The sequence below is a fragment of the Vigna umbellata genome, chromosome 5 (genome assembly GCF_029865625.1).
Source record: "Vigna umbellata cultivar VRB3 chromosome 5, Vumbellata_1.0, whole genome shotgun sequence".
Classification (NCBI taxonomy): Eukaryota; Viridiplantae; Streptophyta; class Magnoliopsida; order Fabales; family Fabaceae; genus Vigna; species Vigna umbellata.
Window position 1 is genome coordinate 33,292,766 of NC_142169.1, and position 72,089 is coordinate 33,364,854.

Sequence of the window (72,089 nt, forward strand, 5' to 3'; positions counted from 1 at the left end):
GATTATTAGTTAAGGTTAAAATAACAACTTAATTAACTCGGTCTCAAATCCACAAAATCACAATCATATATATAGAAAAGTTAACAAGATTTTCTTCTTCTTTGATTATTCATGTTGTGCGATTGAAGAATGGTTTGTGTTGTGGGATGATCGCTTTGACCACAAGGTTCTTTCCTTTGGGTGGGAGATATGCATCTTCTGCTTGAAAAAATAACCTTTTATTTTGGTGCAAATTTCAAATATCCTCTTAGAGTCAAACTCATTTAAAGCATCTAGTGTCAAACCCCTGAAAATGACATGTGGAAGAAAGGAGCAGATGTCTCAAAAAGATGAGCTTGAGTATTTTATATGGCTTTTCCAAAACACAGCTCATCCCATTTCTCAGAATTTACATCTCTCTACAACTCAAACCTCTACCTTTTCTCCTCCTTCTCTCTAGAAATCCTCCAGCTCCTTTCACTTTTTCCTCAAACAGCCACTGTCTAAGCAATTTGGGAGTCAAGATCTTCAATCTACACCGATCAAAATCAAGTTTAGAGTCAAGTAAGTTCATTTTCTTAGAAATTCTACTTCCTGGCACATGCAAACCAAGTTCTTGGTTGCATGTGTTCATCAGCTCCTTCTTCTTAGTTCTGACTATTTTTCTGGTAATTTGGGTTGGTAATTCTTCACCGTTCGGTGAAGTATAGGTGTTCTTGGTATAATCTTGGGAAGGAAGCAAAGTCTGGAAAAGAATAATCATTGTTTGGTCCGTTCAAGAGGTAAGGGAAACTAGATAATTTAATTACTTGATTTTGATGTATGAAAATGTTGTTTGATAATTATGCATGTGTATGAAACTGATCTGGATAAAGTTGTATGAGTATAAAATTGGATGAATTTGATGTTCGGTGCTATTGGTGTGGAATATTGAGGATGTGATTATGATAATTTTGTATCTGCATGATTATGGTTCAGTGGCCGAGTGAAATTGAAAGGTAGTGTGGTATTGAAAAGGGGAAATTGTTTGGGTTTGGTCTGTATAGGAAATCTGATTCTCGGTCATTGAGTTTATGATTCTGCAGAATTGATTCTCATATCTATGATGAAACTCTCTTAGCAATGTTGGAAAAGTTTAAGAAATCTTAGTCCAGTATAAAGAAGTGTTTGATATATGTTTGGAGGATTAGAGGTTGGACGAGTATAGTGGAATTGGTAATGTTTGGTGTCGATCATTATTCTGTAGTTATTTTGCAGAATTATGTAGTTCAATAAGGGTTCGGGGTTGACCGCTCGGCCATGCTCTGATTTGGCCGTTCGGCCTTCTCCTGTGTTCGGTTATTAATTGGGTTTGGTGTGTTTGAAGTCCTCCCAGTTCATGACCGTTCGGCTTTAGTAGCGCTCGGTCTCGGTAGTGCTTATTCTGTACTACCGCTCGGTCTTAGTAGTGATTGGTCTTGTATTGGTACTTGGTTGGTATTGATGCCCGGTCGAAGCTCTTAGTGTTCGGCATGAGCCCTAAGTGTTCGGCCTAAGCCTATAATGATTAGTCTAAGTTAAAGAGTGTTCGGTCTTAGACTGATACTCGGTTTCTTAAAGAATGTTCGGTCTTAGTCTGATACTAGGTTTCTTAAAGAGCGCTCGGTATTGTACTAACCGTTAGGCTAGTAATAGCGCTCGGTCTTGTACTAGCAGTTGGGCTAGTAATAACGCTCGGTCTTGTACTAGCAGTTAGGCTAGTAATAGTGCTTAGTCTTGTACTAGCTCTTAGGCTAGTGATAGCGCTCGGTCTTGAACTAGCCGTTAGGCTAGTGATAGCGCTCGGTCCTGTACTAGTGCTCAATATCGTAAATTGTACTAAGTTAACAGTGTTCGATCTGAGCCGATATTATTTGTTCCAAATCATAAGTGCTTGATATAAGTTCAAATCTTCGACTCTTACTTGAGTCTTATTCTCAAAATGACCATTCGGTCATATTCTCATATTGGGAGTGCTCTCCTGTTCGTTCTTGTTCATAGGTTATGTTGAACTTTCACGTTCGATCTGGTTTAAAGGTGGGATTATTGTTTCACTGTGATGTGTGATATGTATTTAAAGATATGACGAATGAGGAAATATGTTGTTAATGAAGTATGGTATTTAAATTGTGATACACATGAAATCATACGGCTATGAAAGAGTATTTCAGGGAGGAATATCTCAAGATTGGTTATTGAATGATAAAGTATGAATATGGTCAGACTAAGTTGTCGTTCATCCTGACATTCTAATGGTCACCGAGTCTCAAGTAGAGAATGGTGGCGCATGTGGTGATAATAGTAGGAGGTCTGGTTGCGTATAGCTTGGGGTTCCAGCTATCGAACTAAACTCATGTGTAGACTTGGGTTTCCAGCTACATATGAGGGATGAAGGGCTAACATCGTGTGGCGACTTGGGTTTCCAGCTATGGTAATTCTGATGGTTTTCCATATTACCTTTCCACGAGTGCAAGAACGTCGTATCTACATAATTCATACATTCTGGGCAGTCAGAGTAAAGTAAACAGTCAATGCATGCATTGTGGTACGATTATGGGTGGAAATGTATGATTGTTTGTTACATGATGGACTGATTGATTTATATAAGATTTATGTGAGTAATCTGTTTACATAGTTAATTAAATTACACTACCTTACCCTTATTTTCCTGTCTTGTCTGGTTGTCCTTTCGATCGTCCTCGTCCTTGCAATGATCACCCTGTGGGTGAGTAGAAGGAGCTGAAGTTTTTCTGGAGCAGGCGATGGCAGGAGAAGATGGTTCTTGCTAGGGTAAGACCATTCGGTCTAGTGTTGGTTTTGTATTAGTAAAAGACCGTTCGGCTTAATACGTTGCTTGTATGAATGATCAGTCTGATCTTACGAGTTGTGTTAGTATAGGTTTCTGTAAAATTGTAAATTTATGGTTATTCTAGGATAGTTGTAAATTAACTTTATTCTTCTTGTAAACTATTATATTTTATTATGAATGTAAGGACTGTTAAATATAGTTTAAAACTATATTTTGGGGATGTTACGTCTAGTCAACTCTTTTAATTTTGGCTCAAAAGTATTTTTGTTCACTTTTTACCATTTATTGCTTTTTTACTTTCAAACCCGTCCAATCCTCTTCGGATAACCTTCTTCGCACTCTTTTACCTATAAAGATTCAAACTAACCAAACTATTAAGATTACTGTATTCAATACCTTCATCACACCAGTTAAGTTTAATTATGATTTACTAGTTGTTTTAATTTTATATATTAACTAATAATAATTTTCTCTAATTTTAATTTATACTCATTCTTATTCAAAATATATTTATAATTTATCATAATATCCAATCAATTTAATTTTATCTCATTAATTAACTTTATTATAAGATGTTCACTTTTTCTTTTATTATCCACCTTTTATTTCTTAGATTCAACTCTTTTCTTTCTATTTTGTTTTCATTTTTTTGTCTTTCACGTTTCTACTCCCATATAAAGAAAGCATAAATAATATACTATCTAATTATAGTTAAACATATACCTTCTATTTCGGCATAAATATAATAATTTTTTAAAAAGGTAACAAAGTTTTGAAACAGTTTAAAATTGTGAGTATACATATACATCCTTAGATCTTAGACAGCAGGAAAGCAGAAAAAAAAAGTACAAATCAAAAGCAGAGAATTCTCTTTTCCTACGAATGCTTTTCTCAGAAATTGGAACTAAACCAGTGACTTGCTTTAGTATGTTTTTTTTTTCAGATATAATGTAATGGTGTATCCTTAATTCATTGTACACTGTATATTTTTCTCTGCCTGTAATTTTCTCCATTTGGAAAATTTCCATTAAAGCGTAAAACAATCCAAGGTTTATTTATTTTTCTATTTTCAGAAAATTATTGTACTTTGTAACTATGAAAAGCAATATGACTCATGGGCGAAGGAAGAGATAGAACTTTCTTTAAATATGTGATCACTTAAATTTAAACAAAAATTTCGTTAAAATATTTAAGAAATTATACCTTTTAATTTTGTTTCTCCATTTTAAAACTTGGTTATGGGTTCTTTGTAAATTGTAACGGGCCATGTATTTATATGCTATTATTATTAGATTACAGAAACATTTCATTATATAAATATATACACGCATCTACAATTTAAAATATATGGTATATAAAATATATGTTTTACCAAAATTTATATTAATAACTTATTATATTTTAAAATTATAATCTCCTTTTATGTTGTTTTCTATATATTTATGAATACTCTACTATATGATGACTAACACTTAAATTTATATCAATTACCTCGCAATTGACTTCAAACCACCTTACATTTCAATCAAGAAGTTTGAAAGATGATGAGTAACACTTAAATCTCTTCACTGAACCTTAATTTCTTTCAATCAATCCCCAATTTCAGTTAATCAATCCACAATTTGTATGATAGAACCCTGAATCCTATCAAGGAATCCTAATTTTGTACAGTGTAACTACAATGAAAACATCCCAATTTAATTTTAATTAAATTTTATGATTTTTTTTAATATTTAAAATACAAAAATTCATTTCAGTGTCCCACCTAAAATTTTTTCACTTTGTTGCGTCATTTAAAAAAATCACATCAATATATTTTTAATGCTAAACAATTTAACAACAAAGGTTTAATTGCGTCAATTTTTCACTAATTGACAACAAAAAACAAGTGAATTATCCATTTGAGATGAAAACCAAAATAGAACTTCGGAAAGAATTTAACCTTTAAAATTTTGATCAACTAAACTTAATAATTCAATCTCTTCCATGCAAATAACATAAATATCTCTAAATGATTGGAGAAAATATCTTAATCTAATTTTTTTTATAAGTTAATCTTGATATACTATTGTATCAATTAACTCTCCCGCATGTAAACAACAAAAACATCTTAAAATTATTTATTGGAAAGGAAATTTTAATCTAACTAAACTTGTGATAAAAAAAAGTAAAGAATTTCATTTTCTCTACATAAATAAAGAACAAATTATTTTTATAATATATGTTCTTAATTTTAAACATTAAAATATTTATTTATTTTTAATTATTTTAAATTACACTAATCTTTGCTTAAATTTCAAAATATATTTACTTTCTTTTATTTGTTTTTTAAATTACAGTTACAGTTCTATTTTTTCAAAGGACATTCATACAATTTTTTAATTTATATTTAAAAACTATAAATTTGTTTACTTTCAAAAAAAATTATTTAGTTTTAGTTGATATAATATTTTATAATAAATAATAGAAGTGAGTATAAACTTTATTAAAAGTATAATAAAGGAGAATGTTATTTCAAAAAAATACATGGAATGCTAATATCTTATAAAAAAAGGTTAGAGGAGATGGAGATATTGTTTTATAAAAGTGGAGTGAATTTCTATTTGCAAACTAGCATTATTTTAAGAAATGTAAATGCAAATTATTTTTATTTTAACATTAGTATACATATTGTTGATATATGTTCATATTTTTTTCAACATTATGTATTTAATTTGTCTAGAAATGAAATTATTGACCAATTAAACATTATGTATTTCAACATTATCTTTATCTTTTTGTCGTACACATAAACAGTTTTGAACACAATTAACCTTAATTTCTTTTGTTATTGATATAAAGACAAGCTTATATTCTTTATTTGAGAGAAAAATAGCAGTAAAGAAGTTTGTTTTCCTTTTCAAATAAAAGATTTATCATTTTTCAATTTCTCTTCTGAACCAAAGTTACCCGTTTGATGCTTAATTTTAACATAGTCACACAAATTAAAAAAAATAAATAATTTAGTTAGTTTTTTAAAATTCTATTAATATAGTAAATTAGTTATCACTATTATAAATTTTAAAATTTTACTTTTACTATTTATTAAACAATACTTATATATAATCATATAAAAATTATAAAATATCTTTAAAATGAAAAATTAATAAAATAAATAAATATGCAACTGTATAGAAATTATGAAACGTCTTGTACCAATAATTTCCTTAAGAGGTGTCTCCTAATAAATATGGAGAAAGTTTTTCTTAAACTTGACGTAGTTTTTCATTTTTATCTTCTTTATCAAAATTAAACAAATTTGCACTTAATTTTCATTTATAAAAACACAAAAAAAAAAAAGACTATATAGAGAATTAAAAAAAAGAAGAAGAAAGAAAGAAAACATATTGGTAAACAGTGGAGACTTTTCACGGATGCTGAGTGCAGAGTCCAAACATGCATGCATTTGAAAGAAAAGTAGTTGCACATTCATCACGTAATTAATAATTCAATTAAGTTTAATCATTTAAGAACACTCAAATACCATCACATCCTCAAATCACTCTCAAAACTTTGGTTAGTCACATCCTTTAACAAAACATTGTTTCTTCTTTCAAATAATTTATCACACAAAGGAAAATCTTTTAAATAAAATGAAAAGTTAGGCTCCTAAAAATAAAATCCAATGCTAATATTCAACCTCGAAGCTTATGCATTCACATATATTCTAACAAATATGACAGGAAAACAAAGCCAAAATTATCAATTATTACTCCAAGCAATACATTATGATTCTTCATCAATTATTTTAAAAAGTGCTAATAAAGTAAAATAGTTTACAAATAATCATGATCATGAACCCAACCTTCATGTCTGGATATATTAAAGAAACATATTATTTATATGGATTTTAAGGTTTTGAATGATTAGTTTTCAATATTTGATATCAAAATATCGATGATTCAATTATTTGTTTAATTTGTATACATACATATTCATTATATTTTTTATTTTCCAGTTAGAATTTATTTCTTGTAGATGTAGTTTTAGTAATTCTTGTAGTCTTTATATCCAAAATAATAGAAATTAAAATTAAAATATGTTAACATCTGAATTTGAAATAATGGAAAGTTGGTATTTAAGGCTTAATTTGGACAATTTAAAAGAACCTTAAAGAGGAAAGTGACTATGGTAGAGAAAAAGAGAAGGTGTGAAAATGTCATAATCTCAGTCTCTTGTTCCTCTCTCTGCATCTATATGCTATGTTCTGTAGAGCCTCAAGCGAATCTTCCATTCTGCATACATGGAATAATCAAAGGTATCAGTGGGAGAAGTAAACCCCAATTAAGCTTCTTCTTCTTCTTTTCCCTCTGATACACCATCACACGCAAACTCTCACCTTTCAGCACCTACTCCAAAAGTCCCTAATTTTCAATCCTCTCGAGACACCCATTACATCAAACCCCCCTAGTCCCATCCATGTCGGCCTCATGCGGGGTGGTGGAGTGCGTCTTCGTGCTGGGCTGCGCTAGGTGGCTCTGGAAGCGCTGCACCTACGTTGGAAACTACGACAGCGCCACGTGGCCAGCCGCCACCGCTGACGAGTTTGACCCGGTGCCGCGTGTCTGCCGCCTCATCCTCGCCAACTACGACCCCGATCTCCGAAATCCCCACTACTACAAGCCCGCCCCCGGTCACCGCCTGAACCCGGACTGGGTCGTGAAGCGCGTGACCTACGAGGACACGCTCGGACACGCGCCGCCCTACCTCATCTACCTCGACCACGAGCACAAGGAGATCGTGCTGGCGGTACGTGGCCTCAACCTGGTCAATGAGAGTGACTACAAAGTCCTACTTGATAACCGGTTGGGGCAGCAGATGTTCGACGGCGGGTACGTACACCGTGGGCTGCTGAAGTCGGCGCAGTGGCTGCTGAATAGGGAGTCGGAGACACTGAAGCGATTGTGGTTGGAGAACGGTTCCGAATATGATATGGTGTTCACGGGACACTCTTTGGGTTCTGGGGTGGTGTCGTTGTTGACGATTTTGGTTGTGAACCATAGGGATGGTTTGGGTGGGATTCCCAAGGAGAAGATTCGGTGTTACGCGGTTGCTCCTGCCAGGTGTATGTCCCTCAATTTGGCTGTCAAGTATGCCAATGTTATTCATTCTGTTGTTTTGCAGGTTACAACTTCATACCTCCTCAATAATTTTTTGTTTGTGCGCTGCATTGTCTCGTATTTGTTTAGACCAGTGTTGTTTTTAAGGGAAAATTTTTAACTTTTCGGTGGGATTTTACTCCCAGCGTTTGTAGTCTTATGACACTCGTTAGAAATTATATGTGTAGTGCCACCAGGTGTTATTGATTATAGTACCTATTTACCATTAGAGCCATGATAATTCAACTAAAGAATAAGACTGCATTATTACTCAGTACTTATTGTCTTAGTTTTTCGTATTTTCAATCTCGTTTGGGTACTGAGAAGACGGTTTTTTTTTTCTGATTTTTTACTTCTTAAAATTGTTTACAATAATATAAAAAATAATGAAAACAGTGTATGTTCATTTTACTTTTTCTTCATATATTTTCAGAATATTTTTGTAATTATTCATATTTTCGTTTTAACGTATTCTGTAAGACTTTTTTCAGCCCGACCATGGTGTCGCTGTAGTTTGTTTATGTTTGAGTAAACTATCAGTTTTATCCTTCACGTGTTACCTTCTCCCTGAATTAAAATATTGTATTACATCATGTACTGTTTGAAAGATAGTAGTAGTTTCCGGATAGTAGTAGTTTTTAGAAACTTGTGATTTATTGATTGAAATTATGTGTATAGGGCGATGTGTGAATAAAATTAAATTGCAAAAATATGTAAGGCAACATGTACCTAATGTATGACATCTTAATAATACACAAGAGTGAAATAATTATTTCCCATCCCTTCGTTTTTTAAACGGAACAGTTAGAATTTTTTTTCTTTTTCCCCATCAAACTGCTTAGTGCTACTAATCTTGTGCATTTATTCAATTGTATGATGATGATTCTGGTTAACATCGTAAAAGTTGAAGTTTTTTATATTTTGGTGCAGGATGATTTCTTGCCAAGAACGCCCACTCCGTTGGAAGATATATTCAAATCTATATTCTGGTTGGTACAGCCCCTTCTGTAGTATGGACATGGCGCATTTGGATTTCAACTTTCAAGTTTGCCTTTGGTTTTTTGTTTTTATTTGTTTTATTATGGAGCATGGTGAAATATCACGATAATCTCTTAAACCAGGCCTTGATGATTTAAACAGTTTGCCCTGCTTATTGTTGTTGGTTTGCCTGAGAGACACTTTCATACCTGAGGGTAGAAAGCTTAGAGATCCAAGGAGACTTTATGCGCCTGGACGAATGTACCATATTGTTGAGAGAAAATTTTGCAGGTATTCAATCGCAAATTGTTCCCTTCATAGTAAGCTCCAATACCAGCATGAATATTGTGGGAATATTCATAATAATCTTTGTTTAATTTGCTTGGTCTGCTGCAAAAGTAAAATTATGTCTTCTCTAGTTGTGTTATTCTTGTGAACCATAAACAGGGGAATTTGATTTAAACAATCTAAAAATTCATCGCCATAGATTGTATTATTGTAATTGTTTTAATTGCTGGAAAGGTGAGCATGTAGAATAAGACCAAAGTTCTGACAGGACTTTGTTTAATATAGTTTGCTGGTAGCATGATTGATGTAGGCTGACAAACGAATAGTTCATTAAGTGTGACTGAGAAATCTTATTCATCGTCAAATCTTGTCCTGAATTACTGCTACATAGTAATATGTTTTTCCTGATAATGAAATTTATTATTGCTTTGGGGAACACAGATGTGGGAGATTTCCTCCTGAAGTGAGGACTGCTATTCCTGTTGATGGAAGATTTGAGCATATCGTCTTGTCGTGTAATGCAACATCAGATCATGGAATTATTTGGATTGAAAGGGAGGCCGAGAAAGCCTTGCAAGTAAGGAATTACCCACCAATTGATTCTCTGTTTTTTTTTTTTTCGAATGATGTTTTGTAATCCGAACTAGGAAAAAGACTCGGAATAGAAAACTTGGTTCTGTTGTGTGTGTTATTTCAAGTTTTCGAGTTTATGTTTATGTTATCAGTAATGATGTGATCAATGTATCAAAGTTGTGTTGAAAATTTGTCGTTGTTTTGTGCACGTAACGAAATTGTGACTGTTTTGGGTATTCTGTTTTAGTTGATGAAGGGGAAGAGCTCTGAAACTGTGACAGAGCCTCCAACGGTACAAAAGTTCGAGAGGTTGAAGACCATAGAGAAAGAACATAGAGATGCTTTGGAAAGGGCTGTTAGCTTAAACGTGCCTCATGCAGTGGACTCTGCAGAGGAAGAAACGGCGGAGAAGAATGAAGGTGAAGAAGCATCGGATAGTGGAAACAATAACGTGTCAAGTACCCAATCAAAATCCAGTGATAGAAGATCAAACTGGGATGAGGTTGTTGAAAAACTCCTAAAGAAGAGTAAAACGGTAGAACTAAATCATGAATGAAAAACATTCATTCATATATCTGCATTTTTTCCTATTTTTAAACATTCTTCATTTTGTTTATTCATCATGTAAAAAGATGGATTACAGCTTCATAAGTTGAGGACTGCTATTTCAAATGAGTCGGTTGATTGTATTATTTTGAAGTATATATGAATAAATCGTTTTTTTCACCTGGTATGAAGTGGTAAGCAATAATACCCTGTCAGTGCTGTGAATATTCAAGCATAAACTAGAATATATCTTATTCTTTCCAAGGATCAATTAAATAATTATTCACCATTCAAAAAAATAATTTAATTAATAGTTTTCAATTTCAAAATTCATTTTCGACAATGATGAAAAGCTTAAAAACAACGAAAATTTTACCAATACTGCCTCTAACTCAGGTTAAATTAAATAATTAATTTTGACAAGTTTTTATTAGATTGAAATTGTTAAGACATTCATTATGATCTACTTTTTCTTCAGGTCAAATACACTGTATTGACAACTGCTAACTTTTACTATATGCACTGTATTGTCTCAAGCTCATTATCACTATTCTCGTCAACTAGAAAGAAATAACATTGAAACAGTGAACATTTGAAATTTGCAGTTACAATAATATAAAAACAAAACGCAAATCAAACTAAAATCTATAACTGAAATTGAAAATCCCTAGGTCGATCATTCGGCCTCTCTAACAAGACTTAAAATAAGGTGAAATCAGATGGCATGTTTAAAAGCACCGAGCAGCAAGAGATTTAAAGTAACACCAACGAAACGAACTTTTTGTACAGGGAACCAAATCTTAACACAAAATAAGCTGAGGCTTCCGAGTTCAAGAGATGTTCATGGCCTCAGCGTGATAGGTCTCCAGTTCTTTGTCAAGTTCTGCTGCTGACTTCTCAACGGCGTCTTTTCTACCACGGCCTCGACCTCCACCTCGACCGTTGCCACGACCACGACCTCCGCCACCTCTACCCCGACCATTGCCACTCCTTGTGCCACTCCTTGTGCCACCACGACGTCCCCAACTGTGAAAAAAAATTAAATATGAACAAAAGTCCTGGATACAACAATGAAAGGAAAGGAAATAACGGTACAATAACGACATAAAGGATTACTGTACCAAACAGAGGTACAATAGATGAAATTACTGTACCGGTACCTTGCAGGTCAATAGCATACAGGAAGCAAAACCTAACCAATACCAGTGCCTACTACTCAATATCGCACCATAAAAAAGAAAAAGGATTACACTATTGCATCGTCCCCATGTTCAAACTAAACCAACCTTAACATGTTATATCGAAAACAAATCATCAATCAACATCGCCAAAAGTGCAAGGTTGGACACCAATTTAATGCAACAGCATTTCCTAACTTCTGATAATAGCCTGAACAGATGAAAGGACATCCCATGCTATTAAAGGAAACTATCACTATATCTGCCAATGCCAAATGAAATTTTTCTCAACGGGGCAGACACTGTAGATAAATTTGCCCAATTCCATCAAACCATGCATATACCAGGTGGATTCTAGATCATTTAACTAGTATAATAATTTATTTTGTACCTGTTATTTTACATTTTTCGTACCATTAAAAACAATTATGGTTTGTGATTTCTCATACGGAAAATAGCAACAAAATTTCAAATCATGTGTCGGAATGCACAACCGCGCTACCAAATTTCCTTTCCTCCCGAAAAAAACTGTATTTTCATTCCACCAAAAACATTACATCGCAAATGATTATCACATGTACATCTATTGCTTATCAACAGCTTAATATTTAAATCAATCTTATTCATAGTCAAATAGGATTAAAAACATTATTTATGAAATCTTCTAAAAAAACACAGTATAAAGAAAACGAGGAAAAAGATGCATGAAGCATCAAATGAACTATTTGTAAATCGAAGATAGGAAGGGCTCTATCCAAACCATACCTGAACTAAAGAACGCAGCAAAATACCTTAAACATAAGACAAAACATAAATGACCAAAATATTCATACTACTATGCTATCTTACGCTAGGGAATATATAAAAACACTTCTGACAAAAGTCCAATATACAAATTTCAGTATAAGACAAAACATAAATGGGCAAAATATTCATACTACTATGTTAACTTGCGCTAGGGAATATATAAACACTGTTGACAAAAGTCCAATATACAAATTTCAGTAAAACAATAATCGTTAAGAGATTACGCCAAAGAAAACAATTAAGAGGCTTACCCAGCACCACGATTAGGAATAGCACGACCTCCAGCTGGTCCACCTCTAGGCCTGCAAGACAGTCAGAAGTCCAAACATCAGCAAACAGTGAAGCAGCAAATGCTGTTTCCAGAAAGACTTCAGGGATTTTAGCAGAAACTTAAAACTGGTAAATATCCATTAGTAGTCAGTCCAGTGTATTATCGACAATGGAGTTGGTCAGTTACATTATATGGTTGACTGAGATAGTATAAGTAAAGCAAATGCCGGTAAAGGGAAGGTTGATAGAAAAATCATCTTATCATTTGAGAAAAGGTTAGACGATTCAGGAGTAGGGAGCTCTGCACCAATATCAAAATGCAAGGAAATCACTCATTTTCTATTCTATGCCCTAACTCTAGTACAGAACAGCTACCAGATTGGCACAGCGATTTCTTTCTGCCATTGAACAATTTCAATCAACTGGTAGCAATTTCTTTCTGCCATTGAAACCATGGGTTTATCTTGGTGGTTGATCCATAGAACAATATTTTAGGCCGCTGGAATATTTTAGGAAGAACAGAGGCAGGCTCTAAGATTCTCATTTCGTGGCTGACATGAAAATAGTAAACCAAGCACATTCTCCTGAACATGTACGAACGTTCTTGTCAAAACATTCCAACCAATGCATGGATATATGAAATGTGCCAAAAACATGAAAAAAGACGGAGAACAGAACAAGAGCTCATAGGCTAGAAAAACAAACTAAAGATAGCTACTGGAAATGAGAGTAACTCGAATTTTAGACAAAGAACCAGATAACAAAAATGAGTAGTATAGATGTCTGTCAAGGAGGGACTTAGTTTCATTGGACAGGATAAGATAGTAGAAGAAATAAGGCATGGTGCCTACAAAAATAGGGGTAGTAAGATGCGTCTTGGTTGTCTATCAAATCTGCACCCAAAAACGACAACACTGAAGAACAAAAAAGTCAGTTGTTGCATGTTTTGATCGTGCAGAAGAATTGACACCATATTTTCAGAATTCGAAATAAAAATGCACTATTTGTAAGACAAACAGAATAATGCTTCAATACTTCATAAGATAAAATAAAGTTAACTGAAGGATCCCAATATTAAAAGAAAAGAAAACTAAAATACAGATCAAAATGCTACCAAGGCAACTTACGTCATTACAACAGTCCTCTTCCTACGTCCATTCACCCCAGTGACATTCACCCGAGCACTTACGGGCAATTCTGCATTGGAACCAACAATCTCAATCTTCATGGGCTTTCCATCTAGAAGCACATTATTATATCGTTTAAGAGCAGCAAATGCATCACTTCTTCTAGTATAAACAACTTCAGCCGAACCCTGTTACACAGTTAAAGATATCAGATAGAATGCTAAGCACAACATTTTCTAGAACTTAAAGTAAAATGGGGAAAAATTCTAATTATACTTTTGGTTATTGAAAGTAACTCCCTCTTAAGAAAAACAAAATCACCAACTTTTAAGCTAAAATAAAATGGCAACTGAATCTACAAGACAAAACCCAATACTTACACTTGGATGTCCATTTTTGTCATAATGAACAGCATAACGCTTCAACTCTCCAAGCTCAGAGAAAAGTTCCTGAGTTGCAAATCAAGTTTCAAGAGAACTTCCACACAGATTGGGTAGAAACAGCGACTAAGAAAGAATCATATGACGATACAGCATAGTATGTACCCTTATGTCTTCATTGGTTACTCCATGATCCAAGTTGGAAACATATAACTTGGTGCCAACTTCTACTCCTTGAATTCCTGCAGCTCTTAAGCTATCTTCAAACAAATCATGCTGCCATGGAAAGGGCCTAGTTCTGCGAATAGACTGGCCAAAGAACAGAACAGTTCCCAAAGTGGCAAAAGAACACATCAGATTATGACCAGAAAAAATCACTATTCTTCAAGATTAGTCAGAGCAGGAAAATCTCCATAAAAAAACAAAACACGCTATTAACGAAGTTGATCTGACCATGGTAATATATATTCAAGAGAACTCGTACTCAAACATCAATGTTTAGGTGAAAGATGGTAAATGGGAGTAAGAATTCAACCCACTGCATATAAACCGGTGCTATGCTACTAGTGGGAGCTCCAGTTCTGGTTCTAAGCGAAAAAGCTCCTTTGCAAAATACCATGATTTAGGGAAGTATACTGAATTCTTGCACTGTAGAACCGAACTTAGCAAGAGGATCCAATAAAACACCAGTCCACACAAAACCAGCCAAACACTTAAAGTCATCTCGTGTAAAATGAAATGGATTAGCATGGTTTAGAGAATTTAACCCCACTTATAGTTATATGATTTTTGTGCTAGATGTAAGAGCACCATTTTGAAATTCACCTAATGAAGCCCCTTCACATAATATGCCAGGAATCACCAAAGAACTCCTGCACACATCAGAGATCTGTAGCAAAGCCCCCCAAAACAAAAGCAAAACTCTTATGTTCATACTAATTGTGACATTATGGAACTATGACAAAGGCATTGATGATGCAAAATGATCGAGCATGAGCTTCTCCATGGAACAACTACTAAAGAAGCGGAATTCCACTTGCTTTTGAGTTTCTATAATGCTGAACGTCTCATAATTGGGTATTTTTTTAGCATATCACATTCTCAAGCACATGTATAAGCATCCACGATTTTTGAGCTTGCCTTGGCAATAGCATATGATGATGGCCGAGTGTTAACCATAAGAGGACCTCTACGAACAGCACCAGATGTTCTTCCACCATTACCAGCACCAGTCATTCTTCTACCATTAACAGCACCGGCCATTCTTCCACCATTAAGAGACCCGCTTAGCCCACGGCCAGACTGGGCTCTGCCACGTCCTCCTCTACCTCTACCTCCTCTGTTACTTCTGTTCTTTATTCTATCATCAAGTGACATATCCAAGGAAGAAGCCATTATACGAAAACTAAACACAGGTCAAGCACTTCACAAAATTTCAATAATGATATAGCCCTGCAAAGACAAAGAAATAAGTTATACTTACAAAACCCAAACCTAATAAAATTGAACAACGCAGATATTACACAATAACTAATATCCGGGCTAAGAGGATCGATGTTATAACTCATAAAGCAAAACTTTGGTTGATTCTCTACTGGTGAGCTTTTGGGGGAGGCTAATTAAAAGAATCGTCTCCGACCACATATTCAACCCAATGCAACTAATTGTTGCTTCAACCTTTTCAGTTTTTCAACGAGATTTTAAAGGCTGCAATTGAGTCCGGAAGCTATCCAAACATAATATATAATGTGCCCAAAACTATATTTTTATTAGTATAATAATTAAACAGCCAACGTCCAGAACTGAATAACCAATCCCAACTAAGTACACCAAAATAATTAAAGATTTGAAAACCACAATCTCTCAGCGAACAGATCCTAGTGAAATTCCTGATATTTTCATAGACGCGTTGCAATCAATGGTAAACTCCAACAATTGTCTCCTTCAACAAAATATCTTCTTAGTATGAATCCGACCCCAAATTTAAAACCAAAGATTTTCAGGGAAGCTTACCCTTAAAAACGTGCGAAAAACGAAAAACTGGAAAGATCTAGGCAGAGAAAAACACTGTCTATCATAATTAACACAGCCATTTAAACGCAAAAACAACCACACAAAACAAAAGACATCCCAATTAGAAAAAAATAATTGGGCAAACAAAAATAGAATCACCTGCAGATGATAACAGAAACGCGGTTGGAAAATTGTGAAGCGAGAATCAGAGGAAAGAGGGAGAGAGTGCTATTGAGAGTTTTGGGGGTACGAAGGATCGATAAACAATATAAACGGGGGCGAAGATTAGGGTTTCGAAGAAAAAGGAGAGGAAAGATCCACGCATGTGTGGGTGAAAATGGGGTTTTAGGGTTTCAGCAGCGTAAGAGAGGTGTTGGGTTTAGAGCTAGCTTAGCTTCTCCGAAAGAAACGTCCGTTTGGGTCATTTTAAAATGCTCTCGGGGGCTTTTTAGTCTTTTGACCTTCCTTCGCTCCGTGTCCTACGATAAAGCAGAACAAACACAGGTCAGAAAAATTCCCACTCAAATGTGACTCACATTTACGCAAATAAATTCTTAATATTGGAATTAATATATCTCAAATCATAATGATAACCAAATTTATCACGATCATAATAATTTATAGAATTCATTCTAGTTATTACTACTATATTTATTAAATAGCGACAATAATTTATTATGAAGATCATAATTATTCTCCCATCATATTACTTTTATTTTTATTTGAATATTCCTTATATCGATTATTTATCGTAGGATACTGTTTCACTATAAAAATTTTAATTAAAGGGTATTTTTATTAGTAAGTTACAATTATTAATACAAAAAGAACAATGAATTGTCATAAAAAAAATGTATGATTGATTGAAATTCTGTGTCGTTGTTTCTAATTTGACTATGGAACTTTTTGAACGATATGTCCTAAACAATTGTTGGGCTTTTTATTGTTTAAAACATTTTCTTTAAGTATTTTTTATATTTTATTTTATATTTACTGTTAAATGGAATAATGTTGATGTTTGGTTTGAGACATAAGATACGTCCTTAAAATATGTTCACAAGAATAATTGATTTAAGGTATGTGCGGCAAAACTATTTTATAAGTTAACTCTAGTCTTATAAATTAGTGTCTAATTGATAATTTAGTTTTTAGCATTCAAAAATTGTATTTGATAAGTCATGTTTTTAGTTTTAAATTTAGTCTATAACCTATACATGTTGATAAATTTAGTTTATTGGATTAAAAGTGTTTATCATAATTAGTAGAAGGTAGGCAAAAAATAATCGATATGTATTGTACTATAGTTAAATATATTATATTATACTTAAAAAAAATTGATCCACTTTTATTAAAACTTCAGTATACTATTTTATAGTTTAGTTTTTAAAAACTAAACTTATAACAGTTTCGGTTTGTGAGAACTATATCTACTATTTTCTCTTCTCTAGTTCTGGTTCAACTTATCTGTCTTGCTAAGAAAACGTTATTTAATAATAATAAAATATAATAAAAGAAACCGTTCAAATAAAAAATTAATAATGAATTTTTTAAGATAAAATTTTTTTATCACAAATTTTTATATTTTTTTATCAATGAACGTATATTACTTTTTAAATAATATTATTTTAAGTAATAAAAGTAAAATATATTTTTTAAAATTTAATTTTATTAAATGATTAAGTAATAGAAATCATAAAAGAAAAAAAGACTATATAAAAAAAATAATACTTTAAATATATTATATTCTTTAACATATTATTAAATATGTAAAAATATGTTAAAAACACTTTTAATGATATTAAAATGTGTGTAAGCGCACGCACTAAAATAACTATTTATTTTAAAAATCAACTTAATTTAAAATAAATATCAATATTATTATTTTTTAATGATAGTATTTTACAGACTAAAACTAAAATATATTTTTTAACGTTAAATTTTATTAAATGACTATATAATGAAATATCATAAAAAAATAGTAAAGTAGCAAAAATAATTAATATTATAGAAATATCAAATGAAAAAAAATTAACAAACGATTGTTAACAGTAATTTTCTAGTATTATCTTTTATTATATTATAATAATTAATAAATATTAGTTTAATTTTTACATAATAAAATATAAATAATAAATAATAAATAATTGATTAATAAAATAATTTTACGAGGCAACAAAATAAATATAAATAAAAAATTATTTTAAAATAAAATAAGTAGATAAAAAGATAAAATAAATTATATAAACATATAAAACAAAAAAATATAAATAAAAAATCAAAAAAAATAAATATAAAAGTAAAATAATATTCATGACAAAATAAATATAAATAAAAAAATAAAAAAAATAAATAAATAATAAAATAATTAAAGAAATATAAATAAAATAGAAAATAATAATATCAAATAATTAAAAATAATTAAAAAGTTAATTTGTAAGACACTTATGAATAAAATAAAATAAATATTAAAATAAATTTCAATTAAAAAGAACATATATTCTTATACTATTCAGTTTAAAAACTAGTACAATTCAGTTTAAAAACTATTACAATTCAGTTTAAAAACTAGTACAATTTAGTATAGTTCAGTTCAGTCCATAAAACAAAAAACAGTTCAGTTTGTCTAAACTGTTTTACTTCAGTTTAGGCAAATTAGTTTTTAGTTCAGTACATATTTTAGTAATACAGTGTAGTTTAGTTTTATTTGTCCATCCCTAAATGTCACAAAGGAAAATAACTATATGTTTCATTGTATAAATAATCTCGTATTTTTCTTAAATAATAAAAGTGCACGATGTAGATATAATTTTATATTTAAAAGGAACTAAATTTTTATTGAACTATTTAATGTTTTTATTTGTTTTAACATATATAAGTTGTTTTATTTAAAGTAGTTGATTTAATAAGTATCAATTTAATTTAATTTTTATTTACTTGCATGATTTAAATGTTTTAATTTGGATTGCGTAAAAAAAAATTTAAAAATTACACGACAGATAAAAAAAGGTACAATATTTAAAAAAATATTCAATATCTTAAATGTTGAACCATTCTTCACGATCTTATCACAAATACTAAAGATAATGTATTAAAATAAAGGAATAATAATGAAATAAATAAATACACTGAAAGTTAAATAAACACGAACACTAAAAATAATGTACTGAAATAAATATATAACAGTAAAAAATAAGTAAGTAAGCTAATTGAATTTTGAGATATCTTATAAACGATTTGTGTGATTATCAATTTAATTTATGGATCAAATAAAAAAGGTTTAAACCATGTCTTCATATTTGTTGGTGAATCTCAAGTGGATGATCGCTTTTTAAACTGTCAAAATTTTTGACAAACGACGTTAAAAGGGCGTAGTATTATGTATTAAATTAATGGGTTATGTGTTTTATCTTTATTTGTCTCCGACGTCAATTTCTTCTTCTTCTCAATTCTTTCTTCTCAGTTCAATCTTTATTTATCACAATCAAATTTTTCACTATGGCTCCAACCCCTTCTTCCAAACAAAACTACCCCAACCAGATGAAGACTCCACAGTCCAAGCACTGTCTCAATTTCCATGACCCCAAATCAGCACTGCAAATGCACCTTTTCCCAACCCAAAAATGTAATCTTTTTTTCTGGTTGGGTCAAAAGAAGATGGTGGATCCGACGAGATTGACAGTGGAAGGTTGTGGCTTAACGGTGTTATGGTTATGTAGCACGGTGGTGGTTTAGGCGAGGATGGTGGCGGGCATGGCTAACGACGGCTAGGGTTTCTATGGAGAAGACGAAGTTAATGGGTGGGAGAATTTTTTTTTTGTGAATGGAAATTTCTGATGTGGAATTAACACATAATCCATTCAATTTAATACGCAATGCCACACCATTTTAGAAAAATGACAGCTCAACATCTCTTAACATGTTTATCAAAACTTAATGGAAGGGATAAAGTTAACTCAATTTTACAAATATATGAACCCAATTTTGACAGTTTAAAAAGCGATGACTCACTTGAGATTTATCAACAAATATGAGGACCAAAAGAGGGCTTAAACCAATAAAAAAATAGCTAGATTATTAGTTCATCAAACATGCATTTAGTTAAAGTAAATTGAAATAATAAAAAAAAAATCACCGATTTGTTGTTACTTCGATTCATTGGAATTCTTATAAATCAATATATAAGAAGCTTTTTTATAAGTTTTGATGAAACAGATCCGAAATTCTCAATGTTATGATAAATATCTCTCCAAATATTTTGTAAGGATTAATTTCCAATCAACAAATTAGACTCTTTGTGAAAATATGAGTTACTACTTTCCTTTTTTTTAATGAGATTAGATGTAGTAAGATTTAAACCCGTAAACAATTTATTTTAAAATTATATAAAATGCATGTTGTAACACCTTATTCAAATATACCAAATTAGTAATATAAGCATCAAAGTTTAAGATATCAAATACAATCGTATACCTATACTATATTTTTAAAGTCTCCAAAGTAATTCAAAATAAAATCAAATATTTATCTAAAATTTAACATTTTAAAAAAATTGAACACACACATATATATATATATATATATATATATATATATATATATATATATATATATATATATATATATATATATATATAACACGACACTTTCACTTCTTCTTATAAAACAAATAGGGTAATTATAACAATTTATATTAATTAAATTAACTTCATGGAATCACCAACTATCATACAATTCATTAATAAGTATCTATAACACGTATTCACAAATACTTATAAAACTATGACTTTTGATTATACAAATACATGTGTATTGAGTAAATTCAAAGGTCATGCTTATGTTTTTCTTATTCATGTCTTATATGAACTATAATGATGCATTAAGATTGAGTAACTTCCTTTCCACAAAACATAACAGGTGAATATAATTTATAAAATCTTTTTGGGTTGATTGTATAACACTTCACACATGTTAATTATTTTATTATTCTCTTACTTTATTAGTTGGTGTTTTTTTATTCACACTTTAAAATGTTTTAAATCTAGATTTTTAGTTTATAAAACTTCTTATTAATTATAATTTGACTAACACTTGAAAATGTTTTAAACCTATACTATAACTTCATGAACATGTTTGTAACATGTATGAATTTGAGATTATAATAAATAAATTTAGACTAATCCATTTAAGAAAATAAAATTTAGATTACTTAATAAATATAATTTATCTTATAATTTTAAAAAAATACATAAAACTAATTTTGTGAAACTGACACGTAACATATATGGATATGACCAAATCAAACATAGCATTTAAGGATCGAAACAAAACAATGTAAAAATGAATTTCATTATTTCAATACCCACCATCTTGAGGTCTTGAGAGTAAAAGTTTATCCTCATTTTTATCCTATACCTAAATAGTACAATATTTTTCGGTATATCATTATATTTATCCTCATGTTCATTTTTTATTTTAAAATCAAGTAATATTTTTTGTAAATAAAAATAAAAATTACATCAAAGAAAATATATTATTATATTCAATATCAAAAAGACATATTTTTATCTCTTTAATATCAAATACTTATAAAAAAATTATAATAGTATAAATTTTTATTTAAAATACCAAATAACGATTCAATAAAATCATATAAAACATTTTATAATTAACGAAAATTTCACAATCATATGTAGATTTTCCAAACAATAATGAAACAAAGTTAATGACTTAAAAAGAATTTTTAAATAAATATAAAAAAAATATTCAAATTTAAAAATATTTCAAATATTTCCTTATGAATATATTTTATTATAAACCGATAAATATTATATATTGAATGAAATTAAAAAAAACATTAACTAATTAAAAGTTATAAATAAATATTTTAACTTTTGAACTTAAATTCATGGATAGTGTACCAATTTAATATATTAGGTCATTTAATATATTATAGATATTGTACCAATTTAAATGGAACAAATGAGAACAAATATATATGGAGACTATGGAATTGGAGATAAACATTTTATGTACATATTTATCTATGTTCTTGTATCTAATTAAAAAAAATATTATTTACTCATATCATAACATATGTGTAATATCCCAAAAACATATCATAGAATAATCACATATTAATAATATTAAAGTTTAGTTATATAAGGAAAAGAAGATACGATTATGGCCGAACGATCTTACAAAAATACCATATAATTTAAAACTTTACATAAAGAAGAACTAGACCGAACGTTTCCAAAACCATGCTTATACCGAACGGTTATACAAAATGAAAATCTTCTAATTGTCGAACGGTCTTAAGGTTCAGCCTTAACCTCCACTTCTTCCAAGGGTTCTTCCAGCAAGCACTCTTTCCCTTCTGCTCACATTCACAGGATGATCATTGCAACAGGAATGACGGCCGAATGGACAATACAGACAAGACAGGAAATATGGTAAGCTTATGTAATTTAATTAATTCAATAAAACATATAATTCCATGATTCAATCAAACAACAATCAATCATACTCATACATCAATGCATGTAACGACCGACCACTTGACTATGACTGTCCGAACTGTATGAATTCTGTGTAGCTACGACGTTTGTGCACTCGGGTGATGTAGTAGCTGGGATGCCCTCAACAGCTGCCACCCGAAGTTAGTCCATTATACTTCGCTCATCTTAACCTTATGGACTAGGACCTCCTGCCATTCTCACATGATTTACTCCTCTCTACTTGAGAATGAGTAATCACAGAATATCAGGATAAACGCCACCTTAGCATGACCACATTCATATTTTACCATTCCATAACAATTCCTGAGATATTCCTCTCTGGAATACTCTTTCATAGCCATACTATTCCATTCATATCATATTTTAAATACCATCATACTTCACATTACATTCCTCATCCATCATATCTTTAAATAAATATCATCATAATTAATCATCAACATAGTCATACCAATCCAAGAAAACAATATCCCATCTTAGAAGCAATATCGAACGAGAGAATACCTCTTAAACTAATCTAACCGAACACTTAGTGTAAGACCGAGCGGTCTTTCACTTATCCACAGAATAGGACCGAACAGTCCATATACAAGACAAGACTCATCATAAGCCTACTGAGATTATACAATGAAGGAATATATTCTAATTACAAATACATATGACTTATTTTCAACAAAGGATAAATATAATATTTAAGAATTTAGGTATTATTGAATATCTTAACTAAGCTGATTAAAGAAGTACAAATGAGAAACTATACGTAGACCGAACACTTATTTACATGTATAATAATACAAAACTAATTGGTCATTAACTGAAATTCTCTATAGAAGAAGAATCTAATTCAGACCAATGCTCAAAGGAAAATCGAACGGTCAATAATGACTCTTGGTGTCAAACATAGGATTACGCAGAAAGCTGCAGATTGAAGATCAAACCCTATAACAACCCAGTTTACCTCAGTTATAAATCATTCACTCCTATAAACAAACATACAGTAGCACCAATACTTCATATTCATCAAATAATCAAACAAACATACAACCATTCATAACTAATAATCTTAATCAAATTATATAAGCTTTCCTTACCTCTTAACTCAGCCGAACGCTCACGCTTGCAGAATAATGGCTCACCACTACAAATTCTTCTACCCTTAGAGTTCATCGATTACGAAACTAGACCAAAATAAAAGACCAGAATTGCTATCAGAATTTCATAGAAGAAAAATGATAGTCTCATGCAAACAGAAACTGAGTTTGCATGTGCTAGAAAAGCAACAGTGCTACGAGAGGAATGAACTTACCAGTTCAAACCAACAACTTGATCGGTGCAAAGTGAAGCTCTTGGCACCAGGAGGACTCAGGCGCTGCCTGAATGATGATCAGAAGAAGAAAATGGTAAGATTTTGTAGAAAGAAGAAGAAGATTGTAGAGAGAAGGAGAAAAAAATGAAAGGTTCACAAGGTTGAAGATGAAGGGTGCATGCAGAAAAAGTGGCACGAAATTTGAAAGTTCAAGTTTTACACCACATTCAAAACCGATCGGCCACTCAGCTGTTCACACTTGTCTTTCACTTTTTGATTTTCACTAACACTTGACTTCCACTCAGAGAGGATTTTTAAAGGTTCTCACTTAATGCGAATTTGGACAATACGCACAAAAAACGAGTTCGAATAATTCACAAAAGATCAGTTCATTTCGTCATCTCTATATAGAAAAAAAAAGGAGTCATAACAGCAAAGAAAACGGGAGGAAAAAGAGAGCTGGGGTGTAGTAAGATGGAAATGTAATAAAAACAAATGCAGAATATAAAACACAGGAAAAAAAATATCAAAATCTTTATCATTCTTATTATAGTTCAACTACCATAAACTCCTTCTGACGTAAAAACGACATGCAACAGGATTTAGGAGGTTGATGTGCTACTCAACTCTCAAATTTGCTTGGTGTTGATCTTTTCAACAAAGGATCCAATCATTTTCAACCATCAAAGCATTGACTCAATCACTGCAACAATCAAATCTAAGCCACTGACAAAGATTCATGACCAAAATTCCATTTCAACTTTCAACTTCAGAGCCTAACTCTCAAGTCTAAATCAAAATATTAACATCAAAGCAAAGGATGTGTGGTATGACTTTGTCGCATTCAAACATTCTAGTATTGTAGTAAAGTGTTTTAGGTTAAGACAGTCTTCTGTAAAATTTCACAGTATCAATTAAGCGCACTATAACTACTTATTTCAAAACAAAATAAGGTTTAGACAAGAATCAGTTTAAAACGAATGACATACAAACTCTTCACACGAAGAATTTTAGAGATTGATTCCATTAAGTCTACCCATTAATTGTCCTATTTTCACAATTACAATGTACATCCAACAAAGTCTCAATAACTACACAGTTGTACACACAAAAGCCTCTAGTCAACACACAACAGTTATTCAGTTCCACTTTCTGCAGAAACAACACATCCCTATCCATGCAACCCTTCTGGGCTTTAATATTACTACACTACTGAGCATTATTTTCTATCAATCCAGGCTTCACTTTCGGAGGCCTTCCTCTGGGCCTCGCGCTGGGCTTCAACGAGGAAGCCGATGCTTCCCCAAATCCTCCGGCTGGCCGCGCCATCTTCCTAGGCCGGCCTCTGGGTCTGCCACTCCCAGCGGTGGCTTTGGGTGGCCTTTGCATGTCACTTGGGCCCTTTGGGGGGCGGCCCCTGGGCCTGGGCGGTGACAGGACAGTGTCCGGAGGCAGAAGTTCCTTGGGCTTAGGTGGCCTGCCACGGCCACGCCGCGGCGGCGCGTTTGGGTCACACTTGGTGTAGTTATTCTTCCAAAAGTCAAGCACCCCAGTGTCCCTCATTTTTGCAAGGTGTACATTCAGCAGTACCTTGTGGCCCGGAGGCAACACACCGTACCTAGATTCTATGTACTTCGAAATTGATGTTTTATTCGAACCATTCCCGTCATTCAGTGCCTCAACTGCCTCCAAAATCATCTGAAATAAAAAATTCAAACAGTCTTCCTAACTTTGTTCCTTTATAAAGAAAATAATCCAAATTCGAAAATAGTACGGTGGGATTAACCCTAATTATGAGCAGAAGATTGAAAAAGGAAAGGGTAATTTTTGAAGAATTACGGGGTAGGAAATTTGACAAGGTAACTTTATTATTAGAAAAGAAAGAGATTAATGCTAAGTGGTTAGAAGCTACTTACCTCTGGGTATGGAGGAAATGAGAGGGATTTATTAATGAAGTCTCCAGAAGCCATTAAAGTTAGTTGCAGAGTTTGTTTGATTGAGGGTTTGGAACCTCGGATTCCAACAGTACCTTTAGGAACTGAAGTTTATGCTTGCAGAGTTTTCACACAACTGTCTTGTTCCAGCAAAAGGATCTGATTTGAAGGAAGATAATAAATTTAATAAATATAATAAATAATAAAAAAGCAAAAGGCTTCTTTGTTTTTTCAATGTGACAAATAGGAACGGCTGAGAATCGCGGAAGGGGTGGTGATGGAATGGTTGGATCTTGATCTGAGAAGGAGGGTCGGATCGATGACGTGGCAGTGTTTTTAATCTTTGAATGAAGATGTGGATGGGGATGTTTGATTGCAATGGTTTTAATATTTCTCCTCTCCTTCATATATGCCGTTTCTTCTTTTTTCACTCTGCAATCACTTTCAACCTTACCACATTCCCCAACCAATTATTACCTTCTTTTTTTATCCCAAGTTTTGTTTTTTTTAAACTATCTTCTTAATATTTTTTTTAGTAAAAACAATTAACCTTGTTTTTATTTTTTTTAATGGAAGAAAACTACTGGAAATATTAGCTATACCAACACAGCATTCAGACTACTGTCGTTTCATAATCAATTGCGTACACAGTATAACGAACTTCATGATTTCGTATATAACTAATGTTTTTGTTTCCTTCGATGAATTTGAAGGAAATTGACCAGATAAAATTTGAATTTAAAAATATAGTTTTTTAATTTTATTTTAAGAGATTTAGAGATTAAAGTGAAAAGATAAAAAAAAAATTATGAAAATTTGTGAATGGTTTGATAAATGTTATAAATAAAATTTTTAATATATTAAAATATAAAATTATAATTTTATTTTATATTTAAAATTAATATAGAATAAAATTTTATTATTATTAAAATTATTTTGGAGCAGTTAACTTCATTTTATGTTATTCTCTCTTAATTATTCTATCATAAATAATTAATTAGTACTACTTTCCGGATTTGTTCGTATAAAAAGAGAAGTTGAATTGCACTCTCAATTCTTAATTGCTGGATTTCAAAAGAAAATATTTTCTGTGAGTAGCTTTTATGTGGAAAATGAAACAAAAATAATTAAAATAATGATATCCGTTAAGTAATTTTGAGTGGGGCATGGTTTATCCACTTATTCCTGAAACATGAGACAAACACCAATAAGATTTATCAGAGAGATCAATTTTTCAAAGGGAAAAAATCAGTTCCCTGCAAACTATAACTGATTTCTCCACCATGTGTGTGCCCCCAAAAATCGGTTATCAACCAACAAAATCAGTTCCCTTCATCATGCATGCATTTCATAATTGATTCTCAACTAATAGAATCGGTTCCCTTCTCCAAAATTGATTCCTCCACCATGGATTCTTTGAGGATAGTTGTACAAAAGCAACAGTAACACTTTCAAATAATTTCACTTGAGTAAAAATATGTGAATTTAGGATCACACAAATCCATCCTCACAAAGATTATGTGTTCTTTTTCTCTTAATATAATTTGTACTAATTATTACGTAGTTTAGTATTATATAGTCATATTTTTACTATCTTAAAATAAGAAGATGCATTTATTTAGAAAAAATATTTAAGGTATATATATATATATATATATATATATATATATATATATATATATATATATATATATATATACGAGTCTAATTCGATAAGATACAAGTTTTTTCGAAGTTGAGTCAATGTGGTGATGTTTGTTTGATGTGATGTGATCCAGTAAATGATTTGATTATTTAATTATATTTATTAGATTAATGAATTAGGATGATTATATAAATTTTTTTAAGAAATATAATTTATTATATGTCACTGTTTTATTGGTTAATTATATATTTGAAACGAACCAATCACGAACTATTATGTAGGTGATCGTAAAAAAATTGTTAAAAAAATTAAAAAAATTGTTAAAAAAACATTTTCCTTTCTCTATACCTAATATTTTCACATATGTAATTTAAGGTTTAGTAGAGTCTTATTATCTTTTTCAAAATATCAGACAAACCAATTAGTTAAATTTGAGCACTTATACTCCTTTCTCATGCCAAAATCATATATTCAATTTTTAAATGACTTTAAATCAAACTAATTTGACTCAATTGATTTATTTTAATTTATCAATACTCACACAAAACTATAAAGACATAACATGTATCAAATAAATTTTTATATTCATAATTCAACAATCCTCAAATGTCCAAAATTCATCAAATAGATCAAAATTTTTAAATCAAGTATATTGATCTCATTACTCTTACAACCAAATAATCTAATCTGAAGTACAATGAGAAAATAAATCAGTTTCTCTTACTTATTAAGCTTCTTGATTTTAAAAGAATTCAAAAATATTTTATTCTCACAAGAAACAATACATAAAACTCAAATCAGTGATATAAATATAACTTAAGAATTCTAGACATACAAATATTCATCTTATGTTAAATAAAGCCACATGCAAGCAACATCTCACTCATGTATTAAAAACTTATAAAAACTATTTTTACAAAAGGCATATAAAGACGATTTTAGATAAAAATTCTGATTTGACATAATTGTTCTATTCTACACTATGATCTTTATAATAGATTTTCATTTTCATAGCTTTCAGAAACTTATAAAAAAATCAAGTCAAAGAAGAGAGAAAAGTTTTGCAAAGGTTAATCCTTTTAGAATGAAATTCGAAATATTATAAAACTTTTAGAAACTTGGAGAAAAGTCAAATATAACAAGAAAATAAAAGTTTTAGAAATATAATAATATTTTTAAAGTGAAAGTCAAATAATAAATTTTTTTATTTATAACTTATTTATTTTAATAATAAAATATGCAAGCTCTATCTTGAATAAACAACTTTTATTATTTAAGTATCTCATACATCTTTACATTGTTATTCTTATTATTTACAATCCTTTGTACTTGCATTATTCAATATCAACAAAAACCACAGTTGTGACCAGGACAAATTAAACGTCGAAAGGAAACACAAAACATAGACTTCTGAAGTAAGAAGTCGTGTCCTGAGAACTAAATCCCTACCAATTGTAAGGTCAACATTGGTATAACTAGCTATAATACAAATCGTAAAACCCCAAAAGTAAATAATCAAATAAAGACCAAAAATATGAAAGCATAAAATTAAAGGCTTACCAAAATTGAAAGCAATGTTTCGTCTCAATCTCTCAAGAGACAAATTACTCATCAGAATTTTGAAATTTGCTTCCATCTTTTTGGTTTTTTATGAGACTCCTTTCATTGTTTTTACACTCAAGATGTTTCGCCTTAATGCAACTATTTTCATTCAGGACTCATATCAAACATGTTACAATCTGAGACCAACTATTGTTAATAAATATTTATTCCATAATTCATAGTGAATGAGTAAGATTATAATACAAAACGATACAGGTCTTTCAATTCTTCATACATTGTTCCTCGGGGGTATAGTCGTGAGAGTGTAATGAAAATGAGTGTGACCAGTGGATATTATTAGCCTTCTACTTTAGGACGCCAACCTTCAATGACATCCTGCGGTTGTGCACTTGTTTTAATGAACGATTCCCTCGAGAAAATCGCCTGCATTTTCACCAACAAAAGAGTTTTCAAAGCATTCTTAGCTCCACGCATGGCAAACTCATACAAAGAATTTTAACTCAACAAGGCTCAACTATCTGACAAACCACCAGTTAGTTAACACCATTCAGAAACTAACACTAGGATTTAATATACATCAGCAAAACTAGCATAAGGGAATTTCATTGAATGAAGGTTTTAACTTTTCTAGCACTGGAACAGCCATTAGCAAACACTCCAAATATTCAGAAGCAGATGATACTTCTGCTTCTTTGATGAAATGATTCAAGTTTTATGTTCTGCACAAGTTCAGAGCTAAGGTCTTTCTTCCTGTTAATAACCATTTCCATACATTATTCTATGGTTTTCGACATCGACATTGATGAATATCTTTCGGACATTATTACCAGAGATTTAATAAACCATAAACGTTTGAGAATCATCATTAGCATACATATGGATCTAGGGAAGTAGCTTCATGCACGCACACATTTTAGTTTTGAAAAGTGTCTTCAAGTATAAAAAATGTATTGGAGATGTTAAGTACATAGGCTCGTCCAGAACATACCTTCGTGTAAGCCTTCAAAGAGGTAAGTGAATCAGGTACTGTCCATTTCTTATAATGCCCCAGAGCAATCTCCAAATGGTATAGCTTTGGTCCAAGTGATAGGTCAGCTGCAGATATCTCATTACCGTTAATATAAGGGCCCTACAAAAAGCGAAAAAACAGTCAATTAAATAAGTACAAAATTTCCTGCAATTAAAAAAGACCAACATAGAGTCTAGAAGGATAGATCAAGAACACAAAATCGTTCTGGCTACAAGTTGTAAACATATAACGATCTTGGATCAAGTTCTCTATCAATAAACATACACATATTAGTGGAATTATCGGGCCCCTTAACCTAATCAAAGAGTTGCTTCCCTTAAGCTCGCCCAAATCATGAAAATTTCAGGCATTAAAAAACTTCCACCATTTAGTGAATAATGGTTGGGTAGTATAGTACCCATACTGACAATTTTTTTTGTGAGTAATTAGTCATAACTAGATCCATTTTATTGGTAATTTTATGGATATCCATTCATTACAATTGACATCCCTATGTGAAATGCATTCTCTTTCTCAGATTTTTCAATTTGCCCAGTCCACAATTCTAGGAATGCATAATTAAAAGTTCATCCCAAGGAAACCATAGTTTGAATTTTTATTAGAAAGTATAAATTCCAAAGTAGTGTTTCAGGGGTCAGCTGTGATTGTCACATTTATTACCAGAGATGAGCTCTGTAATGAGCCCTTCTCCCCTGGAAAGTTCAAGCATCAGCATGGCCAGCTCCATTTGATTGTATTAGATAAGGAAGAATAAGACTGGGATGGCCAATGATAACCGTCACATGAATGAGTACAATACTGTGCAATCATTTTGCCCATTGCTGTCTATGAACACGTTATCTGGAGTCTAATTATAAGATAGCAAGGGTTAGTGACATGTATATAAAAAGTTTGGTTCACAATTTGACTGATAGTGTGGCAGCACACATGGCTTCCTTGATTCACAGCTTGCACAAATTTGGCATGGAAATTGGTGTCAGTCTCTCCTTTATCACTTGCAGAGGCAAATGTTCTTAAAACATGAATTTGGGCTCAACTCAATCCCAAAATGACAAAATCTACCTTAGAGTAAGCAATGTTTCCTACTTTTATGCATCATATTGACAACTTGACAGCATCTCTGGTTAATGAGACTTAGGGTTTTTCTAGTACACCCTTCCTGCTCAACACTCTTGGTTTTTGTGGAAGGATAATATGGTAATTGGTCCAATAACAAATCTATCTTAGATTCTAAAACCATCGTAGCATATGGCTTTGGATTTAACCCAAAAAGCTAGCTCACATTATATTCATTATCCGGGCATATAGAGTTAAGCTACATGCACAGTTTGTGCAAAGGATTTCAACGGCGTCTTCAAATCACTTTCACTTCTAAAGTCATGGTCCTTCCTTTGGGATGTTGCAACAGGAAGTAAAGTAAAAAATGTCTCTTACCAAGAAGTTTAATGGTAAAAGAGCACTCTGGTGATCAAAAGAATTGTAATAGGTTGGGTGAATTCAGGCATAAATGAGGAAAAATTCATTTAATGTCCACATGGGAGCAAGTTTTCAATACATGTAGGTAGCAGAGCTAAAATGAAAGAGCAGATAACTCAATCAACAGATCGTAACCCTAAAAAATACAATGACAAAATGCAGAAAAAGCTCATAGACTGTATAGCATAAGGAATGATATAGCTATCCTAGTAATATCTAGTTTCTATTTGCAACTCTGAAGCAACACCCCAAATAAATATTTCAGATGAACTACAAAGGTTCCACATAATAAAGCAAACCCATCTAATCAACATATAGGCGCTTAACAATTATTTGATGCGATGCAATTAATTTTAAAAAATTACTTATTACAGTTCATGAATAGCTGATGTCAAGAAATTGTAAGCCTAAGAAAGCTTTTGAAAAACAGCTATTTCAACAAAAAATACCATAAAATTACATCCTATTGAAGGTAAGAATATAGAATTTAAATTGTTTGATTAAAAGTCATTGTTAACAGAATAGCATTCAATTATTAATTGACTCGTTTTGTATAATCAGCTCAATTAAGTTGATGCACGATCCCACTTATTTGTTGTAACATGAATCAACCTCTTATGTAATTATAGTATAGAAGACATTAGTGCACCGATGAATGTTACATGAAAAACATAAAGTATATAAAAGTTGAATGAATGGATTTGTTATGTAAGTTCAGATATTAAATCCAAGATATACAAGGAAAAGGTAAAGACAGACGAGAAAGTGGGGAAGTTGTTATACATAGGTTACCATGTATCCCAAGCAAATGCTTATCCTTACCATATCTGAATTCTGTATTAAATGCACACACAGAAGGAAACAATCTAATGAAATATCCTTCTAAATATAGGCATACTAACTGCAAGTAATTCAGCTTTCACACTTTACCATCATTTAGCTTAAACCTCAACATATTCGAACTGAAGAAAATGGTTCACAAAGGGGAAGCATGCAAAGAGAGGACAATGATTTCTTCCAAAAAAATGCATGGTAATTCTTCTATGCGTAAAACTTCAGCACCAAATGAAAAACCTTATCAAGATTGCAAACAAATTGCAGAGAGACAAAAGCAGAAACAATGTCATACATTTTCCTTTATGTAATCATTGAAAGATCTCAGTTCACTTAGTAATGCTTGTTCTGTTCCATCATTGGGATCCTTGCTCTTGAGAAATCCAATAAATGTAGAAAATATCTTTGAACCTCTACAGAAAAAAAAAAATCCGTGCATTAGGCAATTGGAATACACAAAAAATGGAGTATGAAAGAAAACTGTTTTTACGCATGTATGAGTTCATAAATCATTTTTCTAAAAATTCAAAGCAATGTACAATTAAGAACATATATATCTATAAGCAAAATGCATACACTGTGGCCTTTTCGGGTGGGGTCACCAATGGTGGGATAGGATACTTCTCTTCCAATGTTTGAGTGATAACATCTGAATCCGGAACCCACTTCTCATCAAACTTTATGACAGGAACTTTACCATCAGGATTGGCTTTAAGGAACCTAAACCAACATAACAAAATGCAAATAAGAAAACAACTAAAGTAGTATGAGAACCAGACAGGTGGATGTAGGTGATCCAGTTTTATGAAGATAGCAACTGTAAACGAATTAAAAATTTAGCCCAAGAAGCGGGGTAGAAGATACCATTCTGGTCTGTTGGTGAAATCCACCAACTTGGGTTCATAAGGTAGATGTTTTTCTTCCAGTGTTAGTAATACCCTTTGGCAAAAGGGACCTGAAAAGGCAATTCAAAATTGATTATGGGAACCACGCTAGTCCAGCCAAGTTTAAGGCTCAGATATCAACAAAAGATCATTATCTGCTTTCTTAAATACAAAACATTCGCATAAAACTTGCTCTTTCTAATTCCAGGATGAAGGCTCTTTTGGCATTGCCTACATCATGGAATTGACTAAAAATACTCGAAAACTCATTCCCTACATCTCAAAAACACGATAAATCACCGAATCTCTTCTGCTATAGTTACACATACATATACTATGAGAATGGGAAAGGCCGTTCGTTCAACTTGAGAAGAAAATAGGAATATAAAATGATTTAATTTTCTTCCATAAAATTAATCAAAATTAAGTTTGGCATAAAGTTCTCTTGTTTAGCTTCTAAAAAGATTATTTTAACTATACTTGAACTAACTTCATGGAAAACTTAAGTTCACATTTTTATTTTCTTCTTTTTCGTATACTTATTGAGACATTTATTCAAACAAGGCCTTAGAGATTACATTTTTTTTGCGAATTTCGGTAGAAACATGACAACAGAAAACATTTCCACAACAAAACAGCCTCTATAGTAAGTGGAAAAGAAAGAGACAAATGAGTGAAAATTGAGAATGCACGTGGACATAATTTGAGTCCAGATACATCCTGATTTCCTTCCCTTCATCTTCACCATACCGCGTTTCTCTTTCTGTAATCCTTTCATGCACATCACCATTCCCTTAACGAGAAAGTAATTTCAATTTCCATAGAAGAAACCATTGAGATGTTCAAACTAACCCAAAAGAAAACAAAGAAACGCATAAAAAGGTGAAAATATTATATTACAGTCGCCGAGCCTATTGGGTGTAGTGACGGAAGCTTTAACGGCGACTTCGAAGGGTTGGGAAGGGGGAACGGACGACATTGACACCACCCTCAGAGACTTCTTCCTGAAATGGTTGGTAAAGGAAACGACGGCGGTTGGCCGGAGACGGAGGTTGTTGACGGCAGCGGAAAGCGCACACGCCGAAACTTGAACTCTCGCAGTGGACATTGCAGCTTCTACTCCGAACCCGACGTTGACGATGATGTTTCGTTGTGGTTTTGGTTCCGGTGGTGTTTACGTGGCACTATCCAACATTTCACAACATCATGGTTTTATGCTTGACTCGAATTAATATTTAATTTAGAGCGTATATGAAGTATACAAATTGAATTATGAATTATTTTAAATGATAAATTATTTTTTTATAAGAGCAATTCTAAATAATATATCTAAGGAAATTTTAATTTTTTAATTAATGATATAGTTTTAGTGAATAGAAACTTTAATATTTTATTTATTTTTATTTCCGGCACAAGAAAAGTTAGCTTATGTTAATTAAGAAAACTAATTGGCTTTATTTAAAAATATGTTTAAAAATTAAAAAAAATAAATGATACCTTAAAAAAATCTTATTAAATCGCAAAATATATTCTCTTGAACGTTTATTTATGTATATTACTCTTTTCCTTCTCCAAATATCAAACGAAATTGAATTTAATTTCCCTTTAATAAAGTAGTGTGATGTTTTGTAGTTTCATTTGAAATGTTTTTCATTTATATTTTTATGTTAATCAAAATTCAAAATACCAGTATAAATCAAATCATTTAATACACTGTTTACTTACTAATTTAGTTTTGATTGATTAGAAGTTTATCAAGTTCTTTAATTTGGGTTAGTATTTTAATTCAATGGGCCCATAAGAGTCCACAAAAAGAAAAACGCCCGACTCAGAGCAGAGAAATCTCAAAGCCCAAAAACTTAAAAATAGGACTTTTAAGGGCTGTTTCTTCCTGCACCTTCCCGTTTTCTTCCTGCATCTCCCTAAAACTCATAAATACTAAATTACTTCTCATAAAAATTATAATAAAAATTACTTTTACGTTTTAATTTTTTATTTATATTATCATTGGAAGATATTTTCGGATTTAAAAATATCTTTCAAACTATGCAATCTGTAATATATTAAAAAAATTTATGTAATTTCAAAATGCATTTAAAAAGATAAATTATGGGATACAGCAAGAAAAAAGAGAGTTGCAGAAAGAGAAGCCGTTTATAAGATACAGGAGTCCTTAAAAAACTAAGTTGGGTTGGACTTGTTGCAAACTATTTTTCTTAAAAGTTGTATTAGCCCAACAAGATTTATTTATAAGAAAGAGAAAGAGAATCATGATCATTATTATTATTATCTTTGGTGTCACGTGGTATACCTTTTAACAAAGGAATGATAAGAATCTACTTTGATGAGATTTCCATTTTTAACAAAACCAACTTACAAGTTACAAACAAAGCACGTGCTAGGCTATCATGAATAATGATTCTAACAAACACATTACACACATTCTACTGTGTTTAACATGTGTCTTACATTTTCAGAATGATCCCATTGCAGAAGCAAGAACCAATCAAGTTTCAAATATCAATATTTTCTTCTCAAATCCAAACCAACCTTCATGTCTGGCCCCATCAAAACCTCTGCCACTTCGACTGCATACTAATTCATCATTCTACCTCAAAAGGTTAAGAAGTAAACTGGCATGAGATATAAACATTATCTTAAACACGAGAATAGACATTAACATTGATTGACCCGATAGGAGGTGAAACAACATGTTAATCAATATCGCTAATATAAGCTCTAAACATAATTATAATATTATGTCAAGAAGTGAATTTTAAGCATAACTCAATTTCACAAAATGAATTTATAAGGTGGGATTTGTATCTTATATATTATAAATTGGTCTTATTTTTAGTTGACGTGAAACTTTCAACACAAAATCTTAACTTTTTTTTTTTATTTCTACTAGGGATTTAGTTGAATATCTAGTTGAAAATTATGGTTGGGTGGGAAAGCTAACAGTGATATTGAATGATTTTGCATAGTGTTTTGTGATGCAGAACGAAAGAATGGTTTGAGATAATTTGATAACACAATGGAGAGTAATATAAGACCTTATCATGTTACTCTGCATTACAAAAGGGACCTTCTTAAGTGTCTTTACCATGTTCTTCTATTACTGTTCTTATTTTTCTCTTTTCACTTTCAACTTTCATTAAGTCTCAATCAACACACTTTTCTCACTTTCGATGCATAAACTATTGGAAATTATAATTTCAGACCCACCTTTATCTTTAACATCTACCTTACATTCCTTTTAGTAATAAAACGGCATAGTTAACTAATAAATATAAATATAATTAATAAAATAATAATATATATGGTTACATAAAATAAACAAGTTGTCAAACTATATGTATCGTGCTTCATAATCTTTTACAGATTGAAAGAGCCTCTTTTTAATTACTCATCTTTCTTTTTATCTCTTTTGTAAACTTGAAAGTGGGGAAATATTAAAAAAAATTATCAATTTATTTTTCAAGCATCATTTCACTGTTACCCTTCGATAGATTGATATATAGTTGTTAATGTTTACACGTAAATAATATTATATATATACATATAGATAGATAGATACACATTGTCCATGCAAAGAAATGAGACTATTAATCACATAAATTTTAATACAATTATCATCAAAGTTAAACAAACTTATCATCACCTAAGTCATTTATATATATAATTAATTGATTCTTTAATAGAATAAAAGTTATTTTTGTTTTTTATTTTCATTATAATTTTTAATTTTGTTATATATCATATACCTAATACAATAAAAAATGAAACTAAAGAGTGTTATGAATAAAAGTAAAAAAAAAATTCAAATAAAATAAGAATCTCCAGAATCATTTTTTTTATTTGAAATTATCCAATTAAAAAATATTTTTAATTTTGAAGTAAAAAAATTGAAAAAAATCATACTTCTTTCATATATCTTATATATTCTAAAAGGACTAATAACCACTTACACATTTCCAATTTTAATTACCTTTTTGGATCCTTGTTTTTCTTCTTGTATATTTATTAATTTGCTTAATTTTTCCTTTAACTTGCAGTTGGCGTTGTTCCCTTATTTATACAAATGTATTTGGAAAACAATGTCTAGGATATGTAACCAAACTTTAAAAATTCCCAACTTCCCAAATTGAAAATCAAAACAAGTTATCAATTATCTTCAATATTTTCCTTGAGAAAGAAACTAATCTTGAATATTTTTGTGAAATAATAAGAAAAACAAATAATACTTTTTACATACATAAATTTTTCACATCCATTTAGAATTATTTTTTCATTTAAAAAAAATAAAAAATATATAACTATTTTATCATTCTAATAAATGTTAAATAAATATATATCATCATTTTACTATTATTGTAATAAAAATGTCATCTGGTGTTTTGTTGATTGTGTGAAATGGTGCACTAAATAAGTAGATTAATTGAGTGGACCCAACATGCAGACAGAAAGGCCTCATGATTGAATTTGATCCAGTATAGTCATATTTCAGTGGAATTAAAATAGGGTTTGTTATATCTTCACCAAACCTTTGTCATCCAGATTTAATTTTCATGTTCAAATTATGTACTGAAATTTGGTACAACGCCAAATGTCCAACTAATATACAAGATACAAGATTAACACAGAAGATACAAGATTCTGTTTATTTGAATTTATTATCAATTAAAGACTTAATTATTTCCATGGAAAAAGTACTCTTTTTGTGATTTTTATATATAGAAAAATTGTATATTTTTTCCTACTTAAAATAATTTTATTTTAGCATAATAATGGCATATAGTAGAATATATGAGCCACATACTAGATGTTGCGTAAAGAAAGGAAAAAAAGAGAGTGAAATATACTTGTTATTATTAGGAAAAGGAAAAAGTAAAATGATTATGTGAATGTAACTTCGGTTGAAACCCTACACATAAACTTTATATGGACATGATTAGGAGAAGGGACCCGAACATGTCCAAAATCACATGGAAAGACATGCATGTGGGGATTGTTTGGGATAGGCAATGACTTCCCCTAAAAAAGTTGACATCCATCATTCAATTTTCCCTTTGTTTACAGTGTAAAGTTGCTTCAACAATAGTGGCACAATCTGCATAACCTTACTTATTTTGGGACCAAAAAATCACACACTGCATATTCTTGTTTCATTTTCAATGTTCTACATATGTCTTCCTTCTGCCACAACCTTACACCCCAAACCTTAAACATTCGTAATCACTTCTTACTTCTCACTCAAAACTTTTCATTACCAGTTACACCTATCATTCATCTCAACTCAAACTCACACAAAAATATCACACAGGTATTTTTTGAAGAGTGAGTTACAGTCTCTAATATTTTTTCACAGTAACATATTATACGAATATTTGCTTAAACTATTACTTTATCGTTGACACGAGTTATGAGGAAGTATTTTATTCTAAGATATGCAATGAGCTACTGATAGAAGTGTAATTTGCCAAAAGAATATAATATAGACTCCTCTAGTTTGTTTAGAGTAAAACTCTAAGATGCTTTAACCTCTAATCTCAAAACAAAAAAGGATAATTGATTGGTTGGACTTTTCCTTTATTGTCCTAATTAATCCCACTGCTTCTCTACAGAGGGATGGTAAATGGATTCCAACCCTATTCAGTTAATCTCTTTGTTACCTTAATTTTGGTGGTTGTAGTAAATTTTTTTTGATTTGAAGTTAATTATGAAAATGTGATGAGAAGAGGAAAAATAGCAATGAAGGTAATATTTGTGTGGCACAGTGAGGGGCAAGGATAGTCATAGATGTTTTTGTGTAGTTGAATTGGTTTGATGTTTCCAATAATGTATGATGTTTGTGTGCAGATAGGAAACTTAAATTGACACACTCATATTTCACAACACCAGTCTGCGAGAAAGGGAATTGCACCTAACTCATTCACTGCCTAATCAGACCCCACTTCTGTGATCTTCAAAATCATCACCATGTGACTTCTCTCTGGTCAGGTTGTGCTGTGATACCCCTCTTCTTAAATTATTTCCCCAGCTTCTCTCTCTCTCTCTCTCTCTCTAGAGTACATGTAATCAAAAGAAGTGCATCACGTGTTTTTTAAATTGGTGTAAATGATCGGATTAATGGTGGAAAAAAATAAAACATAATAATTAAAACACCATTAGAGGATGAGGAAGCAAGAACTAAAAGGAAAAAGGGTTGGGTCAATGGTTGAGATTTGTGATTAGAAAAATGTTACACGTCCATTGGAAAACCATATATGTGTGTGTGCCATATGTTTGTTTAGGTCTTAAATTATTTTCAAAGTGATCTCATGGAATGGGGCAATGTGGGTTGTTTATGCATTCAATAATTATTCTAAAATAATAATCCCAATAATGTAGAGGGTGATTATCAGTGGAGCTTAGATTAAGACATGCCATTATTTAACTCTTGATCACTTGGTAGAATGTATCTTGTTTCTATAATTTTGCTGCCGGCGCAAACTATTAAGCGACAGCAACCTAAGCCTTAGCAATTATGTTCATTAATTTACTCTTTTCTCGATCTGATTTAACCATTTAATATGCACTTCATGCACTGAGATTGGAGCTTAATTATATAAATATTCCATTTCAAAATTCATTCTGGTGTTGGTTTAACGTAAAGGTACAACACAGTATCACCAGGATTTGGAACTTTATCAGCAACCAAAGGAATCTCGTGGAGTTGTATTTCAACGAGGAGAAATTGCACAGCTAGGATGAAATGACAAACACCAATAAATAAATAAATAAATGAAGCACCACATGTCTGTGTAAGTGCCACGAAAAAACCATATTCCATTTATTATTCCTGTACCTATTCTTTTTAGATGTCGATTCTTAGAGTATTTGGATGAAATTATGAGAATACAAGTTAGAAGAGGAAAAAAAAAAGTGATTCAAAAAGGCTGAAGAAAATGGAAAATTAAGAATTTAAGATGACCCTTGACATGATGCACGAGTTGTGTTCAACCAATTTATGAGAGGATAGTGACCATCTTACTTACCATCTTAGCTAGAAACCACCGGTTGCTATTATTGTATTATTATACTTCATACGTAGTATTTGATCATCATGGTTGTTGTTTTTTTATTGCAGATATCATTCATTAATTATAATATACCTCTGAGTTCTAACTCTGATTCGACCCTCAACCGGCCAATTCATTTTAAAATTAGGTCAAATTATTTTTATATCTTCAATTGGGGTTGGTCGAAATTTTAAGGTTTATTCTTATATATAGTAAACAGTAACAGTATATACTGCTTTATTTTCTTTTTTAAATCAATGGATTTTTATTTTTATTTATTTTTGTGGTTTTCAGAGTTTATTTTTTTATTTAAAATAAATGAAATAATTGTCAAGAACGACGGAGACGGAAAAACTTACTCATTGAAAAGATTAAGAGATAGAGGACGATATTAAATAACACAGATTATGTATTCTAAAGCACCTTTTCTGCCTGAGGCAACAGATTTAGCTGATTATGATGGGAAAAAAAAAATACAAGAAATGACTAGATTCCCATTTCACTGGATTTGATATGTCAACTTTCAAGAAAGTAAGAACAAATCACTATCCAATTGAAAAGACTCGTACAATTTTCTTTTTGAAATTTATGTTTATTGCTCTCTTTGTTTATCAAATCTGGCTGGTAAAATTATTTGATACCTTATACAAATCATGCAATCACTTTCATGGTGATCATCAAAATTACTGTTCGACTTCAATTTCAAATACGGGTCTATATTTTGATGATCGAAAATCGACATTTGTGAGTGCAGGTTGATTTTGATTTCGTGTTCATTACTTGATTTGTTTAGTTTAAATCATCTTATCCTTTCCAAATTTTATCCTGATTTTTGTATTTTTATAATAATCATTTTGTGTTTGAATGTGGTATAACATAAGAAAAATTCTATGTAAAAACAATAAATTCATGATTATGATTTGCGACATACTCATACAAAGTAAGAAAGAAAGGTTACTTGTTAAAAAGGGAAATTTTGAGGAAACGTTTTGTCGAATAAAGCGATATAATACAAATTATACATTATTTTTTTCCTTGTACAATTTCCGGTCACTGTTTATTAACATTAAAGACTCTTGTTCACATTTACGACTTGTTCGCAGGAACAGATTTATCAATTTCGCTGAATTAGAATGATGAATATTGAGTTTTGTTCGTGTTCCAATGCAATGACCTGAAAGTGATTGGAAATACAGATTTTGCAGAATACCATCAAAATTCCATCTCACCAAAACGGCGAAAATTTCTAAGGATAAATGATCATCTTACTATTACGTAATAATTAATAATATATATATATATATATATATATATATATATAATATGATAATAATAATAATATAATTTTAAATACAGGAATAAAATGATAATTTTATGTTTTAATTTATTAAAAAAACATTTATTATATGAAGTCAAATCATTGATAAACTTTCATAAATTTCATTCACAAATCTATTTACTTTTATATTTAAATCCTTTAAAAAAATAATTAACATTTATCCATTCAAATACACCTAAATTTACTTAAATTCCTTGTACTCATCCATCCTCAAATTCATCCTTTCAAAAGAATACATCCTTAAAGAATTGTTATTTCACCGGACGAATTCGCAATACTCTATGCTATTTACTTCAAATAATTTGTGTAATATTGAAAATTTAGAATTCCAAGGAAGAGGATCGAAGTGCATAGTTTATGTGTAATTACCAATTAACCTTACATCATTCATGATAATGCCCAAAAGACTCATATTTTTGTTTTTAGTATGCGGTGTGTGCCATCACTGTACATGCTAGGAAAAAGAGGAAGTGGCATGATTCTATAGTTAAAATTTTATTTTTTTATGTTATTTGACCATTTTTTAAATTAATATATCATAGGATTTTTTAAATATCAACATTACACCTATTATTATTTTTATTTAGAAACTAATCATCAACATCTTCATCTAAATTAATTATACTTTAAACATTTTTTTATATTACTCTTAACTAAAATAACAAATATATAGTCTTCTAATTTTATCTATTATAATTATTTTTTATATGTCACGTCCATCAAATCTTTAATAAACTTTTTCTTAAAATCCATTCTCTTTAACCTCCTAACTTCTCAAAATAAACAACTTCACAAACTTTTTTCTATTATCACGAATCCTTCCATTTACTTTTTCCAAATTCATCCCGAGGTAAACAATATATAAATATAAAACAAATACCAAATTAACTTTATGTAACAAACGAAAAATCATTTCTTGCAAATTTGAGTTTTATTTTGTAACGTCTCAAAAATACAATCTAAAATTATATAATAGAATACTCACATTGAATAATATTACATGAATAATATTACAAATCAGTCTTACAAAAGAGTAGAACATACGTTTGTAGCCGAACGACCTTACAGAAAAACTAGAAAATTAAAATCGAACAACATAAGCAATTCCCGACTGAACGGTTTACAAAAGACTATATCGAATGGTCCTACCAAAAGAAGAGGGAAAAAGATGATCGAACGATCATCTTAAAACTAAGCTAATAAACTGACCGAACGGTTCTAATGTTCGGTCTTAACTTCTACCTCAACTAAGCTATCTTCCTCCAGCGCCTCTTCCAACAGCTCATCTCCTTCTGCTCACATTCACATGGATGATCATTGCAACAAAAGGACAACCGATCGTACAAAACAGACAAGACAGGAAACATAGGATAAGCTTATGTAATTTAATTCATGTATAAAGATATATTTCACACAATCAAAACAAACAGTATAATTCATCACTCGTACATACAAAGCCTAATACTAGACTGACTGTCCGGACTATATGAATTCTGTGTAGCTACGACGTTCGTGCACCCGGGTGATGTAGTAACTAGGATACCCTCAATAGCTGCCACCCGAGGTTAGTCCTATATGTCCAAATTAACCATAAGGACTAGGACCTCCTGTCATTCCCACTCATGACTTACCACTCTCTACGTGAGAACGAGTAATCACGGAATATCAGGATGAACTGCCAGCTTAGCATGCCCACATTCATACTTTACCAAATTTCCAATATTCATTCATTAGCTATTCCTCCCCGGAACGCTCGTTCATAATCCAATTCATTTCGTACACATCATATTTCATCATCTTTCATTAATAAGACCTCAATGAGATCAATTTGAATAAACGTCTACGAAGATACCAAATGTCGAACGTTAACTTCTACTCTGAACAAGACCGAACGCTTGGAGTGAGACCAAAGGTCTCCAGTTCCAAGCGGATCAAAACCGAGAGAGAGAATCATTGGTTTAAGAAAGGGAGTGATTAACATAATATTTCACAAGGACGATTAGAACCAAACGTTTAAATACTAAGTGAGCCAATTGGATGAACTGACTCACGAGTTAGACCGAACACCAACAAGCCTAGGCCGAGTACTAAAACTCTAGGCCGGAACCAATTTAGACAGACATTGAGGGACATCAAATAAGGGTACATAACTGGATCTGGTGAAGAGACCGAACGTAAATATATATATATATATATATATATATATATATATATATATATATATATATATACACACACACACACTTAACTTTTGAATGAGTTGAACATCAAGAAAATCATAATGTCAGTCAAAGACTGAACACCATGATGAGCGAACCCTATTGGGCTTGGACGAACGCTCTTATTATGAAGTTAGCTTTCGGAAACTAGAACGAGTACCTGGTGTAAGACCAAGCACTTGCTTAGTACGAGCACTTGGTATAAGACCAAGCACTACTAAACTTATAGAGAAAAAAGGTTGATGAATGTAATAGATACCACTTTAAGTAGTGTTTAAGAACAAACGAAAATATACAATTACATATAGATATACTTAAGTTTATAACCGAATACCAAGGAATGACTACTGTTGGCTAAACGCTCATGCACAGTATTACAAAGCGAAGACGCTCGTCCTCAACTAGGATTCTTCCCAAATGAAAGAATCCAATTCCAACCAAGTTCACTAGAAAAACCGAACGGTCAAGGACCGTTCAGTGACGAACGTACACTTTCATAGGGAAATTTCATACTATAATTCTTTATATTAATTCATTTCTCAACATCTATTTTCATAAAATCAAACATCCATATCATAGTAAATAATCATACTTCATATAGTCAAAGCATATCAACAATCATACTTCATATACATTCAGCAACTCACAAACATGCATTCATTAAAAACAAACGTAGAAACTAATATACAATCAAATTATATAAGCTTCCCTTACCTCTAATGTGACCGAACGCTCATAGCTCGTATAGAATAGCTCACCATCAGAACTCTAAGAATCTTACGGTTCCCTCTTTATGAAACTAAACCAAGAAAAAGGCCAGAAATGGGCTCAAAACGAGATTATTAACTCATTCAACCAGAACTTGGTTTGCATGTGTCAGAAAATGAACGACTAAAGGAGAAGAAAAACTTACCAATTCAGAACCCAAAATCGATTGGTTCAATCAAAAGCTCTTGACACCGGGAGAGTAGAAATGGTGCCTGAATGGTGATCGGAGGAAGAAAAGGTAAAGCTTTCTTAGAGATAAGATGAAGGAGATGTAGTGAGAAGGAGGAGAAAATGAGATTTTCAGAATCTGGGGAAAAAGGGTGCATGCAGAGAGAGTGGCGTGAATTTATGAAAATCCAAGTTTTCCTTCCAACGTCAAAAATAGACGTTCACTCAGCAGCTAACACCTGCCTTCGCCCATTTGAGTGTCGAACCCCTCGCTTGACACATGGAATCCACTAAAACGGCACGTGCGTGGATTTGAGTGGTTCTGACATATTTAAATAGAAAACAATAAACATGGTCAAATATTTAATTTTTTTTGCATCAAAAAAAATATTTTTCATATTTCTATTAACCTATATTGCTTTTGTACGGTTAAATTATTGTATTGAGAAAAAAAATTAGAAAGAAATGTCACTAGATAATTAGAGTTGAAATTATTTCAATCCATACTAATTAGTAGGTAGTAGGTGGTTTGTTAAGTGAGATATTGTTAGTTCATGGATTAATAGTTTGGATAATTTATATGGATATTAGTGAATTCTTAAAAGTTTTATTAATAAAAGTTAATGCTTATATTTATATAATGAGTTAATTGTTTAAAGCTGGCAATATGGATGTTGGATTAGATTTGTGCTATACATATATAAACTAAATTTACCATAATAAGTTGAATGAAATAATGTTATTCAACTATTTCTTTGTAAGACGAATTGAGTGAAAGTTTATTGCAAAAGAGAAATTTTGTTGTTAATATAAAATGAATATAATTAACTCTTCAATTGAATCATATTATTTGTTTTGTGTAATTATTTTCTTTGTTTATTTTTGTTAATATATCGTTGTTTATTTTTTACTATTTGCATTTCTGGTGTATGGGTGGGTGGGTGGGTGGGTGTGGGGGGGGGGGGTGTGGGTGGGTGTGGGTGTGTGTGTGGGTGGGTATATGGGTGTGGGTGTGGGGGGAGGGGGTGTGGGTGTGTGTGTGTGTGCGGGTGTGTGGGGGGGTGTGTGTGTGTGTGCGTGTGTGTGTGAGTGTGGGGGTGTGTGTGGGGGGTGGGTGTGTGTGGGTGTGTGGTTGTGCGTGTGTGTGTGTGGGTGTGTGTGTGGTTGTGTGTGGGGGTGTGGGTGTGTGTGGGTGTATGTGTGTGTGTGTGGGTGTGTGTGTGGGTGTGTGTGAGTGTATGTGTGGGTGGGTGGTGTGTGTGGGGGGGGTGCGTGTGTGTGTGTGTGCGCGCGCGCGCGCGTGTGTGCGCGTGCGTGTGTAAAAGGTAATATGATGCTTAAGTAGTGATTAATCTGATCGAGAGTCACATCAAAGTCTTAAATTCGTAATAAATGTAATCACCTACCTTCTTACCTTTGATCTTATTTGTAGATTCCGAGATCGACATAAAATCAATGAAAGCTTAATCACGACCCAATCATGACTTATCTCCTACTAAGTAATGCTTACGATAATCTTGATTAGAAATTATGTTTATGGATGATTATTACTGGAGGTCATCCATTCAGTCGCCCTTCTTCCATGATCGTTCAACTAGTACGCGAGTTATCTGAATCACATAACTTCTGGTGGCAGACATCAACTTATTCGGCTGGGCGTCCCTTCCTAATGGCCTCATTTGATGGTCCTATTGTATGGCCAAACAATACACATATGTATACTAAATTTAGCCTAATGAGTTGAATGAGATAATGTTATTTAACTATTACTTTGTGAGAAGAGTTAAATGAGATAATATTATTTAACTATTACTTCATGAAACAAGTTGAGTGAGAGTTTATTGAAAAAAAATTTGTTATTCATATAAAATAATATAATTAACTCTTTAATTGAATCATACTATTTGTTTTGTGTAATTATTTCTTTTTATATTTTTGGTTACCTTTTACCATTTTCATTTACAACTTTCATTGTTATTATTTTGCATTTGAATTTAGTAATCATCTTGGAAGAAGTTGTATGTTAATTTCAACAATAATATAACATGCTTGAGGATATGTGTAGATAAATATAATATCATATATATATATATATATATATATATATATATATATATAATTTATATCTATTTTTTGTGTAGGTAAATATATAACATATGTGAATGAATTACCTTGTCATGGTGACAAGTGTAGTCTTAATAAGATATGATTAATATGACAAGACTTTTGATGTTACGGTACCAAGTTTCTTATATACGGATTAACTAATAACTTAATAATAATTCAAATTAACGTTTCTCATATTACGTATCGGTTCTTCTCAATATGCTTACTTAAAAAACCCAACATAACTTTTTAATTTTATTTGATTGTAACCTCAATTATAACAATTATTTTTAAAATATTATATAAAATTCTCAATTTCAACAAAATTATTGTAGACATCACAAAAGTTTACAGCGCCTGATAACCATAATGTGTTCCAAACATGTTACATCAACCTAATCACCTAAAATAAAAGTCAAACAACTATCCTATCATCATTTAATAATAGACTTTGATTAAAGAAAAATAAATAAAGCTAAGAACAAATAAAATTGAATTTTAAGAAGAAGAGATCAAGTTAGTTGCAGAAATATTTGAAAACAGAACAAATTTATAAAAAAATAATAACAAAGAATGTAGTGATGAAAAAATTACATATAAATATTACATAATCAAACCAGTGTATGATATGACAATTCACCAAATCCCTATATGATCAACTATATCCGATGAAAAAATTAACAAACGAAAAAAAACAAACTGTTTAACAATTAAAGCTATGATTTAAAAATTTTAGGAAAAAACGTGTTAAAGCCAATAATTTTAGAAGCGTTGACCGCATCAGTGTTTCACTTAATAACAGTGACAGTATTTTATATCTCTTAAAAAAAGTGTGTATACTGTATAAATTATTAAAAGAAATAAAAAAAATAAGAAATAAAAGAAAAAAGGAAATTGCATTGTTCCAGGAGTGTACGGTGCAGTATATATAATAGGCAGCGCCATTTTAAAGGCAGCCGTACTTGGAAAACCTAAAACCATTAAGTTTGATTCGTTTTGCTTGGATGTGGTCAGCAGAAACAATTAATAGCGTAATAGTAATATTAATAGAACATTAATTTCCGAGTTAATTGGCTAGGGTGCTCCTGCATCTACCTGTCACACCACATTAACACAAACATACTACTAAAATCCTTACCAGAAAAGGTATCTGGTTTAACAGTTTGATGATAGAAGGTTTGATAAGAGAGAGAGAGAGAGATATTGGTGATTATAGAAACGTATGAAGAAATGAAGAAATGTGTGAAGACTGGAGCGTTGACTGTGTCGGCAATCCCTCACGAGTTTTGTGATGATGGAAAAATGAAGGTCCACTTGCCATGCCACGATGCCGCAACACAAACACAAACACAAACAGGATAAGGCATTCGCATTTACGGCTTTCGCGTGGGGCTGTCGAGTTTGATTTCTACACAATGTGCGTGTTTCATAACTTAGAAAGAAAATGGGAGCAGAAAAACTATGCAAACAAAACGCCACAAACTTTCAATTCTCTTCTCTGCATTAAAGAAACTATACAATGCAATGTTTCTCACTTTTTTTTGGGAGTGGGGGACAACCTTTCAATATTATCACGCGTACTCCTTTAACCATCTCAGAGGGTTTCCCTCAATTTCCATTACTTCATTCTCGCTAGGGGGCTCTTTCTAACTCTCACATAGGGACCAATATTTTACCATACTTTTTACTTTCTTTTCATCTTCTATTATTCCAACAAGTTTTAACCAGTATCAGTTAAGCTGGTAATGTAAATATGATTATACAATTTGAAAAAAATTAAAACAATTATGCAATTTGATAATTAATGTTCGTGGTAAAGACTCTGACGATATTAATATCTCCGTGTGTGATACTTGAGAATAGTTTACTTTTTATTGGAGGATTAATGTGAAGGGTATTAGTCAACCTTAATGATGTGGATTCCGTTGTACATGAAAAAAATATATAAAAAGCTCGTATGGCTCGAAAAACAATGTAATTTTGTACAACAAAATGTTTATATTTATTATTTTTGTGCGTGATCCCGTGGTATTTAAAAACATTTTACTCTCGATTGATCAAAATTCGTGTGAACCAGTATTAGTAAATTAAGTGACAAAGGTATTTCTCGATTATGATATAGTTTTAGAATTGAGGTACTCTATTCACGTAGCATTAATGCAACTAAAATATCACATCTACACTTATATATATATAATAGGTGAATTCTTTTTTTTCCTACATTTGTTTTTTATATTTTATTCTTTAAATAAATATTTTTAAATTAAAAAATATTTTGTGAATTTTACTTTTTAAATAACTGTCAAAACTGTCTATAAAATAAAATAAAAGCATTAATATTATATTTTTTGATTTCATAATAATAAAAATAATAATTTTGTTATTTTTTTATTATCATAAAGATAACACCGCCTAAATGTGTTTTTTTACTCGTTGTTATTACGACATTTAAATTATTCTTAATAATATCAAAGAAGTATTTTTACCAATAAATACAGTGAATCTATATAATAAACAAGAAATATTTATATGAACATAATGCCTAAACATTAGGATAAGAGGGATAATGAGAAAAACAGAAAAAACATATGAAGTACTCATATGTCTCCATGTATATTGACTATAACAATATTTAAGAAAAGAAATAGAAATAATATTGTACTAACTAACTGTATTTGTGATTTATAAGATATATGATATTCTAAATTTTTATTGTACTAACTAACTGTATTGTCCTCTCATCTGCTTCATAAAGACAACTGTTTATCTTTCTTTGTAATAATGGGAAATATAATTTATTTATTTATTTATCTTTTTAAGGAAAAATTAAATATGAAAATTTATAGTATAAAATATTTGGTCGGAATCTATTTTTAACAGCCACAGACACGAACGAAGTCGGTATTTTAAGTTTTAAGTATTAAATAAATATAGAAATAGCAAGAAATAGAAAATTTGATGAGTAATTTTATTCGATTTAAAGCGCTAAAACTGGTTAATTCCCTGTTACAAAAACCAAGTAAAAAGTGTACCGTTGACCAAACTCAACCAAACATCTTATTCAATTACAGTGAATAGTAGTATAACTTTACATTGACTTTAGTTCCTCCGGAAGGGGTTATTATTCAGTAAAGTAGACCTTCAGTACTTTGGAGAAAAAGAAATTAAAATGATTATACGTTGAGTAGACCTTGGAGTTTTATCAATAATTAAATATAAATATTTTTAATTGAGGAAAGAGCTGAGTGATGAAAAATAGAAAAAAAGAAAATGATATCTGTGAAATTGTGATGAAAGGGATTAAAAAATGGTTTAATTATGAACAGTGGATGAGAGTGATTGGAAGCGGATTGTACAAGGGGAGTTTAATGATAACAGATCTCAACTGTCAAATGTATGTATGTACATTATATTGAAGATTGTTTTGGATAAGATGGTGGTACTTAGGGTTAAGGTTAATTCCGGAAAAAACGATGATGGAGATTAATTGGAAGGGATGGTTTAAAAATGTAAAGAGAGTGAGTGAGGGTGGTGGTGGTGGTGCAGGAAGAGGGACCACGGGGACAAGAGAATCTGGGAAACGTGGCAGAATCACATGGCCATGGCCTCTCCCCTTTCATATATCACTGACCACACCACCTGTCACTGCCCCTTCTCCCCCCTCCCCTCCCCCTTTCCTTTCCATCTTTCTCTTCCCAATTATCACATTTTCATTTTTCATTATTAATTTCTCCATATGCATTATTATTATTATTATTATTATTATTATTATTATTATCATTTTTTTTAACAACTGTTTCAACCGAGTTTTGAGCTCATGTAAAACCACTAAGCCAAAGAAAATCAAAAAGAGAAAGCCGTTCCAGTTCGTGTTCGTCTCCTAACGTCACCGTCGGAATGATGAGGACGCGCCCTTTTCATAGTTTAGTCAAACGGGACCGCAGCAACGCCGTTTCATCCAGAAGGACCTTCTTCACATTAATATATGCATGAATTTTGACCAGTTTTTTATGCCTTTTTCTTCCACTTTTTTAACTCTATATTACATATTTTCGCCAAAGTATGTAAAACTATAACGATTTGTGAATTTAATTAAAAAAAAAAAAAGGCCTATGATTAAAATGATTTTGTTAAGATTTTAGCTTACAAAAAAAGGAAGATGATATCACTGTTACAAGGGACTTGCTTAGCTGGCATCCCGTTTCTCTCGGCAGAGGGAGAAAGAGAGAGAAGAAGAAGTAGGAGTAATGCTTTGTTTTTGGACGGTGGGTCCCACGTTGGATGGTCCTAAAATCGATGTTGACGTCTGAATCCCCGTCCTCGTTGATCTTCTCTCAGCACAGACCCTCTTTCAGTGGGCCCGAGATGCAACTCATCTGTTCTCACCTTCATCGTCGCTCACGTGTGCCGTGGAAACACGCGCCTACGGAAACTGGGCACGTGGCCCAGTGTGGTCTCTGGTTCAGTGTTGTTTGGCGTGGAACCGTGGCGCGTGGAGACCAAAGTTGACCTGTCCCCTTGATCTCTCCTTCATGTGCGTCGTGAGAAGTTATTCCCAACTGGAACATACGGAAGCCGACCACACATACTTCCCATAGGCCACTCCACACACAAATACCACCCTTGCTTTTTCCTCTTTTTTTATTTAGTTTTTATTATTTAAATACGAGAGTGGAGGGTTGAAATAAAAAGAAGCAGTTCCTATTCTTGCATTATTTGATCTTAAGAAGATATTTATATATGGCAATATATGCAGGGATTTCAGAATTATGATTCGTCAAATTTGGTAGGAGGGTTTTGATAGATATATTCAGTTTGGAAAATAAGAGAGGAGGAAGTGTGAGTAAAGAGAAAAAAACTTTATTAAAGTAAAGGAGGTATGATACTAAAATAGAAAGGCTAGGTGAAGGAAGAGGATAGTTTAGGATGGGTGAATAAATGCTAAAGGTGGAATAATGTCATTAGATTTATGAAAGTAAAAAAATGGTGGATTAGTATGTGATAGATGATGAGAAGATGGAATGATTTGGGTAAATAGTTTGATCCGTGAGTTATTACTGGGCGCGTGAAGGAGGAAGGTAGAAAGGTGGAGCCCAGGATGATTCTCGGTCCCCAAGGCTCTCAATCGATGAAGCGTACGGGCACCTGATTTTCTAGTGTATGGTGTCTGGGGTATGCACGAGCTGTACACTATCATGGGCATCTTTCTTGGCATTGCGGTGCTGCCACGGCTCTTTGATGCCTTTTACCTATTTCTTTCCCTTCCTCTAAATACCAAAACGCACACACCCCCACTTCAACTAAATTAAACCACTCCCAAATATCACACTCACCATCTAAACTTTTTCTCAATATCAATCAAAATCAAAATCAAAAATAAAAAAACAATTCATTCCATTATTATGGCTTCCATTCTCCCTTATCTTTCCCAATTTCCACCCTTCTCTCTCTCCCTTTCCACCTCTCTCACTTCAAGCTCCTCAGCCCCCTTTTCCTATGACCCCATTCCATTTCCAAATCACCGATCCTAATTCCAATTCCAATTCCACTCCCACTCCCATCCCCATTCCTTCAATTTTTCCTATCACCCTTCCCCCCACTTCCTCATGAAGAGGAATTTCCGAGACAACTGCGCCGGAGGAGCTGTCAAGGGTGAGTGCTCCTCAATGCCCAACGGCAAGGCCAAGATGTGGGAGGAAGACCGCCACCAGCAGGGAGGAGGGATGGATGAGTTGCTCGCGGCGTTGGGCTACAAGGTTCGTGCTTCCGACATGGCAGACGTCGCACAGAAGCTTGAGCAGTTGGAGATGGTCATGGGGAGTGCCCAGGAAGAGGGAATTTCCCACCTCGCTTCCGACACCGTTCACTACGACCCTACGGATCTCCATTCATGGGTCCAGAGCATGTTGGCCGAACTCAACCCCGAACCCACCAACACCATCCTCGATCCCTCCTCCTTCTTGATCGAAAACCCCTCCCACTCTTCCTCCGTCCTCACCTCCAACTCACGCGTTTTCAACGACGACTCCGAATATGACCTCAGAGCCATTCCTGGAATAGCCGCATACCCTCCTCAAAACACCACAAACAACAACCCCACTGTTCACACCACCACTGCCACAACCACCACCACTGGCACCAAAGCCGTGGAAGAAATCGAAACGACCAGCAACAAGCGCCTCAAGGCTTCCCCAATTGAATCCTCAGAGTCCGCTTCGGAGCCCACGCGCCCTGTAGTCCTCGTTGACTCGCAGGAAGCCGGCGTGCGTTTGGTCCACACTCTCATGGCGTGCGCGGAGGCCGTCCAGCAGGAGAATCTGAAGCTGGCGGACGCACTGGTAAAGCACGTTGGCATACTGGCTTCGTCTCAAGCCGGCGCCATGAGGAAAGTGGCGTCGTACTTCGCCCAGGCCCTGGCGCGTCGAATCTACGGCATCTTCCCGGAGGAAACCCTCGATTCCTCCTTCTCCGACCTTCTCCACATGCACTTCTACGAGTCCTGCCCCTATCTGAAGTTCGCACACTTCACCGCCAACCAGGCCATTCTCGAGGCCTTCACCACCGCTGGGAGAGTCCACGTCATCGATTTCGGCCTCAAACAGGGGATGCAGTGGCCCGCCCTCATGCAGGCCCTCGCATTGCGCCCTGGCGGTCCCCCAACTTTCCGCCTAACCGGAATCGGGCCCCCGCAGCCCGACAACACTGACGCGCTGCAGCAAGTGGGCTGGAAGTTGGCCCAGTTAGCCCACACCATCGGCGTCCAGTTCGAATTCCGCGGATTCGTCTGCAGCAGCCTTGCAGATCTCGACCCAAACATGCTAGAGATCCGTCCCGGAGAAGCCGTGGCTGTCAACTCCGTCTTCGAGCTCCATCGCATGCTGGCCCGACCCGGATCCGTCGACAAGGTCATGGACACAGTGAAAAAGCTCAACCCCAAAATCGTAACCATCGTGGAGCAAGAAGCGAACCACAACGGACCGGTTTTCTTGGACCGGTTCACTGAAGCCTTGCATTACTACTCGAGTCTCTTTGACTCGCTGGAGGGTTCTTCCTCCTCCAACGGGTTGGGTTCGCCGAATCAGGATCTGTTGATGTCGGAGTTGTACCTTGGGAAACAGATATGCAACGTGGTGGCGTATGAAGGCGTGGAGCGCGTGGAGCGTCACGAGACTCTGAGTCAGTGGAGGGGAAGAATGGGTTCGGCCGGGTTCGACCCGGTTCATCTCGGGTCTAACGCGTTTAAGCAAGCTAGTATGTTGCTGGCTCTATTCGCAGGCGGTGATGGGTACAGAGTGGAGGAGAATAACGGCTGCCTCATGCTTGGTTGGCACACTAGGCCACTCATCGCCACCTCCGCTTGGAAGCTTCCCGCGCCCGAGTCCTAGTGGGTTCACTCGCTGGGTTACCCGAGTTAACCAGCTGGACTGTACACTGTAGATTAATTGGATCGTGGATGACGACGACGACGATGATCGCGGTAAATCGGTAAAAATGGTTTGATTGAACTTGTTGGAGTGGAGTGAGTCAGTGACCGAGTCAGGCAGCGAGGCAGAAGGAGGATAAATAAAGTGAGAGGAAAAAAAAAGCTAAAAGAAAAGATAAAAAAAGAAAGACTGTAATTTGTAATTGTACTCCTAATTACCGTTTCTCTTTTAGTGTTTTGATTTTCCTTTCTCTATATTATTATTATTATATTATTATTATTATTACTATTATATAATTTGTTTAATTCTTCTTAAATTGGATGTGTTTTTCTTGGTTTTTAAATTTTTATGTTGCTATGTGTGAGATTAATTTATTATAATAGTAACTCGTTCAGTGAGTCCAGTGCTTTTTAGAGGAAGTGAATCTGGTAAGGAAATTTACTGTCTTAGCTTTTGTTGTTTGGGTTTTTAAAAAATATGTAATTTTATTTATGTCAACTTATTTTAACAACTTTTTTCTTCTCATTAATAAAATTCTTTCTAGTATTTGGATGTTTTTGTGATTTTAATTTCTTAAAATAAGTTTTATGAATGTGATTATTTTTGGTAATGAGAGATGAAACTGATGTTATTCTGAAAACGAAAGGGATGTGACGGACTATTCCTTGGAACATTTAATTTAGAAGAGAAATAATTTTTCTTTTGATTTTTCCTTGTTGAGCACATGATAAGATCATATGATTCAAAGATTTTCAGAAAAAACTTTCTGCCAACCAGAAAAGGAGAAGGGAATTGACATCCATTGAATCTGGAAACAAGGTTTTACTTAACTGGTGAGTCAAATGATTACCCAGATCAAATGCTTTCATTAAAAGTAACGGAGGTAATGTTAAATTATCACACTTTATTCATTTTTCCTTCTCAACTATCTCTTCCGTCAACTTGTTCATTTTTACTCCATTTCATACTTGTTATTATCCATTATCATGTTTCAAGATGAGGTTAAACTCTTAGATTGGTATTCATCCACACCACACAAGTCAAGACATATTTAGTCATATTTAATAACCATGTTAAACATGTGGATCGATACTAATGGAAACATATTTAGTACACAACATTCAACCTCCAATTATTACTTAACCATCACCTTCAAATCAGAGATCTGCCTAATATTGTCCCGATCAAATGTAATTTCTCTAGAAAGATGTTTCGTATGTAAAATGTTCGTATTTTTTATATACTTATCTTATATTTATTACAATGACTTCCATTTTCTCTGACGCCAGAAACTTGTGTCATTTATTTGAATTTTGTCCATTAAAAATATTTATCCATTTCATGTAATTAGAAGTGACTTAGTGGTCATACTAAGTTTTATGTTGTGTAGGATGTGTTGAAAATCTTCTTGTTTGTTTTTCAATAAGAACATGAAAACCTTCCACCTTCGTTCTGGTTTTCCCATTTCTTATGATAAACTCACGGCAATAGATTATTATGCATGCTATCATTCAACGAAAACAAATGTTGTTTAGAAAACTTTTATTCATACTTTTGTGAATGATAGAAAAATTGGGTAGAGATACGTTTTTAAATACAACTTTTTACACATGAAAAATCCATTTGCAAAGGTAACCAATTTCATATGAAAGTTTATTGTTCTTTTTCAGAGTATAATGTTTGTAAAATGGATTGCAACTTTCACCATATACATTGGTACATATTGTCAAAATCTATATAAAAATGTATAAAATTTTGAGAATGTCAAATGTTCTCAATGGACAGAGACTCTAGTGATCACTTATAAACTCTTTTATGGTACTCAGTTCAGTTCTCAGTCTCCAATGGTGAGTACCTGCAATAAATATTTTAATTCTTTATTAATTTTAAGTTAAATGGACTTTTTTTTATCCTAGTATTGTGATGATTTTATTTTAATTTTATCTCATTCTACTTTAAATACTCTCAATTTCGTTTAATTTTTTTATAAAAATTAGTATAATCAATTATTCCGTCAAATTGATGACAATGGTGTTACAACAATGACACAGTTTATCGGGAGCAATAAATGTAACTTTATCACCATAAAATTAATGAGAAGGATTTCATTAGTTCTTTTGAAAAAAAAAATCAAATTAAGAACATTTAAAATAGTTGACAAAATTAAAGAAAAATGATGATAATAACGAGATAAGAAGCCTAAGTAATCAAATATTAAAATTTATGTAGAAAAATAATAATAAAAATACTAAAGTAGTTCCTGATGTTGAAGTGGAAAATCAATTGGAAAAACTAATGTTAATTATGAATAAATTATTATAAAATTGAGTTTCGTAAAAGATAAAGAAAACTAACTAACAACCGATGAGTTAAATCGATCATCAACGCTATTCAAGAATAATCTCAATCAAATAGAAAGAAATGCTCGAAATAACAGTGGAAGATAATTGAAATTTGACATAAGGAAAAGATATTTTTGGATAGCTGTAAATAAATAATTTCTTGAATGTACCAGTTTGATTTATTCTGATTCTTGCTAGAGCCTAATATGATGTGTCGCTTTGATTCACAATTGCTTCGCTTTCTGTTTAGTTTATTCTTCATCATCTTATTATTATTTAAACAACATGTTTGAGTTTACCAAAAGAAAAAGAAACGATTAAAGTGTGGTTAGCATGTGGTACATGAACATCTATTTAATCATTGCTATGGTGCATGATTAACTTTTCGAAGATTGAGATCAACTTATGTAAAAGTAACTCGTTGAAAAAGAATTGCTGTTATTCGGTCTATAGATATTTTTTTTCTTTTAAAACTGTTTCCCATGGGAACCAACTTCTTAACTTTACAACATTAATATAATACTTTATTTTTCTCATCTTTCTCGTCTCTAAAGTTGTAAGATATATTACACATTAACTTCTCATTAAGAATTTGGAAAAAAAAAATCTAATTTTTATTATTATAAAATTTTAGATTAAAGTTCATGATAGTTTTTAAGTAATTTATTTTAAATTTCATTATTATTAAATCTTGCAAGTAAATTTTGTAGAAAGGAAAACCATGATTTATGATTATACATTTATGCATATAAACCATCCCAATATTTTGTGAAGATTTGGTCCCCATATTCTTTGTATTGGTTATCCCTTCTCAGATTCCTACCACCTCATTTTGCAAAAAGGTGTCAACGCTAGGTGGCGCAGGATCACATGCTAAACCACATCGTAGGGGCCATCCCATAATTAAGGGATATTTCGGAAAAATATATATATAAATAAATAAATATTTCTAGGATTATTCTTACAGAATTGTTCTTCCAACAATTTACAACTTTTTATTTCATTTCATTTCCTCATGCTAAATTATTACACTATGCATCTTCCATGCATAAGCACAGCCAAAAGATTTCCACTTTAATATAGCTTTATTTGTTCACTCAAATCACTATCAGCTTAATATGGTAGGTCACGATTGGGTTGAAGATGAAGTCTGGTTTTGGGTAACTCCAAGCTAAAACGCATATAATATAAATATCTCAAAAATCTATTTTCAATCTAAAATTATAGGATTTATTCTAATTATAAGTGCCTTGTTATGATCTAATTTAAGTTTTATTGGATCATCGCTTCTTTATAATTATTCACCATCATTACATATGACACATATATTAAATATCATTAACTATCATCTTAAAAAATTTAAACACATGTTACCAAAATTGGTTAGAGCTTTATGAGAAACAGTGCTCCATGACCTTCTAATCTTCCTATTAATTAAGATGTATGTGCTCTTTATAGTAATATAAGACTTAAGTTCTTAAATTTAATTATAATTTGAATGGATAACGTTATCTTACTCGAGAATGTAACCTAATTTGTATTATGCTCAAGATAGAGAAAGTTTTTTTTTTCCTTTTTCACGAAATAAGACTTCTTCTAAATATGTATATATTTAGTTAATAAAATTTCATCATTTAGACTATTTAAAAAGTATTTTAGTTTATATATAAGTTTATTTAAGTAAAATGTAAGCAATCATTTTATTGATATTTACGTAACATTTTTATAATATATATAGTGATCATATAACTTTTAGTACTAAAAGAGTTATCTCGCGTAATCAGTCAGATATATTCGACTAGTACAAAATCTATGGTCTCTTTAGATATTTATTATAGAATAATCGTAAAAGGTCATATAAGACATATAAAATCTTAGAAGAAATCATATGTGCAACTCGTATATAGAGTAACCATACTATTTGTTCCTTACATTAGTTATTTTACTTCTCATATCTTATTGTTTATATTGTGTTAAGTTTTTTCAAATTGACTTATTAGTCAATTAGCTGATTTAATAATAAATTTGGCTTACATAAAAACTTAACAAGGACGTAAGCTTTTATGCAAGGAAATCGTGCGTTGACATGATTTCATAAAAGTTCTGTTAAACCAAAATAAAAGTTTGAAATTTTAACAGTGAAGAACTTGATTTTTTTAAAAAAAAAATAATTTATACCTAGAAAATAGTTTGACCCAACAGAAGCCTAACCACAATTTGATTATGACAAACAAAGCATTGAGGGAGTGGCTGATAATATTTTAGAAGTATATATTATTATAATTAGTATCAATATAATAAAATCACAAGAAGGATCCATTTCATATTGCAAAATATATATTTGCTAGAATTGAAAGAAAGTGTAAGAAAAATTACCAAAGTGCAGGGCACACTATGATAGCGAACAGTAGGTACCATTCATTGCAAATTGACATCCTCAATTTACCTTTGTGTGAAAAAGGTACAGTCCGAGACAAAAGTTAAACATCGACGCTAATAATTTAATGTAACAAGCAATCGCAATTTGTTACAGTAATACAAAATTTTGCTTTTTAAACATTTGCCAAATTCACTCGCCATGAAAAACTTCAAAGTTTTGGCGACGCAACTGATGCATAATTAGTTGAAGTGGTGTATACCTAATTTCCTTGAATTTTGGGTTATGTTAATGAGATTTTAATACATATGAAAGTTGACGAGCGTGGGTTTATGACGTAACTACTTTTTTTGCGAGATAATTATTAGTATTATGCAGAACTAAGCTGATGGTGGTGGTTCAATGAAACGAGAGATTTGAACACCACTCCAAGATGTCGTTGTTGTAGCTTTTGTAAAAGTAAAAAAAAAAAAAATGTTTGGTTTATGAAAGATTGAAAGAACATACCACCTACACTCTCATAATTTGATTATGGCACATCTTCTTTAGCTATTTTTTCTTATCTCTATCATCATCATTTAATTTGTGTGTAAGAGAAGTGAGGGTTGTTGCCATGAAGCAAGGGTATTGATAGTGATTGACATTAAGAAGAGGGAAGGTTGGTCGATGTTTATCCTATAGCCTATATTATTTAATCACACTTAACTTTTACATCTAGCTAGAGGACACCTAATCTAATAAACCTTTAAAGTTTAAACCAAACTTCTATTCTATTTCCTCCACAACTTTCGTTTCTTGCAAATTCTAACACTCTGTTTCGATAAACATATTTAACGAAACGTTTAATGCCACGAAGACTTTACGTTAACTACAAACATTGTCAAAGAGAATGATAATATTATGCAAAAGGGGTGAATTATTTGAACTTAAGAGCAATGTTGGAATATTTGAAACTCGTGCCTTGAGGAATGTGTTAAAACTAGAAAGAAAAGTATGATGTAGTGTGTGTTTAGTAGGTTTGCATAAAAAATGATTGTTCTTTTTATATGATTTGTTTTGTTCCTCTAAATGGTACTATATGTAGGAGGGAGTGGCTTATAATGAGTACCCTTTATTGGTTCTATGCGATAATTGTACTTGTGTTTATGGGGATATATAGAAACTAACAACCTAGTAAAGGGAAAAAACTATATTAAAGGAGAGCATGCATCCCAATCAACATTAATGATACAATGCAATCTTTGTCAACTACATTCGAGGTTGGTTTCAACTCCCTTTCCCATTCTAAGCTAAGCCAGAATAAAAGCACCGGTGGATGCCCTTAATAATCATATCAACAAAAACATTTCCTTGTCAAAATTATTGCTTACACGAACAAGCAACGCAAGATTTTATTCTCTAAATCTTCAATTCAAAGTACTTGTACCAAACTCAATTTATGTTTCTCCTCTCATTACATTTTGACCACGCATCTAAATCCTTAAAAACCGATCATCTTTTCTTATTTCCTTCTATTAAATCTATCTACAGTTTAATTTATCCTTACCACCTCGATTGGTTTAAAATACAACTAAATATCTTCATGGGAAAAAAATATTCGATACTAACTTACGTGTTTGATAATTATTAGTCTTGCTCCTGTTAGAATCAAAGTAGAGAGTAAAATATTAAAAGAAAAATAGTCATCACGTGATGTGAATTATATATGTATTGGTGAATCGATGTTAATTTGTAGGATGTTTTGAAGATAAGTATGAATGGATGTGGTCCATAGAGTTATGTAGGTAGCAGAGGTGTATGTTAAGAGTGGTGGTGGTGGATAAAGATTATAAGAGGAAGAAAGTAAAATGATGATTAATGATATAATTAATGGTGTTGTTAAGTGAAAAGCAGAATAATAGAAGGTAAGCAAAGCAATATTGACCTTAGGGTCACAATCAAAGAAAACAAATTTTATGGTGTAGGGTTATTGAAATGGACTAGGGGTTCAGTTTCATCATCCAGCACTAGTTTTTTCTACCCTGGAAAAAAACATGAGGGCCCTCCAACCATGAAAAAGGTTTTTTTGCATCCCCCACTTTCAAGTGCACAACACCCTTTTCCAACCAACCACTTCTTAGTTTTCCCCTTTTCCTATGAGTACCAGTAAATCACTCATATTCTCCTCTGTTCCACTCAAAAAGCTTCTCTTTTAAATCAATAATATATCAAAAAGCAAACAAGAACTTAAGCCTTTTGCTTTCATGGCCAATTGTCAAGCTCATACACCTCTTCCCCCACCCACATAACTTTTCCATCATCCAATTAATCTTCTTTTTTTACGACTCAACAAACCAAACCCCAATAATATTACATCTTCTTTTTCCTTCACTTTTATAAATTATACATTTTTATTTCAGTCCAATAAAATTCTTATACTTAAAAAAAGTTTTATTTTTAAATCTTAATTTGGTTACCCATTTAAATATTTATCTTTGAGCAATTTTTTTCTTTCAAACAGTATTACTTTAATATTATTTTTTTTATAATTATTGTCCTACAATTTTAAATGTATTTGAATTTCAAGTTTTATTAGACAATGTAGTATAACTTTTATAAATATAACGTGATTAAATAACATAAATGTGTACATTATATAGATGTGAATTTATTAAATTTGGAAATACTTGTATATAAATTATCTTTATTTTAATTTATAGTAGACTCACACACTACTGTAACGGAGAGATATAATTACGGTTCTTTTCACTCTTATATTACGGTTGTTGAATTATAGTATAATAAGACATAGTAAAAAACATATAATTATAGATTATGATTGACAACTTTAATCAAGTAAAAAAGATATAATCAAGTATATACTACGGTTCTATCAGATAACTGTAGTATAAAACTATTTACAAATATTGGTATAGGCTACAGTTTTATATATAACCGTAGCCTATAATATTTTTCAGGATTAAAAAAAGACATATATAAGTTATAATTTTAGATAAAATTGTAACCTATACAACTAATAAAAAAATTTAAAAATAAAAATCAAGGAGAGTAAGATAGATAACCATAGCCTAAAAGCCTTGGTAAAAAAAACAAGTATAGGCTATGATTTTTGATAAAATCGTAGCCTATACTTGTCTATAAGTTACAATTTTGGGTATAACGGTAGCCTATAATCTGAATAGGATGATGATAGTTAGTGGGTATTTCTATAACTTGGTTTGTGATGCAAAAGATAAATGTGTAAAGTAAGTAATAAAAGTTTAACTTATTACAAGAATGAATAATATTTTTTATCTTTGGTTAAGTGTTGAAGAGAATGGTGGTGTAACATGTAGAGTCTTCAAGTGTTTAATGTCATGGATTTAAAGAAGCATAAGTGTGATACTCATAGATGTCACAAGTGATATTTGTAGGTTTTGACATATTAGATACACAATTAAGTTGGTAATGCGTTGACTAACGTGTGTTATGTGTGGATGTTATAAACGAACATGAAACATGTGAGTTTGATAATATAACTTGTTATTATGTTGTATTATAAAAAAAAATAATTATTAGTTTTCTTTGTGTGGTTTGCTTTGTGATTTCATAAGGATGATCATGATCTTATTGGAGAAAATAATGTAGTAGGTGAAAAAAAATCTAAGGATAAATTAATTGATGAGAAAAATATGATTTTTTGGTACATGTTTTTATTGAACATTAGGAGTCAAAGCCATGAAAATATTGCTCAATCATAATGAATGTTATATTGTTTACATTTATATGTTCGTACAAACAATAATGTGTTGATATATGATTGTTGGTTCTCAAATAAATATTCATCAAAATCTTACATGGATCAATATGAAGAAAAAAACAATAGAAAAACACTATAAAAAAGTCATTTTTATAGTCACCACCACAATTCATTAATTTTATTAGATGTATAGAGGGCTTGGATAGTTGTGTGTCATTAATTTACAATTTTGCTAACAATTGTACTAGAAGGTGTACAATATTGAGTTATAATATTTGTGTTGAGCATTTATAGATGTAATATCAAATCTTAGAAATAATAAAAATGATAAGTCCAAATATTGTTTATAGAAGATTCAAACTTCACATGCAAAAAAAAATATAAAAATTATTAAAATTTATTAAAAATGTTTTATTTAGAAAAAAATATGAAAATAGAAGTTTAGAAATATAGCAAAATATAAAACTTTTTTAATTTAACTTTTGAAAATAGAAAGAATATAAAAATTTATTTAAGAAGTTATATTTTAGATGAAATATAAAAGTAAAAATTTAAAAATATACCAATTTAAGATATTTGAAATAAATTTGATTATTTTTACTGTATATAAACATATAAATGTAAAGAAATGTTTTTATGGATTTATTGTTTTTGCACTTAATTATTTCAATGTGAAGATGTTTTTTCTTTGAATTGTTTTATAATGCATTTAATTTTTTTTCAAACACTGCACACTCTCCACAATATTTACATGATAGCATGAATTTGTTTTAAGTTAGAATTTGGTCTTGAAGGAGTTAAATTCTAACATTGAATCTTTATTAACTTTAATTTAAATAACTAACAACTTAAAAAAGTTATCTAATTTAAATTTTTTATTTTTATTCTTTTAACGTTTTACTCCTGACTAAGTTTAAATAATAAAAATTTACATTATACTATGCAAATTTTAAGCTTATACTTAATAATGTTCTATAAATAAAATGTACATTTCAAAATATTTATTAAAAAACAAAATTTATAATTATTAAACGTAAAATCATATAAATGCTAGTCTATTTAAATTGACATTTGAAAAATGGTATACGAATGAATAAAAGAATTACATATCGACTTTTGTCAATTATACAATATGTGGTTATAGTTAGATAAATAGGTAAATGTGTGTTACTAGCTAAAATAGGAATATAATTATTTGAAATTATAAAAATACATATTTTGAAAAATAATATAACAGATAATTACATCTCTTATTCAATAATAAATTTTTGTCGTATTTTTTTGGTTGATTTGTATGGTATGAATAGGAATGAAAAGAAAGTAATATATTAAAATATTTTGGTGATGGTTGCATTTGAGCTGATGGTGAATAGAATATGAAATTAGCGTTGGCTATGGGTTACGATATCTGCATCGAGGAATCCCACGAATTAAGAATAGTTTAAAAGATATAGTTTGATATAAAAGTGTCAAAAGCTGACCCTTCCATTTCAAATTCTTGATTTGACCTTCTATCCTTTGGATGCCCATTTTGTACTTTTTTTTTTTAAATTATTCTATATTCCATATTCTACGAACCTTTGCTGTTTCTTACCTTTTATCACAATCATCGTTAATTTAATATTAGCTTTCCCTTTTATTCTTCTCAACTAAACATTTTTCTTTTTCTCTTCAAATTCATTTAGTAGTTTTCAGCACAACAAAATCAGCAAATACCATTTTAAATTAAATCATAAGATCAGCAAGAAGATGTTTTTGGAGTTATAATTGCGTGGAATTTACATTTAGGGTTTTGAACCCTTTTCTGTTGAACTAAAGTGAGTTAATGTATCTGTGAAAGTGAACTATTTTGGACGGAAAAAGAAATTGAAAAGAATTGTGTGGTAGTGGATGGTGGTATTTTCAGTTGAATTAACGTTTGAGATTGAAACAATAATATCAAAGGAAAAAGTTGTTTGGTAATAAGTTATTGTGGAGACTAGGTTTTTATACCCTCCATGTGTGTCGTAGAATAGTTGTTTTCATAATAAATGCACTGTGTTGAAGTCTAAAGAACAGTCACTTAGGAACAGGACCATCTCCCACTTACTAAGGTATCTTCTTTCTAAACTCTTTTTTATTTTTCAATTTCCTCATATAACTTATGCACTGTAGATTACTTGAAAATCACATGTAGAGTTCACTTTCACTAGTCTTTTAAAGGATTATCCAAAAAAAATCAATATTAATGAAGTTTGAATTAAACTTATATAAAAGATTAATGTTATTTTTAATTCAAAATCTCGATGGATGTGTGGATTAGAGAGTGAATTTAAGGAAGTAAAAAACAAAATAAATCAAAAGTAAGAGAATGAAAATATAAGCATTTTTTAAATAAAGGAAACTGAGGAAAAAGTGGAAGTTATAAGTTTACATTAAATTTGATTAATATAATAGAATAATCTTAGCTGCATATTCATATATTTATATAATAATTTATATAATAAAATTTTGAAAATGTGAACTAAAACTAAAATTAAAATATAAAATTACTGTAAAATCTAATAAATAAAAGACTATATTTCATTGTAAAATGTAACAAGATATAAATAAATAAATTTTATACTATTTATTATTTTAATATTTTATTTCCATTATTTACTATTCCAATATAAAATATATATTAACAAAATGTTAAATTTATCTTATTAATTATTTTAATTATGTAATAAAGTGTATTTAGATATATTTATTTATTATGTTTTATATATCAAATTAATAATATTAATAAATTAAATTAAAAGTTTAACAGATTTATATTACTTTTTTCTTACAAAATTAATCTTTAATTATTAAAGTTAATTATTTTATACGATGTTGAATTTAAATTATTTTATTTATCATAATATTATTTATTTTAAATATCTTATTACGTTATTATTTTTAAGTAAATAATTTATTATTTTATTTCAATATAATTTATTATATTCAAATATAAAATCAATTATATATTTGACGATTATTGATTACGGAGTAAATTAAAAATTACTTGCATTATGAAAGAAAAAGGGCTAAAAATGAATTTATTCATTTTTTATGTTTATGCATTTTAAAATCTGAACTTTTTGGGCTTTTCAGCAGTGTCATAATTGAAAACAAACATGATAAAAGATAATGATTTATAAGTTTTTCTTTTCATATCATATTCAAATTTTTCATTTTTGCTTGGTTAAAACTTAAACTAATATTTCAATTTTAAACATATTTGAAAAAAAAAGTTTCATTATCACAAAAATATTCAAATAGAAGAGTCGAATTTTATAAAGTATGAGAAAATTTCAAAGTTAAACTAATTTTTTCCAGTTAACTTGAATGACAGAAACAAAAGTTATAAAAGAAATCTCAAACTTCTGTATTACTAGTAAAAGAAAAAATTTATAAGCATTATTTTTCACCACATAATAATGTGTATAGTAGAATTTTCAAAAATGGGAAAGATTTACTATATGGTTTATTGCTTAAATTATGAATAAAATTTTACTTATTATATTAACTTGTTTTACAAATTTATTAAATAAATCCATATCAAGTAAGTTTTCCTCTATTTCTTTTCAAGTATTTAGAAAACAAAACGATATTTTCAAACCAACACATAACAATATATGTCCATTTGACAATTTACTCTAATAATAGGATAAAATGAAAAATCAAATTAAATACTATTTATAGTTATAAATATATTATTTTATCTAATCATAAATGTTGCTGCATATGTTTTATTTGATGTAGAGTATATGTTTCTTCATTTTATACCTTAAAACATGCTTATTTGTATTTTATATTTTTAAACAAAGGCTTTAACTTTTTTTTTTTTAACAATCATCTTAAAAATATTCACTCACATGTAACCCACAAACGAAATATAACTTTTTCTCTGGTTTTAATGTTTGACAATAGAATGAGGAAGATTTTAAAAGAGAAATGATACTATGACAGACTTTTATGTTCCTTTGACATAGAATATAAGAGGGTAAAATGGTAATAAAAGTGTCAGGTATCTTTTTAAGAAAAAAGAGAAAAAAAAGTAAGTAAAGATAGTGTCAAATGAATGTAAAAATTTAGGTGTGTCAAAGAATTATTTTTCATTTTAAAATTTAATTATACATTTATATTTGATATTTCATATACCATGACATATGATCCTTTTTACTATTAAGGAGGTAAAATTTAAGTGAAAACGAAGATAATTTTAAAAAAAGTTTAATAAAATAAATAAGTTAAATTTTTTATACAACACAAGTTTGTTTCATTTATTAACAATATAATAAAATTTAAGAAAAGGAAAAAGGAAACTCAGGGAGTGCAAAGAGAAAGAGAAAGGTGGAGAGATGTGGAAAGGGAAAAGGAAGAAGGACAAGACTGACAAAATTATGGGCCTAAATTAACCGTACGTGACCCAAGAACGTTATAGAACAAATCCAAACCCAACATGCTGCAAATGTGATTTGGGCTTATCATTGGACAAAGGGGTGTTGCTCCCTTCACCACCACCACTTCTCCCTCCACCTCTCCAACCTTCTGCAAAAAAATTTTAATTACAAAAATAACATTTTTTACTTTTAACCCTATTTATTTACTTTAAACTCAAATCTTATTTTTCTACCCATTTTTAACTTTCACTCAGCCCCACCTTCCAACTCTTTTTCTCTCTCTTTCCAGATTCCTACTCCTCAACTCCACCACATCCGTTTGCTTTAATTACAAAAATATTAATATAATAAAATTATATATTTCATATAATTAAACTAATAAATAATTTTTTATATAATTATAAAATTGTTAAAGAATACAAAAACCATATATAAAAATTATATTTTATAAAAAACATTAAAACAAAAAAACTAATTATATATAACTGCAAAATACAAAAAAATATAAATATAAACTAATAACAATAAAGATCTTCAAAAATACATTATTAAAATACATCAAAAATAGATTAAAAAATAATACATCAAAACATATAAATTACATTATTAAAATATCTCCAAAATTAATATAAAAACATAAACTAATAAAGATAAACTGGAAAATAAACATGTAACTTTAAACAGATGTGAGCATGCGTCAACGGATGTCAACATCCGTTTAAGGCAAAACGGATATCTGACATCCGTTTTCCCTTGAACGAATGTTGACATCTGTTGAGGGATGCTCACATCCGTTTAAAGATTATACGTTTATTTTTTTACGGTTTATTACGCACATTCACGACGAATCCTTCAAGCACCAGCACACCACCACCACACACCGATCTTGGCACGACTGATCAATTGCTTCCACCACCACTTGCAATCTCTCATTAAGCACACCAGCTAATGAAAGTCCGCCACACTCTGAGACCACAATTCTATCACAATTAAAGAAGGAGAGGAAGAAGTGGAACGTGAAAAAACGAAAGAAGAGCACAATGAAACAATGAGGGGACGAACGATAAAAAGAAAGAAAAGTTGTCGGTGCATACATATAGATGATTAGAGTGGGTAGAGGTTAAAAAATATTAATCCTAAAATTTTACTAAAAGTAAAATAGGAATGAAAAAAATAAAGAGATGGATAAAACAGAAATGAGATGGTGGTGGGAGAAGGGGTGGTGGTGGACCGAGCACCACCCTTGACAAAGAATGTCACATCCCACCCCTTTGGCCCAAACAAAAAACGAAGAAACTATTACGCAAACACTACTAAAATTAAAGTTCGACAAATGAAGGTCGCCAACACTTGATATGTGTAAATGTTTAATATAACAATGTTTTAGAATCATGAACAATTTTATTTTGTTTTTATTGAATTTCTCTTTTAGTAGTAATCCTCAAACCACTTTTTATTTCTATGGTAAAAACTATATGTGAGAAAAAACAAATAGTGATGATTTTTAAAAGATAATACTAGAATATTTTAATAATAAAATGTTATAACTTTTAATAGATTCTCTATTAACTGAAATTTATTTCATAAAAATCATCGTTTATGTAGATATTTTTTTCACAAAATTTTCTCTCTACTTTTATTTTATATTTTTAACTCCAATATTCATTCTTTGGAAAATAAAAAATTATAAAGGCATTTCTAGTGAAGAATTTTATACATCCTCCCGATAAGAAGAAAAATAAAAGTTAACTTTTTACGCTTTTTGAAGTTGTTTGCTTTTTGAGTTTTATGTAAACACTGGTGCCATGTGACTTAAATATATTCAAATTAAGTTCAAGTAGAAAAAAAATACTCTAACTTTTAATTCAAAAAAAATTTAAGGTGAATTTTACTTATTACTAATTCTCAATAAAAATATAAACATATTACTTTTATATTACGTGAATAATAATAATTGATAATATTGAAAAGAAAAAAAAATAATATGTTGTTGTTATTATTATTATTAGCATAAAGATAAGGGTGACAAACGCTTGTTACGTTTAATTTTTAGCATTTTTTTAGATATTTGCATTATATTATAAATTAATAATATAATGTAAATTGATTAAGTTAATATATAAAAAGAAAAATAATAAAAAGTAACTGAATATTAATGGTAAAAATTACAAATATAACTAAAAAAAGAGTATTACCTTCTTCTTTATGACATCTTATGAGTATTGTAACATCCCAAAAATATAGTGTAAAACCATATAGAAAATAATCACATGTTAACAATACTAAATATCAGTTCAACGCTCAGCTATATACGATTACGGCCAAACGGCCTTACATAACATCAGAGAATTTAAAACTAACGCTAGTTACTACTAAACCGAACGTTTACCAAAATATACTAATACCGCACGGTCTTCATAAAAGATAACGCCAACACCAGACCGAACGCTCTCAAGGTTTGGCCTTCACTTCCGCTATGTCTTCCAATACTTCTTCAAGCAACTCTTCTCCTTCTGCTCACATCCACACGGATGATCATTGCAACAGGACAACGACAAGACGTACAACATAGACAAAAATGGTAAACAGGGTAAGCTTATGTAATTTAATTTATTCAATCACAACATACAACATTCATAACAAAACCAACAATGACCACATCATAATTCATACATTCAAGGCATGCAAAAACGACCACTTGACTCTGACTGTCCGGATTGTATGAATCCTGTGTAGCTACGACGTTCGTGCACCCGGGTGATGTAGTAATTGGGATACCCTCAACAGTTGTCACCCGAGGTTGATCCGTTCCGTCCAAGTTAACCTTATGGACTAGGACCTCCTGTCATTCCCACACGTGACTTACTCCTCTCTACATGAGAACGAGTAATCATGGAATATCAGGATGAACGCCCGCTAAGCTTTGCCCACATTCATACTTTACAAATCAATAACCACTCTCTAAGATATCCCTCCCTAGAATACTCGTTCATAACCAAACTATTTCATACACATCACATTTCAAATTCTCTCAGACTTTATCATCCACATATTCCAATGAAATAAGATCATACGTTCTTATCATAACCCAAGTACGACTGGTATAACAAGGCCGAGCGCTACTCATTTACTTAAATAAACAGACTCCTAAGAGTTCAAACCGGACGCCACGAAGCCTAGGCCGAGTACTAAGACTCTAGATCGAACACCTTTTAAAGACCATCATGATTTATACTAAATAATAATACTGATGAGAAACTATGAATTAACGAACGCTATCTAGTTTGAATAAAGACTCTGATTCTAAGCACAGTAATACTATATTACAGAAAACAAGACTCATCGCTTGGTTTAAGACCGAGCCCTGTAGAAACCAAACACTATTGAACGAGCGTTGGTCCAAGACCAAGTGTTTATCAGGAACGAGCGCTACTGAGACTGAAAGATTGGTCTAAGACCGATCGCTAATAAACTCACAGAAAAAGAATGAATATATATATACAATTGAGCCACCACTTATTCTGAATAAAAAGAACGATAACGTCTACGACTTTAGGTAGTATATAACACATTAACTAAATTGTTTAGGAAGTCTAAAGAAGAACTACACTTAGGCCGAACACTCATTCATACATTTCTAATATTATAACACGATCGTTATTACCGTAATTCCTTGTATAAGAGAACCTAATATAGACGGACGCTCAAAGGGGAACGGAATGGTTAATACAAACTATCGGTCAAAGTTTAACAAATCCTATGTAGTATTACAGGAAAACTCTTAGATTCTATCCCCCAAAACATGAGACTCAGGTAAGACCATGTACTCCCAAGAAGAACCGAACGCTCGTTAACAACTCTGGACCATATTACCACCTTTACTCAGACTACCACAGTTTGAATATCAAGGCCTATCTCAACTCAATTCACAACATGCATCATTCATCCATCCACACGTCCAAACAAGCAGTACATACCTATCTCATATTCATCAAATAATCAAACAACGTATCATGCAACCATGCCAACGTTCAAACAAGAATTTAATCAAATTATATAAGCTTCCCTTACCTTTATACGTAACCGAATGCTCAAACGAAGCAGAATAGAGCTTCCCTCTACCCAAGAACTAACGTTCGACACTCCCGTTTTAGGAGCACTGAACCAAACAGAAAAACCAGAAACACTCAGAATTATACTATCCCATCAGGCGATCAGAAATAGAGAGTTGCATGTGAGAATGAACGAACGTGCTTAAAGAGAAGGAAACTCACCAGCTCAGGATCACAAACCGATCGGTTTAAGTGGAAGCTCTTGACGCCGGGAGTGTTCCAAGGGTGCCTGAGAGGTGATCGGAAGAAGAAATGGTGAGGTTTTCTTAGAGAGAAGGAGGAGATTATAGAGAGAAGGAGGAAAAAAGAGTTTCAGCGTTTTGGAGAAGAATAAAGGCATGCAGAGAAGTGGCACGTTATTTGAAATTTGGCCTTAAATACTGTCGTCGCCCAAAACGAACGGCCACTCTCCTGCAGCCACTTGTTTTTCACTAATTGAGACACTCACTTCTTTCTTGACACTTGGATCCCACTACTTGGAGTTTTTGGATGCGTTTTAATGAGTTCTGACAAGTATTACCTTCATTCGTTTAGTGTTTCAAATATTAATTAACTTTTTACAAAATATAAAAGACACAATAAAAAAATAATATAAAAAATCCACTTTTTTTTTCTAATTAAAAATAACTTGTAAGGAAATTATAATTATATAAATATGAAAAAAGAGTATCAAATAATAATTCATTAAAAGTCACATATTTATAAAAGAATAAAAATGATCAAATCTG

General features: G+C 31.4%; 5 protein-coding genes across 5 annotated transcripts; 2 read left to right on the forward strand and 3 right to left on the reverse strand.

Annotated features, from left to right (window-relative positions):
• The first annotated feature begins 6,962 nt into the window (after nt 1-6,962).
• On the forward strand, nt 6,963-10,516 carry LOC124834123 (alpha/beta-Hydrolases superfamily protein). The gene is made up of 5 exons (XM_047308737.2): nt 6,963-7,969; nt 8,875-8,933; nt 9,085-9,213; nt 9,652-9,787; nt 10,031-10,516. Exons 1-5 carry the CDS (start codon nt 7,265-7,267, stop codon nt 10,337-10,339), a joined length of 1,338 nt encoding a protein of 445 aa, XP_047164693.1. The 5' UTR covers nt 6,963-7,264; the 3' UTR covers nt 10,340-10,516.
• Nucleotides 10,517-10,856: 340 nt separating this feature from the next.
• On the reverse strand, nt 10,857-16,509 carry ALY4 (ALWAYS EARLY 4). The gene is made up of 7 exons (XM_047308718.2): nt 16,264-16,509; nt 15,232-15,543; nt 14,257-14,400; nt 14,092-14,160; nt 13,712-13,899; nt 12,566-12,616; nt 10,857-11,355 (listed from the first exon to the last, which is right to left on the reverse strand). The coding sequence occupies exons 2-7, from the start codon at nt 15,484-15,486 to the stop codon at nt 11,160-11,162; spliced, it is 903 nt and encodes a 300-aa protein (XP_047164674.1). The 5' UTR covers nt 15,487-15,543; nt 16,264-16,509; the 3' UTR covers nt 10,857-11,159.
• An 8,414-nt stretch (nt 16,510-24,923) lies between these two features.
• Nucleotides 24,924-26,030, reverse strand: LOC124834121 (HMG-Y-related protein A-like). The gene is made up of 2 exons (XM_047308735.2): nt 25,845-26,030; nt 24,924-25,626 (listed from the first exon to the last, which is right to left on the reverse strand). Exons 1-2 carry the CDS (start codon nt 25,896-25,898, stop codon nt 25,138-25,140), a joined length of 543 nt encoding a protein of 180 aa, XP_047164691.1. The 5' UTR covers nt 25,899-26,030; the 3' UTR covers nt 24,924-25,137.
• Nucleotides 26,031-29,192: 3,162 nt separating this feature from the next.
• LOC124834120 (glutathione S-transferase DHAR3, chloroplastic-like) lies at nt 29,193-34,500 on the reverse strand. Its single transcript, XM_047308733.2, has 6 exons — nt 34,195-34,500; nt 33,275-33,365; nt 32,987-33,130; nt 32,706-32,823; nt 30,059-30,199; nt 29,193-29,493 (listed from the first exon to the last, which is right to left on the reverse strand). Exons 1-6 carry the CDS (start codon nt 34,400-34,402, stop codon nt 29,407-29,409), a joined length of 789 nt encoding a protein of 262 aa, XP_047164689.1. The 5' UTR covers nt 34,403-34,500; the 3' UTR covers nt 29,193-29,406.
• A 17,760-nt stretch (nt 34,501-52,260) lies between these two features.
• On the forward strand, nt 52,261-54,698 carry LOC124834108 (DELLA protein 1-like). Its single transcript, XM_047308719.2, has one exon. It carries the CDS (start codon nt 52,565-52,567, stop codon nt 54,341-54,343), a length of 1,779 nt encoding a protein of 592 aa, XP_047164675.1. The 5' UTR covers nt 52,261-52,564; the 3' UTR covers nt 54,344-54,698.
• The last annotated feature ends 17,391 nt before the right edge of the window (nt 54,699-72,089 follow it).

Bases quoted from the DNA above. Each gene is read 5' to 3' on its own strand.
- LOC124834120 (XM_047308733.2), bottom strand. From the start codon at position 34,402: ATGTCCACTGCGAGAGTTCAAGTTTCGGCGTGTGCGCTTTCCGCTGCC. The intron at 33,366-34,194 runs GTAATATAATAT...TTGCCTTTTCAG, and splicing joins ACCCAATAGGCTCGGCGACT to GTCCCTTTTGCCAAAGGGTA. The intron at 33,131-33,274 runs GTATCTTCTACC...ATGTTGGTTTAG, and splicing joins TTCACCAACAGACCAGAATG to GTTCCTTAAAGCCAATCCTG.
- LOC124834121 (XM_047308735.2), bottom strand. From the start codon at position 25,898: ATGGCTTCTGGAGACTTCATTAATAAATCCCTCTCATTTCCTCCATAC. The intron at 25,627-25,844 runs GTAAGTAGCTTC...TTTTTATTTCAG, and splicing joins CATTTCCTCCATACCCAGAG to ATGATTTTGGAGGCAGTTGA.
- ALY4 (XM_047308718.2), bottom strand. From the start codon at position 15,486: ATGGCTTCTTCCTTGGATATGTCACTTGATGATAGAATAAAGAACAGA. The intron at 13,900-14,091 runs GTAAGTATTGGG...ACTGTGTAACAG, and splicing joins ACAAAAATGGACATCCAAGT to GGTTCGGCTGAAGTTGTTTA. The intron at 11,356-12,565 runs GTAAGCCTCTTA...TTTTTTTCACAG, and splicing joins ATTCCTAATCGTGGTGCTGG to TTGGGGACGTCGTGGTGGCA.
- LOC124834123 (XM_047308737.2), top strand. From the start codon at position 7,265: ATGTCGGCCTCATGCGGGGTGGTGGAGTGCGTCTTCGTGCTGGGCTGC. The intron at 7,970-8,874 runs GTTACAACTTCA...ATTTTGGTGCAG, and splicing joins TTCATTCTGTTGTTTTGCAG to GATGATTTCTTGCCAAGAAC. The intron at 9,788-10,030 runs GTAAGGAATTAC...ATTCTGTTTTAG, and splicing joins AGGCCGAGAAAGCCTTGCAA to TTGATGAAGGGGAAGAGCTC.
- LOC124834108 (XM_047308719.2), top strand. From the start codon at position 52,565: ATGAAGAGGAATTTCCGAGACAACTGCGCCGGAGGAGCTGTCAAGGGT.